At 48.8% G+C, this 53,297-nt stretch overlaps 4 protein-coding genes and 2 pseudogenes across 6 annotated transcripts; 1 reads left to right on the top strand and 5 right to left on the bottom strand.

Moving 5' to 3' along the window:
* Nucleotides 1–1,704: 1,704 nt before the first annotated feature.
* LOC117856173 (LEAF RUST 10 DISEASE-RESISTANCE LOCUS RECEPTOR-LIKE PROTEIN KINASE-like 2.5) lies at nucleotides 1,705–7,009 on the bottom strand (annotated as a pseudogene).
* Nucleotides 7,010–7,834: 825 nt separating this feature from the next.
* Nucleotides 7,835–9,366, bottom strand: LOC117855751 (uncharacterized; annotated as a pseudogene).
* Nucleotides 9,367–17,331: 7,965 nt separating this feature from the next.
* Nucleotides 17,332–28,814, bottom strand: LOC117856114 (LEAF RUST 10 DISEASE-RESISTANCE LOCUS RECEPTOR-LIKE PROTEIN KINASE-like 2.3). 2 transcript variants are annotated; one of them, XM_034738549.2, is made up of 4 exons: nucleotides 27,973–28,814; nucleotides 19,172–19,204; nucleotides 17,751–18,816; nucleotides 17,332–17,657 (listed from the first exon to the last, which is right to left on the bottom strand). In XM_034738549.2, exons 1-4 carry the CDS (start codon nucleotides 28,724–28,726, stop codon nucleotides 17,516–17,518), a joined length of 1,995 nt encoding a protein of 664 aa, XP_034594440.2. In that variant the 5' UTR covers nucleotides 28,727–28,814; the 3' UTR covers nucleotides 17,332–17,515. The 2 variants fall into 2 exon arrangements, with proteins under 2 accessions (XP_034594440.2, XP_072150366.1); XM_072294265.1 differs by lacking the exon at nucleotides 27,973–28,814 and adding an exon at nucleotides 20,820–21,429.
* On the top strand, nucleotides 22,020–23,487 carry LOC140222995 (uncharacterized). The gene has a single exon (XM_072294266.1). It carries the CDS (start codon nucleotides 22,020–22,022, stop codon nucleotides 22,932–22,934), a length of 915 nt encoding a protein of 304 aa, XP_072150367.1. The 3' UTR covers nucleotides 22,935–23,487.
* Nucleotides 23,611–27,977, bottom strand: LOC140220126 (uncharacterized). The gene has a single exon (XM_072294267.1). It carries the CDS (start codon nucleotides 24,973–24,975, stop codon nucleotides 24,286–24,288), a length of 690 nt encoding a protein of 229 aa, XP_072150368.1. The 5' UTR covers nucleotides 24,976–27,977; the 3' UTR covers nucleotides 23,611–24,285.
* Nucleotides 28,815–44,920: 16,106 nt separating the features above from the next.
* On the bottom strand, nucleotides 44,921–51,951 carry LOC117856115 (LEAF RUST 10 DISEASE-RESISTANCE LOCUS RECEPTOR-LIKE PROTEIN KINASE-like 2.1). Of its 2 annotated transcripts, none has more exons than XM_034738552.2 (4): nucleotides 51,092–51,951; nucleotides 46,765–46,803; nucleotides 45,308–46,373; nucleotides 44,921–45,222 (listed from the first exon to the last, which is right to left on the bottom strand). In XM_034738552.2, the coding sequence occupies exons 1-4, from the start codon at nucleotides 51,843–51,845 to the stop codon at nucleotides 45,081–45,083; spliced, it is 2,001 nt and encodes a 666-aa protein (XP_034594443.1). In that variant the 5' UTR covers nucleotides 51,846–51,951; the 3' UTR covers nucleotides 44,921–45,080. The 2 variants fall into 2 exon arrangements, with proteins under 2 accessions (XP_034594443.1, XP_034594442.1); XM_034738551.2 differs by lacking the exon at nucleotides 51,092–51,951 and adding an exon at nucleotides 47,694–48,840.
* Nucleotides 51,952–53,297: the final 1,346 nt, after the last annotated feature.

Here is a 53,297-nt window from a genome sequence, read left to right as displayed (position 1 = left end):
GGCCACGGTCCACGCTGCCACCGCTCGCTACCGCTGTGCCACAGGGGTGCACCGCAGGGCCACGCTACCGGTGCCCTGCTCACGAAGGGGACCCATGGAGTCAGGGCTGCGCCGCAAGGGAGAAGGAGGCATAGGAAAAATAGGAAGTAGAATTTGTTAGCCCAATGACAAGTAGGCCCCTGTATGTTAGGAGAAACAGAAAGGGAGAGGGGGAGGGGGATCTGCTATAGAACCTCTCCCCTTTATATTCAGAATGTGTTTTCTCTTGTGGTAATGGCGGACAGAAAAAATTTAATCCACGGCGGGACGAGGCATGAGGATGCACGAGAAGAGGCCGAAGGTGGAGCTAGGGATGTGGTGGAGTGATGCACAGTGGCGATTTGATTTTGGTGGAGGCTGGCGGTGGGATTTGGCCGGTGAGCTCGGCCACACGCGAGCGGGGAGGGAGCTCCACGGCGGCTAGAGGGTGAGGCAGGGAGCAGAGAGTGGGCGAGGAGAGGGAGCAGAGGGCGGGTGAGCGGCGGTGGGTGGGTGTGGGTGACGGGAGCGCCGGCGCGGGGCGTGGGGAAGAAGAGGCGAGGGGAGAGGATGTGTTGTTTTGCAGATTGACCCTTGAAAAAATGATTCATTTCATAGATTAGTCTTCAAACTTAGGTACGCTGCTGAAGATGAGCTCAAAATTGGATCCGCCCCTGCATGTATGGAAAGTCCAATAGTCCTAGAGTAAGAAAGTTACACAACATGATAAAAATGTCGCGCGCTAAGTAATGTTGTTTCACCGTAGCAACACACGGGCATCTTGCTAGTATCATCATAATGGTGAAAGTGAAACACTGGCTTAGGCCAGTCTCAATGGGAAGTTTCATGAGAGTTTCATGGCATTAAATTCAATGCCACATCAGCAAAATTGCTGACTTGGCAAAGTAATTAATAGAGGGAGTTTCATCAGATGAGAAAGAAGTTTCATCCCCATGACCCTCATGTGACACATTTACCTAGTTCTCAGTCTAGATAACTGTACAATGAAACTGTACACTGAAACTGGCCTTAGTACAGAGGGAGGTTGAACCGCATGGCGAGTTGGCGACACGCAACCGATAACGTGATTGAATCTAAGGTCCAAAGTTGTAATGACTAATGAGTAATGACATTGTCTCAGTTTCTAGAATGCGCAATGCCTTGATGAATACTCGTTAAATTACTTGATTGGAGTGCATATGCATAGCGTTTGGGAGATTCTGGGTGATGGCGCGTGAGTGAATGAACAATGACAAGCTGTAAACCTGTAACTAAACAAAATATAGAAATGTTAGGATTATGTAAAAAAGCATCGTGTGACTTTGAATGGGAAAATATTATAGCAGGCCTGTAGCCTTTTCTTTAGAAACAAGTATCCTAGTAATTTATTAAGATTTGAAATCTCTCTCATATAGATATACAGCTTAATATCTATTTCCAATGCTAGATAACCTTTTCACAGCGTTGGTAACCGCTGTAAGGTTTTTGAATTCACAATGCTTATCTCCTTCATCTTTAGCACTTCGCTTAAAACTCGTGTTTCAGTACCACTGACTGTTCTCGTGATTTCTACATTCAAACTGTAAGCTGATCTTCGCTGCAAAAGAACGAACAAAAGATGTTGCAACGTCAACATTATTATAATAAGTGGTACTGGCAGTTACGGAAATATATATCGCAAATATCTTATAGTATTTGACTGAAGTTTTGCCTCGGTGGCATGTCCAATTCATCTAAACCTCGCTCAAACATTTCCAAAACCTTTGTTATGGTAGGACGATGCATTGGTAGTATTTGGATACATCGCAGGCCAATCACACTCATCTTTTTAGCTATTCCTTCATCTTCACTTGAGACTTCACATGCTTGTAATCCATCACCTCAACCAAAATGATCATAAATCCAATGTGGAAAATACTTTTCACTTGACTTTTGAGCAATTGAATTCACATTTTTTTGCCTCCAACCATCTCCAATAGCATCATTCCATAACTATAAACATCTGATTTTGTTTAAACAACTCCAAAGGTTCGAGAGTGCACTTCAAGAGCAATGAAACCAACTGTTCCTCTAGCACCAGTCATAGAAAGCTTGCTCTCCTTGGTATGACACAATTTGGCCAAACCAAAATTAGCAACCTTTGGGTGAAAATCCTCATCTAGAAGGATATTTTGAGGCTTGATATCAAAATGGATAATGAGTGTATTACAACTGTGATGCAAGTATTCCAAACCTCGAGCAATTCCAATCGCTATTGTGTAGAGCTTATCCCATCCTAAAACTGCTTTAAGATTCTCTGAGTATATGAACTTATCCAAAGAACCATTGGGCATGTACTCATATATTAGGTCCCGCTTTAAGTCGTCCAAACAAAACCCAAATAGGTTAGCAATATTAACATGAGAGGTCCTGCCAATGCTCATAACTCGTTAACAAATTCCTCTCCTTCTCCTTTGGAGTCGTGGAAGAATTTCACAGCCACTAGATGACCATCATCTAGCCTTCCTTTGAAAACCGCACCATAACCACCTTCCCCAAATTTATTATCAAAGGAAGATGTTATCTTTGTTACTTCCATGTAATTGTATCTCCATGTACTTGTATCTTTTCAGAGCTAGAGATCCATGCGATACTAATAGGCCTTAATGTTCCTTTCAGTGCTTCTGCTAGTCTTTTCACATAGAAACACAGTAGCTTTCCTCTCTTTCTATGCCATGCAAGCACATATATACATGGTAGGAGCAACTAACATCAAAACTGAAATTAAAGTAGATGTTATTTTTCTCTTCAAATAGTGGCTTGTTATATTAATATCATTCAGATTTCCAAGACCATTAAAATCCGTTGTTGTCTCTTTTTATAAAAATAAAATAAAAGAAGAAGTGCATAGCTGGAAAATATGAAGAAGCTATATAATTAAGGACAGTGAATCTTGCTCAAAGTTGCCTAATTTATAATAGAAGACACAGATTGTGGATAACTTGTTCTAAAATTTCATTTTAGAATCTATGCACAATCATATATGATAAATGTTATAATAGCTCTTATCTGGTCTTCCGAAGACTAAAAATAAAAAAGTAACTTGTTGCAGTATGTAAGTACTGAAATTTGAATTGCTTGATATGAAATTATGTTAAATGTAGCATACCTATCATTATTATCCTCCAGCTAATCCTTATGCTACCTGAAATAGCATTAGCTTAGAAAAGCATCAAATAGCACTTATTGATTCTTTTGCTTAAAGGAAGGAATGAGTGGCATATTTGACAGTTCCGAATTTGCAAATAGAATTCAAATAATATGCTACACCCCTGAGTTGACATCTGCGATCTGCCATTCTTGTGTGTATAATATTGCCCTTCCTTTTTATTAGAGCTGGAAGCGACAATTGACAAAGGAGATGCATTGATAGTGAATGATACACTTGACGCATGCCGCAGTTTGCCTCATTGTGGTATTTAAGGCTACACCTTGACCATTTAAAACTCTTAGGCCCCGTTTGGTATGAAGGAATTGGAATCTATTTAATGGAGTAGGCTAATTTATGTTGGAATGTGGCATTCCACAACTTTCCAAAGTTTATATATAAGCCTATCTTAAATTCATGGGGCGGGAGATGGAAATTGATTCTATAGATTATGGTTATTAGAATGGAATTCAATTCTTATAGCACGCTCTTAGACTCGCTTCTCTATGGTAGAAGTGCAGCATATAAGTATCTCTCCCATATCACCAACTATAATATACAACTATATTCCACATACAATTATATTAGCTTAATTAATTTGTGTCTAAATTATGATTATTATGATGGAATTCAATTCCAATGATCCAAACGGGACCTTATTCTATTTTGTATTATATTACCTTACATTATTTACGACCATGTAATTGACATCAAGTATATGAAAGTGCTTTTGAATATTTTTTTAAAGGTGCCAAGGCAGGCAAGTAGCCGGCTTGAACCATGTATTAATATGCGAGTTTTTGCGATGTGGGGGTAGAAGAGAGGTGAGAGTACTTAAGTTATGTTACAAAATAAGGTACGCCACATCTGTGTCCGTGTTCCCAAGGGCACGATGAGCCCACAGGTCAAGATCGACTGCGATGGCACGGACGCAGGCGGCCGGTGGAGTTAATTTCGCATTGAACACAAGATCGTTGCGGTCCTTCCAAATGTTCCTGGTAATGGCAGAGTGCTTTTGAATATGAATCCATAGATAATAAATTTATATCATGTAATCTACATGGGCTAATTATTGATGAAAAAGTTGTGTGTTTAAATAGGTAGACATGGAATGCTTGTGTACGAAATTGCAAGAGTTAGGGCCGGCCTATGCATCCTCATATGATTTCTTTTTAAGAATCTCCTCGAGCCCAATCAGGATCCTAAACTCACCGCACTTGACGCCGGAGCAATGCCTTTCCATGCACTTCGGGCAATCCCTGGCACCTCTGTCCACTCCAGGAGTGACGGGCCAGGGTACCCGGGGAAGGAATTTAGGGTAACCGGATGCAAAAAGACTAAAGGTCCAACAGCGAGAGGCGTATTGGAGGCGGCCTATACGACGCTGCGACCCATCACCCGACCTCTCTTGGTCACGAGTTGAGGGTCATAGTTCACCGATTCAGCTAGATTGGGAGCGCGGCCCGTAAGGGGCCCACAGGACCCCACCCACTCCTTGACTAAGGGGAGACCGGTGTCGTACCGGGAGCATTAAATGCAGGGTGTGGCCCCCTTGACCGCCCCACGCCGGGACATGACCTGGCGAAGGGAGCCGACCTTTAGCTAGGGGGTCCGAGGGTGAGGCTACACCCCTCGGACTGCTCAAGACGACCTGCAGGCACGCGCAGTTGTATGAGCCCACACGCCCCAACGTCATTATCACCCTCGCTACCAGGGTGACCCGTCAAGACCATGCCAGGCCTCATATGGGCTCGCAGGCGAGGCGGGATCTAGCGTCAGGCATAACGGCGTGGGGCGGCTGTGAGCACACTAAGGAGGTCTGGGAAAGCTGGGGAAGTAGCATGCCTCTTCCAAGCCGCTAACCAAGGCTCACTCACTCATCTCCGGTACGGACGTCAGAGGCAGCTTCCGTCCGGTTCACTACCACGGGGTTGGCAGACGGGATGGAGCACGCCGTGGAACAGGCTAGGCCATATGTAAGCGGCCCACGCTGCACAGGAGCCACCGTACAGGGCGTGCAAAGCCCACGACCGGCCAAGAAGACAGGACAAGGAAGTTCCTTGACACAAGGCAGCTCGACCACACCACAACCCCCGACCTCAGAGGTCGGAGACCCCCTCCATTTCTCAACATTGTCACCCAGTCCCTATCCTATATAAAGGGAAGATGCCCTTCCTACACTCACACACACCCTCGCATCGCATGCACGCTTGCTTGCAAGCACCCTGTTGTAAGCCCAGTGCACTTGATCCAAGGAACACGACTTCTGCCGAAATCGGACGTAGGGATCTTCCCAAACCAGTATAATTCCTTGTCTCTTGTGCGCTAATCATCGGAAGGGAGGAGAGCGCGGCGTACAATCACTAGTCGGCAAAACAAAACACCGACAAGGAGAAACCCCTTCCTTAAGAGCATCTCCAACATTTCCCCAATAATTTTTTACCAGTAATTAGCTAATATGGATGTCCTAATATTGATATTTATTGACATGTAAGACCAGCAGCAGCGTATGTTCGTTTGAAGAAAAAGCACGAAGGACACGTCACGAAGGTAGAGCTCGGACTATTTTGATCCAGCATGGAGCACCCCCAACCTCGGTACCCAGCTGAATAAAAAAATCAGCAGTGCAATTTTTCTCCTCACTCTCTTCCCTGTCCGACCACTCACGCTGCTCCAAAAAATAAATTGTATGTGTAGCACCTGGTGCAAAATTGGGCATCCGTGCTAAGAAGTTGCTCCCCAGCACCCTCTACTCCACTCCACCATATAGCACCATGAGAATCTTTTTCTCTCTCATCGAAGCACCCTCGAAAACAACAACGCTGGACCTGCTCTAAGGCCTCCTTCAATAAAATCATGTCAACTAATTCTTAGGCAGGTCATGTCATTAATTGTCCACGTGGAGGAGAGATGAAGAAGAGATAAAGAAAAGTTATCTCTTGTTCAAGAGATAATTTCAAGCACGCTTCCCAGTTTTTGGCAGCCAAGTATTTTATCTTTTCCAATCATCTTTCTTTATTTTGTTGGAGAAGTTGACTCTTATACTATCTGTTAGATAAATTTACAATGAAGCAACTGTTGGAGGAGGCCTAAAGATTGATTCTCGGTGAAGATGCTGACCACCGGATACTCCAGGAAGAGATTGATTTGCTTAAGAAGGCCTCGCTGCCAGGGCGGATCCAGCGTGGGGATAAGGGGGCCTACTGACAATGATACAAGGGAGCCTAGGCCCCAAGTAAGCTGGAGACTGGAGTAAGATCTGAAGGTTGAAGTGGGTGGTTTTAGTTGTGGACCGGTAAATGTAACTAGGCCCAATATGAAGTAACCCAAACTTAGTTTAACAATGCATTTGAGCCCAATGCTCAGCCCCCCTATATAACCTTTTTCTAGATCCACCTCTCGCTGCTGTTACACTTGAGCTGGAAAAGATGGCTGTCTGCGTGGCGGCCGTATAGATGGCCAAACGGGCCGGTCCGGCCTGGCCTGACACGAGCACGATTTGACTCGGCACGTTTAGGCCCATATAGTAACCGTGCCGTGCCGTGCTAGCCCACGTGCCGAAGAAGCAGCCCATACATGGCTCGCTACCTTCTTAGGTGGACCGTGCCAGCACGCTGGCTCAGCGGGCTTTAACAGCCTCGCCGTGCTCGTGCCAGCCCGCAGACATGGCATCAAACCAACCCTTATTTAACACAGCAAACTACCCTTTAAACAAGGCACGCATCGAGTCACTGCCTCAGCCTTTTCCTCACCATTCCCACCGTACTCCCAGATCTCCCCCCTCCCCCACGCCTCCCCTCTCATGTCGCCACGATGGCCGACGAGACCCTCGACCCGCCGCTGGACACGGCTCCGTTCCTGTCCCCTACCACAACGACACCGCCGCCTCCCGCCGCCACCCCCGCGGCGCTGCTCTGCCCGTGTCGGGAGGCGTTCGAGCACGGCCTCCTGCCCATCTCCAAGCTCATCTTCCCGGAGGGCACGCTAGTGCAGACCCTCGCCCAGCTCAAGGAGAAGCTCGCCGCCGCGGCCTTGGAGGCGGGCGCGTGGGTGCCGCCGCATTGGCGGAGGCACTGTAGATCCAGCAGGAGCAGGCTACGCTCGCGCTCGGCACGCTCGCGGCCATGCTCCCCGCCAAGGACCCGCCCTTAGGGACGGTGTCAGGGATGCCGACGTCCACGATGTGCTGCTCTTCCTCTTCCTCTGGGCGGCGGATCTGCAGAGGAGCGAGGGAGCGGGGCTGCGGGGAGGCGACGGAATGGAGGTTAGGGTTTGGGGGAGGCCTCTCTCTCAGCCCGCGTGCTGCCTCAGTATATACCAGCCTCTACTACTCCTAGGTACCAGCGTCCACTCAAGCCAACTACTACGCTTGCCGTCGGGGCAGAGGCACACGAGCGCCGCGGCAGGTTGTACCATGTACACCGGGCAGCAAAAAATGGCATGAAGAGGAAACCATCCCTAATTAGACTATTTTGGCCCGGTGGGTCATGCATCGAGCGACAATGCGACACCAGCTACGCCACCTTCAACGTCCAACAATACCTTCCACGAGTTTGATGCATATGCATTGTTCATTGTTGTGAGTTCTCCCTGTAGGATGGTCTTAAATTAATCTTAGGCCCCGTTTGGATCATTGGAATTGAATTCCATCCTAATAATCATAATTTAGACACAAATTAATTAAGCTAATATAATTGTATGTGGAATATAGTTGTATATTATAGTTGGTGATATGGGAGAGATACTTGTATGCTGCACTTCTACTATAGAGAAGCGAGTCTAAGAGCGTGCTATAAGAATTGAATTCCATTCTAATAACCATAATCTATAGAATCAATTTCCATCTCCCACCCCATGAATTTAAGATAGTCTTATATCTAAACTTTGGAAAGTTGTGGAATGCCACATTCCAACATAAATTAGCCTACTCCATTAAATAGATTCCAATTTCTTGGACCCAAACGGGGCCTTAGTGAAATTTACGTGGCGATGACGACCATGTCAAGAGAAAGCCGCCGCTGATGAGCTCCTCGTATCTGCTCGCGTTCGCCTCGCCAGAATTCCCAAGCACCGGCACGACGGTAGTGTTGCAGCCCTCCAGAAAGTAATTGCTGTAGCTGCCCGACCCCTCGTCTCGTCGTAACGACCTCCGGCGCGAACAAACGTGTTGTTGCGGCATGCCGTCCCCACAAGGCCGCGTTTCTGCCTCTCCTCCTCTGCCGCTGGATTGGTGCAGTTGTAAAATATGAGGTTCTGATTGACGGGGCTGATTGAGAATGGGCTGCCGAGCTTTGTGGAGACGTTGACGCCTGGGGCATGGCAGCCGTTGGGCGCGGAGCTATTGAAGTCGTGGAGCTTGTAGACATCGGCAACGAATAAGGAGCCCGTGCCGTAGAAGATGTTAAGAATCTGGAACGATACCTTAAAACCTAACCCGAGGTAAAGGGTGTTGCCTGAGCAAACGACTTGGAATCCGGAGCACTGCGTAGTTACTCCGTTGCTTCCTCCGAGAGTAACACAAACGGGTAGGAGATGCTGAGGTTGCCGCATACCACAGGTGCGCAGTCCTTTCCTCCTTGCACGTATGCTGCTGCTGCCGCAAGCATCACCCGGCACCGACGAGACGAGGAAGAGCAGCAAGGACGACGGAGCCATGGGAGCGTATGGGAAGGTTTCTACGATGGCAGTAGCAGGACGAACAGAGTGGTGAATCAGTTCTGGACGAATATAGATAGGCAGAAGCGCCAGACTAAATGGTGAAGCTGGTGAGTCGCGCGCCCTGTGTAGACTGTAGCGGCAGAAAGCTTTGAGTGGACACATTGGGACCATCGTCATCCGCGCACGGAAACGTCCGATGTGCCCGTATGGGACGGGGCAAAGCGACGACTGTCATGAGACACTGACGTGACTGGATGCGCGCCCTGAGCCTGATCAGCTCCGGGTAATACACGCTCCTGTCGGCCAAGCAAGCTTCACTCATTTATGCCAAACACTAACCCTGAAAGTTGGGCCTGTTCGCGGGTAATACACGCTCCTGTCGGCCAAGCAAGCTTCACTCATTTATGCTAAACACTAACCCTGAAAGTCGCTTCAGCTTATAAGCCGGCTAAAAAACTGAAACGGCTGATTTGTTGTGAGAGGAAAATACTGTTTGGTGGCTGATAAGCCGGCTGAATAAGCTAAAGCGAACAGGCTGGTTAACTACATACAGCTGGCAACAGTTAGATATTGAAAGGACTCCAGGCCGGTACAAACATCGTCGGCCACTTGGCCATTCCAAGAGAGCATCAGAGGAGACGACTAGCACTGTATTCACCACACAACCTAAAACGTCCAGGCTATGCATCCAGCTTCCTGAAAACAAAACCCTGTCACCTTCCCAAGTCAGGATGTGCAGAGAGCACACATCATATGCATTGTGTTCTTTTTTGGAGACGCTGACAAATTGTATTGGGCCATCGGAGGCGACGGCGTGCCTGCGTGGACCTGGCACGGTCCAACTTTTCATGATGGGCCCTCGCCTCAGATGGACTCGGTCCATGGAGATCCGCTCTAGGCCGCAACGACTGACGAACGAGTTGCTGAGCTGTTGCAGTTGCCGTCTCGCCATCGAGATGAGCGGCGGTGAACAACAGTTATAGCACCATCCCCAGCCATCTCCTACGGCGCAATAGCAGCCAGTACCAAAAAAAATTGGTACCATCCTATGAGGGCATGAGGAAATCCCTCAAGAATCTCTCCACTCTGCGCCTTGCCGCATCGCCGGCTCCGTGCTGGTGATTAGGGTGGTAGATGGAGAGGCTGCAGTACTAATCCAATCTCGCATCATCAGTGGCATCACTACGGGAAACCTCAAAGTCGCCGAGTGTAATTTCTTCGCCGAGTGTATTATTGCGGGCACTCGGCGAAGGACCTATTTGCCGAGTGCAATCCTAGAAACACTCGGCAAAAATAATACACTCGGCGAAAACACGATTTGCCGAGTGCCACCAAAAAAACACTCGGCAAACACCCACGGGGCACTCGGCAAAGATGGGGCACTCGGCAAAGTCTGGAGCACGTGACTTCCACGTGCCGCGCTGCACCGTCGCCGTGACGGATGTTAGGATTTGCCGAGTGTCGACGGGGGGCACTCGGCAAACATGCTAGTTTGCCGAGTGTCTCGATGGGGCACTCGGCAAACATGCTAGTTTGCCGAGTGTCTCTTGTGGCACTCGGCAAACCTGGGGTGTTGCCGAGTGTTTTTTTAGCACACTCGGCAAAAAAAAAAGACCTCCTCCGCCCTCCAAACTTTTTATACTCCACATGTATGAGATTTAGCACTGCATGGTACAAGGTGGACTTCTTATTGACCTGTTTGCTATATTTACTCAATTAATTTCATTTAGAGTAATTTGTTGATTTAAGTCAAATTTGAACTGCAGGTGTTTGGAATAATAGAATAATATGAGTGGAAAAATCATATTCATGTTAGTGAGTCCACATTGAGGTCTTACCCAGAAAATGAAAAGAAATTTCGAATATTTTGTTAAGGAAACACGACTACGAACGTGTGGCCAAATGATTGTTTAATTCTCAAAAATACAAACGAAGTTTGAAAATCACGAGATTTTGCAAGATACTATGATTTCATATGCAGAGGCTGTGGTAAAAAATTGACAAGGTTTCGCACAAGTTTTGACATATGATGTTTAGAATTCGAAACATCTCCGGAGAGGATTCATAGAAGTTGGAAGGATCCGGAAAGATTTTGAGACAAATCAATACTTGAATTTGTCATTGAGTCCCAATTTATTTTTATAGGCTATAGAGAACATAGATTGGTTCATGTCAAATTTTGGGGATTTTTTGGATCCGTTTGATAATTTTTATTTATTAATTGCAAGTATATGAATTTAATAGATATAAATTAAATATGAGCTATAAATCCATGAAATAATGGAATAATATTACTTAAAAAATGGAATACACAATGTTTAGTGAATTTGACTAGGTTTACACAAAGTTTACAAACTTTTAATTACTAAAAGTGTTGTTGCACATGCAATATAGGTACCTTTTTGCCGAGTGTCGTGGTACGGCACTCGGCAAATACATTGTTTGCCGAGTGTCATCCCCTGGGCACTCGGCAAAAAGCACCGCGGGTCCACGTGGCAGCGTTAGTACGCAATCCGGGGGAAAAAAATACCCTTTGCCGAGTGCTCGATCAGGGGCACTCGGCAAAGGGTTCGAATTATCCTCCGGCCAGCTAAGTCCCCACGCACACAACCACACACGCACAGGCATCAGCACACGCACCGCACGCGCCGCCCCCGGCCGCCCGCCCCGCTCGCCGCCCGCGTCGCACGCCCCCGGCCGCCCGCCCCGCTCGCCGCCCGCGTCGCACGCCCCCGGCCGCCCGCGCCGCCCCGCCCCGCGCACCGTCCGCGCCGCCCCACCCCGCTCGCCGCCCGCGCCGCCCGCCCCGCGCCGCCGCCCCGCGCCGCCCGACGCCGCCCCGGTCGCCGACGCCGCCCCGGCCCGACGCCGCCCCGGCCCGCACCGCTCGCCAGCCCCCGGTCGCCCGACGCCGTCCCGACCCGCGCCGCTTGCCGGCCCCCGGCCGCCCGACACCGCCCTCGGCCCGCGCCGGCCCCGGCCGCCAACGCCGGCCCCGGGCGTCCCGCCGCCGGCCCGCCCCGCACACGCCCGCGGCCGGCCCCGGCCGCCCCTAGCCGCCCCGCGCCAGCCCGGCCCAGCCGCCCGGCACTGGCCCCGGCCGCCCACGGTCGGCCCCCGACCCCCGACCGGCCCCCGGCTAGCCTCCGGCCGTCCCGGATCGATCCTGACCCCCGACCGGCCCCGACGCACCGCCCCTGGTCCCAGCACTAGGTGAATTGATGCAATATTATCATGCTTGTTGTAGAGTCGGCCATCGTGCCGTTGTGATGTTGTAGATGTGATTGTCGGCCATTGAGCCGTTTTATTTGATGCAGGTGTAGGAAACCTCCCCATGCAGGGGAGGTGCTGTCGAAATTTTAACTTGACAGGAGTATTTTTTTTCAGGAGAGCGTACGTTACCGTCCTCCAGTCGTCACTTTGCAGGATAGCAAGGTGAGGCATCCTACACCTTTCTTTCCGTATAATGTTCGTATATCACGTAACGTAGTTAGGCGTCTCCCGTTCGAAATAGATACGGTTGGAAATATGCAGATTTTTGCATATCTATAACCGTATTTGTTTCGAATTGTCCACATTTTTTTGGACAGCCCGAGGATATGTAGGTGGGTTTAGTATCCATGATCTATTTCGGTCCGAGATAGAGTTTCGGCAGCACCTCCCTGTTGTTCTCCAGATACACAATCTCCTATCAAGGACGTGTATTTGGAGAACAGCGGGGAGGTGCTGCCGAAATTTTATCTCGGGTCGGAGTAGACCATGGATACTAAACCCACCTACACATCCTCGGGTGGGATTAGGACCTATCTTTACCTAGTAGACAATATAGGAACGTGTATATGCAATGTGAATTTAGTATTACTGACTTAAATGGTAGAGGATAGAGGATCGTCAGTGGATGTACACGGGTCGCACTAGTCAGAATACGTTGACCAATGAATGGCTTGACAAGATGGATGCTTTCTTGGAACGGGCGTTTGCAAGTGTCAATGGAGCTCGATCGACTTGGTGTCCGTGTAGCAAATGTGGAAACATGCGTCGGCAAACCAAGCTAGACATGGGCAAACATCTGGTGAAGAACGGATTTACGTCAGACTACACCAGGTGGATCTACCATGGTGAATCTGACCGTGGGAGAGAGGAGGTCTTGAGACAACGCATCGAGGAATTTGATGATGATGCCGGGGTGGGAGACATGTTAAATGACTATCATGAAGCACACTTCGATGAAGCACGTAGGGAGGAGGAGCCAGAGGCTACCGCTAAGGCTTATCACGAAATGTTATCTGCGGCACAGTAACCCCTTCACGGTCATACCAAGGTTTCTCAACTAGATGCCATTGCACGCCTAATGGCTGTGAAGTCTCAGTTTAGTTGGAGTCGAGACGCGTTTGATATTATGTTGACAGTTTTTGGAAGCCTACTCCCGGTTGGTCACATCTTGCCAAAGAGCATGTATGAGGCACAGAAACTCCTTCGTGCACTTAAGATGCCATACGAGCATATACATGCTTGCCCGAAGGGATGCATCTTATTTAGGAAAGAGTATGCGGAAGCAAAATACTGTGTGAAGTGCGAAACGTCTAGGTTTCTGGAGGTAGATTGTGGTGACGGTCAGAAAAAACAGCTCACAATTCCTGTGAAGGTTCTACGGTATCTTCCTTTCATACCGAGGATCCAACGGCTTTTCATGACTGAAGAATCCGCGAAACAGATGACATGGCACAAAAATGGTCGTCGCTATAATCCTGAGAAGCTGGTACACCCATCCGATGCTGAAGCCTGGAAAAGTTTTGATGCGATTTATCCTGCAAAAGCTCACATCGATTTGCGAGAGACTGGCCGCGTTAGGGACTGGTTCAAGGTCAGGGTCACGTTCAGGGAGCGGTCGAGGGAGGCGTCGAGGCAGGCCTCGACGTAGGGTTGAGGAGGAGGAGGTGGTCCAGAGGCCTCGAGGGAAGGGTAAAGCGGCGAGGCCCCCGTCGCCTGAACCTGAGGTAGAGGAGGAGGAGGACGAGGAGGAGGAGGAGGAGGTACCTTCCGCACACGCCTCTGGGGACGAGGAGGAGGACGAGGCGGAGGAGGAGGAGCAACAGGAGTAGGAGGAGGACGGGGAGGCAGGGGATGCCCAGTCCAAGATATGATTGCGAGGTCCCTCATCCCTCCCGAAGCGGCCGATACCTGAGCATTTACGCCCGCTGATTAAACCGGTTGGGACCAAGTAAGTAACTTTAAATATTCTTAATATTGTTCTTATGTTGAAAGTTACAAAAACTAATAATTCATATTAATGACTTGTGCAGGAGTTGGATTAAGCTCAGTGGGGGTGACCAGAACCGTAAGGCCAACGGGATCCTTGGCCTTTTGTGCAGGGTTCACTTCCCTGGCTTGGTGGTGTACGCCGGACAGCAGCAGCCGGCCTACACGTGGGACCACTATGTCGCCGCCCCCGACGTCCCTGATCGTCAACAGAGAAGATTCCCCAACATAGCGGAGCGGGTCAAGGCCGAGCTGTGGGTAAGTACTCCTCGTACTAAATTGCTCAATACATCACCTACTTTCGACATTCTTGAAATAATAATTGTATACGCATGTATATGCAGGACTTCTATAGATGCCAAGAGGGGTTCGAGGCCAAGGCGAAGGCCGTCTGTGATGTAGCCGCTAAGAAGCTCGTGAAGGACATGCATTACGAGGCGCGCATCCAGGCCATCATCGAATTCCACGCTCAATACAGACAGATGAAGGTTAGAAAAGAGGAGGCAAGAACAATGAACATGACTAAGGACCAATTCATGAGGGTAAGTAAAGAACGTTGATGCTTACTATTTAAGATTAATTAGGCTCATTTTCTTTTTCATATGTCACACGTTTGATGATGTAGGTGCGTCCGTGGTGGTGTCGTGCGCATATGCCGTGCTGGGAGAGGATGGTCGACGTGTGGTTGGAGCCCGGGTGGTTGGAGAACCACCTTGCTTGCTGGCAGCGGCGTTTGCAGATGCCGACTGCACCACACCATCAAGGCAGCCTAAGCCTTGATGAATATAGAGAAAAATGGGTACGCAACTTCAATTCTTTATTGTAACGTTCAGTTTTACATAATTTTTAATGATTTTGTATTTTGCCACAGTCGGCGTCACATGATGGCCGACCTTGCTCCCAGCTCAAGGCATGGGTCCTCTCGAAAAAGGGCAAGGCGATGGCCGATATCGATTTCAACCCAGACGACCCGTCCGAGGCGTACAGCCACCCTAGCATACACAGTCGCGTCAGCGAGTATACAAAGATGGCTAGGGAGGTTCACGGGCCAGACTTCGATCCGAGCTCCGAGGACATTGATGGAGAAATCGTGATGAGGGTGGGAGGAGGCAAGAAGCATGGCCGATATTGAATTGGCGATGGCGTCATCGACATGGCCTCTACTCCCACTCTCTCCCAGATCCAAGCTAGGAGCACGGACTCGAGCCCGGCGATACGGCCACGACCCACCGCTGCATAGTTCCAGATGGAGGCTCTACAGGTTCTTTCTCTTCCATTCATCGTTCGTTTGTTGTTATACTTTAGCTTTGCATTATAACGTTGCAATGAAATATTGTAGGCCCAGGTGGAAGAAGCAAGGAAGAAACAAGAGGAGATGGCGGCGCAGATGGAGGAAATGCGGCGGAGGATGGATGAGGAAAACCGGATTAGGATGGAGCAGATGTTCTAGTACATGCAGAACTTTGCTTCGAGCATGGGACAGTCTTTGCCTCCGCCACCGCCGATGATGTTCCCTCCGCCTCAGCCACCCACGACTACTCCTGTGAGTCACTTGACACATTGTGCTTAAGATTTAATACTTTAAATTTGACAACTTTAGATGTTAGCTCAGAATGTCCTATCCTATGTGCAGAATCAATCGGCGGCTTCGAATAATGAAGATCAAGATTTGTCGCAGTGGTCTCCTTGGCCTCCACGGAAGTAGACTTGGTTGTGAAAAATGTGGAAACTAAAATGTGACTTGAACTTGGATTTATGGATTATTTCGTGCTTATGTTGAATTATGCTTGTGGTGTTTATGAATTATGCCTGTGGTTGTGAATTATGCATGTGATTGTTTATTACAAATGCCTGTGATATGTGTATTGTGAATTGAGAGGGGTCCGTTATACGTGGCAAAATGTCGAAAAAGGGGGGGTTCGGCAAAGAGGGTCCTTTGCCGAGTATTTTGGCTTTAACACTCGGCAAAGGGGCACTCCCAGGTCGAGCGGCGGCTTGTTTGCCTAGTGTCATGGACACGGCACTCGGCAAAGGGCCCATGTTTGCCGAGTGTCAGGGACACGGCACTCGGCAAACACCCTGGGTTTGCCGTGCGCTGACACTCGGCAAACATGGGCCCTTTGCCGAGTGCTGACACTCGGCAAACATGGGCCTTTGCCGAGTGCTGGCACTCGGCAAAGCCCTAATGTTTGCCGAGTGCCTCCCGTCTGGCACTTGGCAAACTTGCCGTTAAACCCAACGCCGTCATCGCATATTTCACCGAGTACATCTTTTCGCCGAGTGTTTTTGGCCGTCGGCAAATTGTTTGCCGAGTGCTCGCGTTTTGACACTCGGCAAACTAGGCTTTACCGACAGGAAATTTACCGTGTGCTCTTTGCCGAGTGTTACACTCGGCAAAGCCTTTGCCAAGTGTTTTTGGGCTTTCGCCGAGTGCCTGTGGCACTCGGCAAAGCTTCTGGTTCCCGTAGTGCATAAACCCTTTGGGTACGCCTGCCTAACCTACCCTTGTCGCCTTGGAAGAATAGTAGAAGCAGCGGGCATTCGAAGAACCATGTAAGTATCACACATTTTGATTGGTTCCGTACTTCCACAAGATTTATGATCGATTTACCCACATATGTGATTTTTAGTTATCAGATGCGTAGATCAATCTGATTCGGTCCTTCTATTGTTTGAAAATGTATTCTGATTTTGCATTGAGACCACGAGTATTTGGATTGAGTAGTTTTCTTTTTAGGGTTCAGTTGGACGGCTTGTGGGTGTCAACTATCAACCTTAACTTTTGTTAGGAACCGGAAGGTTAAATTGAGAAACTACATAACTGTCAAGCAAAATTTATGATCCTTTAGGCCTCAGTTATACATGTGTCATGACTCATGGCTACGATCAACTTTATGCCTTCATCCTCATATTTCAACATGGCAATAATTTAGGATCCAACTATATGCTTGATCGACTCTACTAATAAGGCCGTGACTCGAAAACTATAATGCCTTGATTTTTTCTAGTATGTGTAATGCCTTGGATACCTGTTCATTTACCTGATTCTGGTACAGATGTGTCATTAGCGTTTGGTAGATTTTGGGTGATGGATGACTATAAGGGGTGCTAGTGCGTCAGTGAAGAACAATGAGAAGGTCTAACTAACAAAGATATAGAAATGTTAGGATTATGTAGGTCTAACTAACAAAGATATAGAAATGTTAGGATTATGTCAAAATATCGTATGCATAGTTGCAAAACTTTCCTTCTTGGGGCCTTAATGACTTTGAATGCAAAATAGTATAGTGAGCATGTTTCTTTTGAGACAAGTATCAGAGTAACTTAAGATTTCTACCCTAGCTCATATAGATGCATAAGTTCAGTGCATAATTCCAATGCTAGGTAACCTTGTCACAGAGTTGGTAACCGATGTAAACTTTTTGAATTCATAACGCTCATCTCCTTCATTTTTAGCACTTCGCTAAAAACTTGAGTTTTGGTACCACTTCTTGTACTCGTGCTTTCTGCATTCAAATTGCAACATGGATCTTCGCTGCAAAAGAATGAAAAGAATTGTTTCTAAAACATCAACGTTATAGTAAATAGTAGTGAGTAGTTGCAGAAATAAGTATCGTGAACATCTTACAGAATTTGGCTGAAGTTTTGTCTCGGTGGCATGTCCAAATCATCTAAACCTCGCTCAAACATTTCCAAAACCTTTGCTATTGTAGGGCGATGCATTGGTAGTATTTGGATGCACCACAGGCCAATCACACTCATCTTTTTGGCTATTCCTTCATTTTCACTTGAGACCTCACATGCTTGTAATCCATCACCTTGTCTAACACGATCATAAATCCAATGTGGAAAATACTTTTCACTTGATTTCTGAGCAACTGATTTCACATTTTTTCTGCCTCCAACCATCTCTAATAACATCATTCCATAACTATAAACATCTGATTTTGTTGAAACAACTCCAAAGGTTCGAGAGTGAACTTCAGGGGCAATAAAACCAACTGTTCCTCTAGCACCAGTCATAGAAAGCTTGCTCTCCTTGGTATGACACAATTTGGCTAAACCAAAATCAGCAACCTTTGGGTGAAAATCCTCATCTAGAAGGATATTTTGAGGCTTGATATCAAAATGGACAATGCGTGTATTACAACTATGATGCAAGTATTCCAATCCTCGAGCAATTCCAATCGCTATTGTGTAGAGCTTATCCCATCCTAAAACTGCTTTAGGACTCTCTGAGTATATGAACTTATCCAAAGAACCATTGGGCATGTACTCATATATTAGGGCCCGCTTTGAGCCTTCCAAACAAAACCCAAATAAGCTAACAATATTAACATGAGAGGTCCTGCCAATGCTCATAACCTCGTTAACAAAATCCTCGCCTTCTCCTTTGGAGTCGTGTAAGAATTTCACAGCAACTTGACGACCATCATCTAGCCTTCCTTTGAAAACCGAACCATAACCACCTTCCCCAAGCTTATCACTAAAGGAAGACGTTATCTTTGTTACTTGTGAGTACTTGTATCTTTTTGGAGCTAGGGATCCATGCAAAACTATTAGGGCCTCAATGTTCCTTTCAGTGCTTCTGCTAGTCTTTTCACATAGGAAAAAATGTAGCTTTCCTCTCTTTCCATGCCATACAAGCATATATATACATGGTAGGAGCAAGCTTGCAGCTACTGTCATCGAAACTGAAATTAAAGCAGATGTTATTTTTCACTTTTTCTCTTGAAACAGTGAGCTGCTATATTATTATCATTCGGATTTCCAAGACCGTCAACAATTCATATTTTTCTCTTTTTGTATACAAAAAAAACAAAAGAAGAAGTGCAAAGTAAGAAAATATGAAGAAGCCATATAATCAAAGACAACAGATCCTCCTCCAAATTTCCCAATATGCAATAACAGTGTAAAGGTGTTAGCAATATGCAATAACTAATTAATCAAATAGATGCTGAAAACATATGATGCTACAAAGTTTCAGTAGAGCAGGAAAAGAAATCAAGTATAATAGATAAGCCATGAAGGTTGAGAGTTGATACTCACTGATACTGACTATCTTTTTCCTATTGCTTCCTCCTGCATAAGAACAGTCACTGTGAATAGCTTGTCATTTCAGTTGTAAAATTGTGCAGTTTAAGTTAGTCTGACATGAAAACTTTGCCCTCTTTAGTCTATAGCTGAACTACTTTTGTTACTGCAGATAAGACTTGACAGTATATATAGGCAGAAGAAAGCCTAAAAGAAAAGGAAAAAGAAGAATTTATGACTAAACATGAAGATGATTTTCATCATTTGATGCCCAGTGGAGGAGGAGGAAGGAAGCGAGCAGCAGGAGGAGAAGCAGAGGCATATGGGGTGGCAATGGCGGAGGAATGTGAGCACGGAACAGATAGCGGGACGGATACGGATATGAGATGATAGGAGAAACTAGAAAGGACGGTGGCGACCGGTCGTGGTCCACGCCTCCATCTCTCTAAATTTGTTTATTTAAGTTTTAACATCTCATTGACTTACCGGACAACAAGTGGCGGCGGCCGCGGTTGGGGATGACAACCGGCTTACGCCCTTATCAAATCATCAGCGTGGATAGTATGCTGGTTGGTGGTTTGGGTTGCCAGGTCCGTAGTCCATACTACATGGTCTCTAGCTCCCTGCTAGCCTGTTATGGCTAAGGTACTAAATAGCGTTTAGCAGTATGGTAGCAAATTAGTGCTGATGTAGCGGATAGCGGATGCTATAGCGGACGCTAAGTTCAAATAGCGGAATTCACAAAATAGTCACAATTTTAAAGCATATATGAATATTAACATCAAGTTTACATTTCATGGTAAGAATCACAAATAAATAGGTATAATTAAGATGTATGGATATATATTAACATTAACTTCCCATATCAATAAATAAAAATAATTATTTTTCATCAATAACTCTTGGTCATTACCTAAATAACCATTTTAAATATTATTATAACCATTTGATTTGATTCATGGTCATATGTCACTTGAACTGTAAATATAGCGAATAGCGGCCTAACATGAGCAACAGAGGCTGCAATAGCGAGCAATAGTGAATAATAGCGGCCGTTAAGTCTATACATGCTATCTTGGGTCCGCTACTTTGTTGCGGTAGAGTACTGCTACCTCTATAACGATCGTTACGAACGCCTTCGATGTGGCTCTTGTTTGAGAGAACTGAGGAATCCTAGAACTAGAACTAGGCTTAGTTTTTTATAGGTCAAAGCCAAAGCATCATCCTACTAATCGTATTTTATTCGTTTAAAAAAGTGAACTTACCTGCTCCCGGTTGCAACGGTGGCTGTGGCGGTGGCGGCTGCAACGGGTCGTGGTCCCTCCAACCGTCCGATTGGTCCTCTTTTTTTAATCTCTTTCTTTTGTTTTCCTTTCTGTATTTATTTGTTCCGGTGTTAATATCTCATTGACTTGTGTGTTGGCGGACGTACGCCGGACGGCAGAGTGGCGGCGGCAAACACGCCTACCGCCGTTGGGGACGACGACATGCGTTTCGCTACGCCCTTATCAAATCAATGGGTTGGGTCGTCAGGTCCGTACTCTGGAGTCTTTACGCCTTACGCTGATGAGGCTCGTTCTAGGGGAGTGCTAGGAAATGTCTGGCTGTTCCAAGGTTCTTCTATAGGACAAAGTGATCTATTAGTTGAAAGAGTGAAATATACCTGACTTCAGTGGCGCCTCCCATGTCAAGAGGAAGCCATCGCTGATGAGCTCCTCGTAGTTGCTCGCGTTCGCATGGCCATACCTCGCAAGCACCGGCACGACGGTAGAGTTGCAGCCCTCCAAGAAGTAGCTGCCATGACCATCGTAACGCTCGGCAGCGACGCGAACATACGTGTTGTTGCGGCACATCGTCTCTGCAAGCCCCACGGATGGCGGCAGCGGCTTGATGCAATTGTAGAAGATGAGATTCTGATTGAGGGGGCTGATCGAGAACGGACGACCGATCTTGGAGGTGGCGTTGCCTGTCGGGATGTAGCAGCCTAGTTCCAGGTGTCTAGAGTCATTGTGATCCTGGGTCTCAGCGATGAGCAAGGAGGCGTTGTCGTAAAAGATGCTGAGGATCTGCATGAAGAACTCGGTCTGATAGTATCCGAGGTATGGGGTGTTGTTACGGCAACGAACCTTGAACAGTGCATAGCAGTGCGTCACGGCGTCCTCCTCCGGAACGAGCCCAAACGGGAAGGAGATGTTCACGTTGCCGCATAGCTGGGACGGGCAGTGCTTGTTAGAATTAATCATATTGCTTTTATCATTTAGTGTGCGTCAGTGTCGTGTGTGTGATCTGCGTGAGTAAATTGTTTGGTGTTTGTGTCCAGGCCAAGTGTATCGTGTGTGTGGTTAGTGGCCGGGTGATTAGTGGTGGCCGGGTCATTAACTGGTGAAGGTCCATGCTAGGAGATAGTGCTTGCATGGATGTCCGGTTCTTCAGGAGGCGTGGAGCTGCGCATGGAGACTCGGCCGGGTTGTTGACTGCATGCATGAAGAAGTAGTGCCGTGTATGCCGGCGACCGAGTATTTTGGATCGTGAGGAGCTGCGTGCGTGCGTGTGGCTGGCAAAAACTCCGGCGTTGTGGTGTGCATGATACTCAACTGCGTAGGCTATTTAGCCAGGGGGTGAGCGAGCGCCAAGGAGTGTGTGAAGTGCTGTGCGTGTGTGGCTCTTTGTGAATACTAGTGTTTGTGAGTGCTGGTGTGCAGCACCGTGAAAAAAAAGAAAACTTCCAGTGTTCCAGAGAGTCTTGTTGTGTGCCATCCAATTACAAGTGTGAGCTTTTGTTCTTCTGTTCTTGTGTTGCGTTGACAGGGCGTTTGAGGAGGGGAGCTGGGCCAACATTTGGTACCAGAGCCACGTTTGAGAGATGGGGAAGATCGGCGACAATAGCAAGGGTGTTGCCGGCGGCGACGACGACAAGATGGTGGTGCAACAAGTGAAGGAGGCGGGGGTGACACTACGTTACCCCATGCTCACGGAGAACAACTACGGTGTGTGGGCTGTAAAGATGAAGATTTTCATGCGCGCGCAAGGCGTGTGGGCGGCCGTGGTGAGCAAGGGTGACGTCGATGAGAAGATGGACCAAATGGCTCTCGCCGCCATTGTCCAAGCTGTGCCGGAGGCCATGGTGTTGGCCATTTCTGAGGTGGAGACAGCGAAGAAGGTGTGGAAAGCTCTTGAGGAGATGCATGCTGGTGAAGAACGTGTCAAGAAGGCGCGTGTACAGACCCTCAAGAGGAGGCTTGATGGTATGTACATGAATGAGTCTGAAAATATTAGTGATTTTGCTTTGAAGGTTACCACTATGGTGAACGAGATTCGCTCTCTCGGCACCAAAGTGGAAGACATTACAGTTGTGGAGAAGCTCCTACATTCCGTCACCGACAAGTTTGGACCCCTCATCAGCACCATTGAGCAATGGGGGAATGTGGAGGAGATGTCGGTTACAGAAACGATCGGGCGCTTGAGGGCGTTCGAGGAGTCGTCAAAGGGGCGGTCTCGTGAGAAGGAGATGGTGCCGCAGCTGCTCGTTGCAAGCGCGGAGAAGCGGCTCACACGGGCCGAGTGGGAGGCCTTAGTTGCTGAAGAGAAGCGCAGCGGCAATGGCTCCAGCAGCAGCAACGTTGGTGAGAAGAAGTACCGCGGCAAGTTTGACAAGTCCAAGATCGATTGCCGCAAGTGTGGTGAGTTCGGGCACTTCGCCGACGAGTGTGATGCGGTGAAAGCAGCCAAGGCAGTGGCACAACTTGCCATTGCAGATCAAGAACCAACGCTACTGTGAGTGTGTGGGGGTGCTGAATAAAACCAACAAGATTAGGGGGTGATTGTTAGAATTAATCATATTGCTTTTATCATTTAGTGTGCGTCAGTGTCGTGTGTGTGATCTGCGTGAGTAAATTGTTTGGTGTTTGTGTCCAGGCCAAGTGTATCGTGTGTGTGGTTAGTGGCCGGGTGATTAGTGGTGGCCGGGTCATTAACTGGTGAAGGTCCATGCTAGGAGATAGTGCTTGCATGGATGTCCGGTTCTTCAGGAGGCGTGGAGCTGCGCATGGAGACTCGGCCGGGTTGTTGACTGCATGCATGAAGAAGTAGTGCCGTGTATGCCGGCGACCGAGTATTTTGGATCGTGAGGAGCTGCGTGCGTGCGTGTGGCTGGCAAAAACTCCGGCGTTGTGGTGTGCATGATACTCAACTGCGTAGGCTATTTAGCCAGGGGGTGAGCGAGCGCCAAGGAGTGTGTGAAGTGCTGTGCGTGTGTGGCTCTTTGTGAATACTAGTGTTTGTGAGTGCTGGTGTGCAGCACCGTGAAAAAAAAGAAAACTTCCAGTGTTCCAGAGAGTCTTGTTGTGTGCCATCCAATTACAAGTGTGAGCTTTTGTTCTTCTGTTCTTGTGTTGCGTTGACAGGGCGTTTGAGGAGGGGAGCTGGGCCAACAGTGCTCTCTGCCTTGCCTATCTGCTGCTGCAGCAGGCATCAGTGGTGCCAAGAAGGCCACCCACACCGACGAGGCGAGGAAGACCAACAAGGCCGAAGCCATGGGAGCACGTGAAGGTTCGACGATGGCAGTAGCCTTCGGCCAGCAGCCTGACGACTTCTCCACGCTGGCCGCCGCCGCCCGGATGAGGAAGGAAGTGAGCAAGAGCAGGAGTAGCAGGAGCGGATGCGTATCAGATTGTGGATGGGGTGGCAGTGGAATGGTTTGGAGTTCGGTGACGGTGAGGGAGGAGAACAAGGAGTGGAACGGACTGGGGGCGGAGCGGATATGAGGTGAGGGGAGAAAGGACGGTGACGAGCGGTTTGACTGGTCGTGGTCCCTCCAACCGTCTGATTGGTCCTCTTTTTTTGTCTCTTTCTTTTGTTTTCCTTTCTGTATTTATTTGTTCCGGTGTTAATATCTCATTGACTTGTGTGTTGGCGGACGTACGCCGGACGGCAGAGTGGCGGCGGCGAACACGCCTACCGCGGTTGGGGACGACGACATGCGTTTCGCTACGCCCTTATCAAATCAGTGGGTTGGGTCGTCAGGTCCGTACTCTGGAGTCTCTACGCCTTACGCTGATGAGGCTCGTTCTAGGGGAGTGCTAGGAAATGTCTGGCTGTTCCAAGGTTCTTCTATAGGACAAAGTGATGTATTAGTTGGAAGAGTGAAATATACCTGACTTCAGTGGCGCCTCCCATGTCAAGAGGAAGCCATCGCTGATGAGCTCCTTGTAGTTGCTCGCGTTCGCATGGCCATACCTCGCAAGCACCGGCACGACGGTAGAGCTGCAGCCCTCCAAAAAGTAGCTGCCGTAGCTTCCCGAGCCGTCGGAACGCCCGGCGACGCGAACGAACGTCATGTTCCCGCAGGTCGTCTCCACGAGCCCGCGGCTCCACCTCTCCTCCTCCAACAGGGGCTTCGTGCAGTTGTAGAAGATCAGGTTCTGGTTATTAGGGCTGATCGAGAACGGAAGACCGAGATTGTTGGAGCTGTTGTTCGTCGGGGCGTGGCATTTTTCCGAAGCAGAGTTATTGAAGCCTTGGAGCTTGTGGACATCGGCAAGGAGAAAGGAGGCGTTGTTGTAGAAGATGTCGAGGATCTGGAACTGGTGGCCGTAGAGCCGATTATTGTAGCCGAGGTACGGGTTGTTGTTCCGGCAACGAACCTGGAACCCAATCAAACCGCAGCTGGTCTCCGTCATCTCATCAGGGACGATCGCGAACAGGAAGGTGATGTTGACTTTGCCGCATGCCACTGACACGGTCGGGCAGTCCTCTTCTCCGGCCGCAAGCATCGCTGGCACCGACGAGACGAGGAAGAGCAGCAAGGACGACGGAGCCATGGGAGCAGACGGGAAGGTTTCGACGATGGCAGCTCAGTTCTGGGACGAAGACAGGCACGATTGGCTGACTAAATGGTGAAGGTGAGTCCGGGCGTCCTGTGTGTGGACACTAGATGGTAGCGGCCGAAACCTTTGACTGGGCATTCGGGCCGTCATCATCCGCCGAGCCCGGGAATTCCGAGGTGCCCGACGGACGGGGCAAAGCGACGACTGTCGCGAGCCACCGACGTGACCGGATGCGCGGCAGGCCTCCTGATCAGCTCCGGGCAAAGGTCCACTCACTTTTTGTCAAACCGTGGACTGGTGTTAGCGAACGGCAACAACTGTTTGTACACACGGAAGCCGCTAGAGGCTATTCCTACAGGGACCAGCAGCGGACTTTGAAGGGTGGTCGCCGCGGAGCACGACACACGCTAGACCTTGACTTGTAGTTTCAACCTGACTCTGTTGGCAAAAGCTACGAAAGTATGTATACTAACAACACAATCAGAAGTGTTTTTTACGGGACTCAGTTGCCACTGATTTTTGCACGGTTGATTTAGGTGTGTTTGCCACAAAACAAATTTAAATCACATGGTATCTTCTATTTTTAAACGAATGTAATCTTAGATTAGTGAAAATGCCATACAAGGTTGGGGAGTGCAACAATCCTATTATTACTTTTGCTATTTTCAATCAAAGTTTACTACTTGACTCCAAAAAGGCATTTAAGCTTGAATTATTCTAAGAGAAATGCAAGCATTCCTAAATAGAGTGCTAATATGAAGGAAAACAATGCACGTTCCATATCCACTCACCTTGCCCACAACTTTATTCGGTATCCTAAGTTGCATTGGGTCTCTGGGTGTGTGTGTTTTACACATGTTGTTGGCAGCCGTGTCACCACCAGTGACCTCATAGTGGGTCTGTGCCTTTATTACTCCATCCGTTCCAAATTGTAGATCGCTTTGACTTTTCTAAGTTCATAGATTTTGCTATGCATCTAGATATACATTATGTCTAGATACGTAGCAAAATCTATGAATCTCAAAAGCCAAAACGACCTATATTTTGGAACGGAGGAAGCACGTGAAAAGACCAAGCATCTTTTTTCATATCAAGTACAATGTTTTTTCCTTCTTTGAGTTGAATCCCCTTTTCTCTTTTTGATACTATTGTGCTTGGAAATTGTTGAGTCAAACACTTTGATGTTAGAACTTGAAATTTTATTTTAGATGCGGATACTTTAAAACATACTTTTGCTAGTTTCAATTGATGAAATTAAGTGGAAGGGTCAAAATCTGAGTTCTATGATTGAAAGTTCCATTCAAGGCTCCATTGAAAGTTGGATGCTAGTTGAAAGTTGTTTTTGCCTAGTTCGAAGTCATCGATCACCCCAGTTCAAACATTTGAATTCTCTTCCTAAAAGTTGAGGTCAAGGTCGAGGTATACGTAAGTTCATTTTAAGTTTTGGTGAGAGAAGAGAGTATATATAGCTGCACGCATAACAGTAAAGTAGTAGAACTTTTTTGTAAAGGTAACCATAGTGGGGCCCTGCCCTATATGTTAGGTGAAAAGATTATAACATTATTTTGTATCAAAAGCTTTCTCTTTGAGTTGAATTTCCTTTCTCCTTTTTGATAGTAGTATATCCTTCATGGCAATTGTCAAACACTTTAAAGTAAGAATTTGATAGTTTGAAGTGGGTGTCAAGACTCATAGCATATTTTGGCTTGTTTGAATGTATGAATATTGGAAGTCAAAATCTGAATTCTTTGATTGGAATTTCCAATCAAGGTTCCACTGAAAGTTGGTATTTGATAGTTGAAAGCTGTTTTTACTAGTCAGAAGTCAATGTATCTCTACAATTGAAACATACGAATTCTTTCATTCAATTTAAAGTTTTAGGTCAAGATCGAATTGATATATACAAATTCTGTTGACATCATGGTAATATGTGTAACCAAATAACGGGCTCCTATATGTATCCTAGAATTTTCTTATAAATTGTTGTATTCCATTGGAATTTTGAAGGGATTCTACCATGAGGCTCAATGTCACACTAAAATTTTGATTTCTTCTCTCGCCTCAAAGTCGTGTTTTTCTTATGCATTCCATCTAAATGGTTATTCATGCTGCTTTTCTACGGCAAAGCTCCAAGCTCTAAGCTTATGAACAAAGCCTATGACAATTTGGATTTTTTTGTTCATATTTATAAATCAAACACTGCAAGACAATATTTGCCTGTAATTTGGGCTGGGATCCAAAGACTATCATGTAAACCTACTTGAGATACTTGTCCACAAAAAGTGCCCCTTATTATTTTGACTAGAAAATCAGAAGTGCAGATTTGGTGGCCACTTGTAACCCTAGCCTTACGCACTTAGTGCACCCACTTGCCACAAATGGACACTTCAGCAAAGACAGCAAGTCAGCAATGCTAACGGCAACCTACTAATAGCAATAAGATATGGATCAAGCTGAAGCTTGAGGCAAGTGATGATATACCCTACCGTTGATGTGTCAGCGCACCAACGGGAACGATCATGCGCGAAAGAGCACGTGGAGAAGCTAATGGCAGGCGAAAGCGACGCCCGGCAGCGGCAGGCCCCCTCCCCTGTTGCTCCGCGCCGCGGCAAGCACCCGGCAGGGAAGACGACATTGACCGCACACGCGTTTACCAGGGATTGCGGCGTGGCCAGTGCGCGCGCCACACAGTCTTAAGATAGACATCACTCCAGCTGCCGCGGGCCATTCTATACCGGTGGATCGAGGGAAACTAGCCAAGGTTACTGAGGCAAAATCTCCATGGGGCTTACGAGGATCCAACCCATGGGCAGCCCTACCGCGACGCCGATGCGCCAGCGCCGCCACGCCTTCGCCAAGTCGCAATCCGCATGATGCAATGGACCAAGAAAGTCTTGCAGCTAAAAGTGGCATGCGCCGGGTCGCCCGCCGGCGTCCACACACGCTGACTACTGTACGTGTACGGAGGGAAGTGGGAGAGTGACAACTCACCGGAGCATGTCGACCCCGCCGCGCTCCTGCCGTCGGGGCAGAGGCACCGGAACGCCGCGGTGGCTTTGTCGTACCGGCACTTCCCGCCCCTCGCGTTGCAGGCGGCGCAGTCGCCGATCCCTGCCGCCTCCCACTCCAGGACGAATCCGTCCTTCAGGAGCTGGCTGTAGTTGGCCGCCGTCATGGTCTCCGCCTCCCGCCCCAGCACTGGGAAGTACGTGTACGTGCACCCGTCCGTCGCGATCGCCGGCGGCTTGTCCCAGTAGTAGGCCCCGCCGAGGTACGCGTAGATGGGGGCACGGCAGCTGGAGGTGGCGTTCACGTACTCGTCGGGCCCGATCGGGGCCGCGCCGCCGGTGCAGTTGTAGAGGAAGCACAGGGCGCGGTTCCGGGGGCTAATGGTGAACGGGGTGAGCGCGATGCTGACCGACATGTTGAAGTCGGTGCGGCACACGCCGTCGGCGGCGGCGACCCTGGTGTGGGAGGCGACGAAGGAGTAGTTGGCGTAATCGATGGAGAGGACGTGGATGGAGGAGCCCTTCAGTGAGGCTACGCTCCGGCGGCGGTCGTCGCTGCACCAGATCACGAAGGACGGGTGGCCGCAGGGTGATGAGGTCTGGTTGCCGCTGCCCAACCAGAATGGGTATCTGAGAGTGAGGTTCCCGCATGTCGCCGGCTCGCAGTCGGCGCTTGCATGGTCTTGGAGGAGGAGCAAGGAGGCGGCCAGCGGGAAGAGGACCAGGGCCGGATGCATCAAGCTTGTTATTCGATCAGTATAGGAGCTAGGAGGATGCGGAATGGAGGGGATTGGGGAATGGGGATGTGTATGAGGGAGGCAAAGCTTGCACATATACACATGGTAGGACCAAGCCTGTAGCAACTGTCATCAAAACTGAAATTAAAGCGGATGTTATTTTTCTCTTGAAGCAGTGAGTTATATTATTATTGTTCAGATTTTCAAGATCAGAAATAATTCGTTTTTGTCGCTTTTTATGGAAATAAAATAAAAGAAGAAGTGCTTAGTGGGAAAATAGGAAAAAACTATATAATTAAAGACAACAGATCTTGCTCCAAATTTTTTAATTTATAATAGAAGACACTGCTTGAGGATAACTTGTTCTAAAATTTCATTTTAGAGTCTATGCACAAACATATATGAAGACGTTATAATAGTTCTTCTATGGTCTTCCAAAGACTAGAACTAAAAAGTAACTTGTTCAATAAATAAGTACTGAAATTTGCATTACTTGATATGAAATTATGTCGAATTGTAGAATACCTATGAGTATTGTAATCCTGCCATTATGGCCACCTGAAATACCATATAGAATATTAATTTAGAAAATCCATAAATAGCACTAATTGATTCTTTTGCTAAAAGGAATGAATGAGTGAAATATTTGACGGTTCAGTGCTCTTCGAGCTCCTCTATAAATAGAACTAGGTGTTGTAATTATGTAAGGTGCTCGCTCCCCTATAAATAAATACGAGGACACGGTCGCATTGTAATCCAACTTCTCTCATATTTCTACGAGAGTTCGTCGTCATGGAAAGGTTGCCATGCTTGTCGCACGTAACCTGGAAGGCCTTGTATGTAGCCGCACTCCGGCGGATGCGTGCCGGCGAGCCAGAACGGGTAGGCGATGGTGAGGTTCCCGCACAGCGCCGGCGCAAACGGCGTCGACGTGTTCAGGTCGACGGTGTGGTTCCCGCACGAGGCTGTCGCGCACGGCGTCGACGTGTTTACGGCAGCAGTGGCGGTGTGACTGGTTAGCAGAGCGAGCAGTAGCACGGCGGCTGCAGGAGCAAGGGACGGTTGCATCTTTGCAACGCGATAGGAGGGACTGCAAGTGTGCTAACAAGGTGCCGCAGAGGAGAAGCCGGCAATCACCAGACCATGTTGGTGGCTGGTTTTATTTTTCCCTGAGAAAGTTATGAAAGTGGTAAGTCAGCGAATGATGATGGTTCGACGAATGCAACTGTTGTAGGCGAAGTTTGACAGGTTAGTCTTCTGAGCTGAACTGACAGAAACTTAATTCAATTTCCGTGGCCGTGTGGGAGCCGGGAGTAGGTCCAAGTCTAGTCTCCTCCAACACTGCTGGTTGGTCAGTCTAATCTGACTATTCCACGTCAAAGTATCTCTATGACTATTTGTTGCACGAGCAGAACCAGAACTTGTTTTTTTTATACTAATACAATGCAAGAAAACAAATGCAAGGGACCTACGAAGGATCGATAGGGGCAGGACTAAAGCAACGCCAATGTGCTGCCAAGATGCAGTGGATTTATAAGCCATGCAACTAGCAGATGGACATGCCAAATCCTGCTATGAGCATCCACTCATGTTGCTGACTATTGTACTAGGGAAAAAAGATTATATATATGCATCCATCCCTGATCCCTCTTCTAAATGCAAACTTGTGCAGTCCCAGTCCGATGGATGAGTCCCATTTCGCAAATCCATACCACTCCCTTGATTTCTCAGAGGAAGCCTTCAGTTATAAATCAGTGTATAAATAAAGCTGATCGGTGCGGTTTGGTGCAGTTACAAAATCAACATGGTCTGGGAGATCGGCGGCGGCCGGGAGGCCCGTGGAGACGGTCTGGGGCAACAACACCGTCGACGTCGACCACTCCAAGAGCCATCAGAATCGGAGGACGAGCTGAGTGCAGTCACAGGAGAGGACTAGCACCGTATGCACCAGTTTTCTGAAACCAACACCTTACCAACCTTTGGAGCTGCATCCGGTCTTAAAACAAACCTAGGCCATGTTTAGTTACCTCCCAACTCCCAACTTTGACACTATGCAAAAAGAAGATTCTCCATCACATCAAACTTGCGGTACATGCATGGAGTACTAAATGTAGATGAAATTAAAAACTAATTGCACAGTTTTGTTGTACTTTGCGAGACGAATCTTTTGAGCCTAATTAGTCAATATTTGGACAATAATTTACAAATACAAACGAAATGCTACAGTGTGCTACAGTACTGTCACAGTAATTTTGCATCTCCTAATTTGGCCAACTAAACAAGGCCCTAGACAAATGCCTTGTCTCTCCCATACAATGCGACCTGGAACAGACAATCAGGCTGCTCAAATTCTTCCCCGGTCATCTCGAACCCCTACCATGCAAGTACTTGGGAATACCGCTGTCAGTCAAAAAGCTTCGCAGGAATGACCTGATGCAGTTGGTGGATAAGGTTTGTGATGGATTGCCCACATGGAAGGCGAAGCTAATGAGCAGGGCAGGACGGACAGTCTTAGTTAAGGTAAAAATGTCAGCCATTCCAATTCACACGGCTATCGCGGTCGCCATCTCTCCATGGGCAATCAAGCAAATAGACAAGCGCAGGAAGGCCTTTCTATGGAAAGGTACAGAAATGATTTCTGGCGGTCATTGTCTCCTTGCATGGACGAAATGCTGTCGACCTTCTATTTTGGGAGGTCTAGGAATTACGGACCTACGCCTCATGGGATATGCTCTAAGAATGCGGTGGTTCTGGCTTAAGAAAATTGACACTTCACGTTCATAGCATAACTTACCTGATTCAATTGAACAGCAGGTCGCCCAATTGTTCCACTACTCCACCTCAACTCAAGTAGGCGACGGCAAGAACATCCTTTTATGGGAGGATAGATGGATTGACGGTCGCTCGATTGCAGAGATTGCTCCATGTCTCCTTCAGGCGATTGGTCCTAGAGCTCGCAAAAAAAAGGACAGTAAGTGAAGGATTGCAAGATGGAAAATGGGTCAGGGACATTACTGGAGCATTGATTGTTCGAGTTCTTCTTGAATACATAAGCATTTGGACCAAGTTACAACAGATCACATTACAGGAGGATACACTTGACAAGGTATTGTGAAAATGGACTCAAGACAGGAACTTCTCAACGGCATCGGCCTACAATGCATTCTTCATTGGACAGTATGAAATACCTAGGGCAAAGGCTTTGTGTAAGACCCGAGCACCCCCTAAATGCAAATTCTTCATATGGCTTGCTATCAATGGACGCTGCTGGACAGCCTCTAGACGCAAGAAACATAATCTTCAAAATGACGACACTTGCATTCTTTGTACCCAGGAGTCTGAAACCATAAACCATCTGCTAGTTCGGTGTGTCTATGCAAGGGAGTTGTGGCATCTTATTCTATCGGAACTGAATTGGCAACACTTAGCACCCTCTATTTCTGAGTCCTCCTTTCCTGACTGGTGGCTAGTAGTGAGAAAACGTGTGGATAGGTCAGCCAGGAAAACATTAGACTCTCTCATTATCCTGGTGGGTTGGTCCATTTGGTTGGAAAGAAATGAAAGAACTTTCAATCATGCTCAGAGGACGACGGGGATGCTGTCCATTTTGGCAGGATTTCATTGCCTGGCGCCATTTACAGCAGCCGCCCACCCCAACATCATACCTGGTAACCTGTTAGTAGGGTCGTAGCAAGGTGCAAATGTAATTTCTTCTTAATTCTTGTATGCGCTAGCATGTCATCAATCTCAGATGACGCTGCAAGTTCTTGTAACCAAACTTTTCTTCTTCTCTTAATGAAATACGTGCTAAGGTATGATCGCGGAAAAAAACACCTTACCAACCTTCTCAAGTAGTGACGTGACGTCTATCGGAATCTGCAGAGCGCGGATAATTACAATGCAGCACCAAGTTTTACAATAAGAGTGTGGAATTTCTCTGACAAATTGTGTTCTTTTCTTTCTTTTTCTTTTTTTTTGGACTGAATTGTGACAGATTGTATATTGAGCCATCGAAGGCAAAGCAACGGGATGGAAGATGTCTGGCTCAGACCGGCACAAGTTTACGGCACGGCGGGCATATGGATGGACCCAGGACGCATCACGGTCCAACTTTTGATGATGGGCCCTCACCACTGAATGGGCTCGGCTGCGTAGAGCATGGTGGCCTAGTCCATGGAGATCCGCCCTGCGCCGGCGTCGTCTACCCGTCTCGCCGTCGTCCGTCGAGATGCGCGGCGGTGAACAGAACCATCCCCAGCCACTGCATTCTCGGCCATCTCCTACGGCGCACTCGCAGCTGGTACTATCCCATGAGGAAATCTCCCCAGTCTACGCCTTGCCGCATCGCCGACTCGGTGCCGGTGATTGGGGCTGCAGATGGAGAGGACTGCAGGATCCAATCTCGCGCCACTATTGGGTAGTTCCTTGGGTACGCCCGCCTGCTCTAGCCTTGTTGCTTTGGGAGAATCGGAGAAGCATCAGGTATTAAGGAACCATGTAAGTATCATGCACTTCGACTGCTCCGTTCTTCCGTGTATTTACTCACAGATGTGATTTTTAAGTTGAGTCAGATACTCAGATGCGTACATCAATTTGATTTGGTGCTTATACTGTTTGAGAAACGTACTCCGATTTTGCAATGAGATCATGTGCATTTGGATTAAGTAGATTTTTTTTGGTTCAGTTAGATGTGGGTATCAACTGTCAACCTTAAAGGTTAACTTCTGGTAGGAACCTGAATAATTACTCAGAAAAAATTAAAATTGATGCACCGGTATTTGGAACCTAACTCAAATAGTCAAGCAAGCAGCAATGCAAGGCGTTTGACAGGATGTGCGCCCCCGACCGGTATCCTGCAGAGACAAATGTGCGCCCCCAACCCGCTACCCCTCCCGTCGCCGTCCCCTCGCCGCCGGCGGACGGCGGAGCCCAACCCGCCCACCCCACCAAAGATCCTGAGCCGCCAGCCACAACACCAAACTGCACCAAAGCAGATCCACGCGTCCTCCACCCTGGCGCAGCAAAGCCCGTGGGAGAGCTTTTTCCTCGATTCCCCACCTCTGCCGCCACGCCATGGTTGCCCGTTGACCGACGAGGTCGATTGGGTGCCACCCACACCGGATCCGTGCTCCCCCCAACTGGATCCGGTGCTGGCCACGCCAAAACCCCTTTCCACCTACGCGGAAGCCGTCCGCTGCGGCAGGTCAGGCCCCCCGTCAACAGCATTTACTCCACCGCCTGCCCAAGATCCGCTAGCTCGCCGCTCACCTGCGCACCAGGATCTCCCTGCTACAGCCTTTACTCCACCACGCCGTCCCCACATCAAGCCCTTGTTTACTTCCCTTCAAACTCCCAACTTTGACACAAAAAGAAGATTCCCATCACATCAAACTTGCGGTACATGCATGGAGTACTAAATGTAGACGAAATCAAAAACTAATTGCACAGTTTTGTTGTACTTTGCGAGACGAATCTTTTGAGCCTAATTAGTCAATATTTGGATAATAATTCACAAATACAAACGAAACGCTACAGTGTCGCATTTATGGCAAAATGTCAATTTCGCAACTCCCAACTTGGGAAGTAAACAAGGCCCAAATCCACCGGAGCCGAGGAGACTGCTCGAGCAAGAGGCAGTACAAGACATGGCATGGAGTCGGGCTGGATAGTGGCACGAGGCCACAGACGACATTCAATGCGTCGTGAGCGTGCCAGCCCACGCCAGTGCGACGGCCGACAAGACCCCTCTTCAAGGCCATCTTCAAGGTGCCGGCCAACCGCAGCTCTCCAAGCCTTCAATCTGGCCACCGCGGGGAGGTGCTTCAACTGCCTCGCCTGGGACCATCGCGCGTCTGCTTGCAGAGACCCAGTTTGGTGCTTCTACTGTCGCCGATCGGGGTACCGGGAATGCCACTGTCATGCCCGCCGTCAGCAACGCCCAACCTCGACTCCGGACCACTGACACCAGCAAATCAACTCCCCAGTGCGCCGGGCCACAACTCATCCACCGCCACCAACTCCTCTGCCCCCGCTGCCCCAACCGTCATATCCTACGCCTCATCCACCGCCGCCACCATCGCTGCACCCGGGCGTCAAGCCGATGGCGATTGGAGACCCTACACACGTCCTGATGTGGGACGGTCTTCATCCCCAACTCCTTCAACCTCGAACAGGATGCCCGTGGCTTGGAGGGATGCACACTGGTCTCGTGGGCAATCCACCTGCCACGGTGCGCTGGGGCTCAAGACATTGAAACCCTCCTGCTCAACAAGCTGCAGCTGCGTCGTGGCACCATCACCATCACCAGCAACCAACCGGAGCCATTCCTAATCCGGTTCGAGCACAACGACAAGTGCGATGAGGCAAGGCGACAAGGTAGATTCTAGGGCAATGACATCAACATTTGCCTGCGGCGCTGGCGCAGCCTCACGCACGCGCTAGGCATGTGGATCTTCTACTGCGACAGGGTCTACTTTGATGGTATCCCTAGCCATGCTTGGACGCCGTACATCGTCGAACGCGTCATTGGTAGCAAATGCGCCCTACAGTGCATCAACACCGACCTCGTCCAACTGACGGACACGAGGCATATTGACCTGTACGCGTGGATTGCCAATCCGAGCCAGATCCCCAAGCGCTTGTGGCTAGTCTTCACCCACAGGCCATCCGACAAATCCACGGCAACGTTCTTCATCACACAGGAGCTGCGTCACAGGAGCTGCTGGAACGCTAGCAGCAAGGAATTCGCTACGAGGTTTTCCTTCACATTGGCCTCGTTGAGGACTACTTGGCAGCAGCCCATGACCTGCTAGGCGTGGTGGCAAACCCTGCCGCCTTCGCTCCGATCTGACGTCCCTACGTTTGGCGCTACGGCATCATGGATGGAGCTCTAGTGGAGACAAGGTCAAGGTTCTCGGTGCGCCTTTCTCAGCCACCCCGCGAGCACGATGGCCGCGACCAGGAGCACCCGCATGACAAAAGGTGAGCGGCTGGCAAGCAGAGGCGCGACAGAAGGCGCGACTACAAGCGTGGGGACGGCAGGCGCCGCGCTGATGGGCGCACCTGCAAGGAAGGGGGATTCACTTAGCCTCAGCGCAATGACAACGACGACGACGGCAGCGGCGACGACTACACGCACCCCGGCCGGGGGGTTAGTGGCACTCACCGCAACCCCGAACGGCACGATGTCGTGCGCGCGGGAGCAGACATGGTCACCACGCCGCCGGGACGGAGCATTCGATGGTGGACGTCGCAGGAGTGAGGGAGCTGCGCATCTGCAAACTCACCTGCCTTGCCGAATGTGGAGGAGCTCAGAGCCATGGAGCCTACGACAGTGCAAGCTCTATTTTGTGCGCAGGCCTCGGCGCTCAAGAAAGGGATGCAGGCACGTCTCGGTGACATAGCGAAGGTGTGGCTTCATGATGCTGCGGGCTACATCGACAAGGCATGCCGCCTCGCTTACCGGCTTGGCATCAACGACGCCCCTGCCACGGCACGCTGGAACCTCATCACCGGGAATGGAACCTGGTCTGTCCATAGTGAGTCACTAATCTCTACTAACCGAGTTTTTGATAGAATTAATATGGTAATGGCACCAACAACCGCTGATGTCGAACGTGCTCTTCGTTGCCTAGAGATCACAACTTCGGCAGCGGCGACTATGGCCGTGGCCATGACGCCAGGAGCGGAGTGCTCGGCAACCATTGCTGCGATGGCCATGCCTGCGAGGCCGGGAGACGCTGTCGCAGTGGCCGCCGTCACAGTGGCTGCGGCTGCAACACCGAGAGAGGAGGCTCCGGTGGTTGCTTCTGCTATGGCCACGGCGGAAAGGCTGGGGCAGGAGGCCCTGGCGGAAGCGGCTGGCTCAAAGAAGGCAGGGCCTGTTCGCTTCAGCTTATAAGCCGGCTGAAAAGCTGAAACGGCTGATTTGTTGTGAGAGGAAAATACTGTTTGATGGCTGATAAGCCGGCTGAATAAGCTGAAGCGAACAGGCCCATAGATGTTAGGCCAACAGGCCCACACAGCTTCGAACACAGCGGAAAGGCTGGGCTAGGAGGCCCTGACGGAAGCGGCCTACTCGAAGAAGGCCCATATGTTGGGCCAATAGGCCCACAAAGCTTCGGCACAAAAGGTCGCAACAGGCCAAACGCAGGCTGTCATAAACGGGCCTCCCAACCTGCCTACAGTGAACGTGGCAAGTGGGCCTCCCAACAAGCCTGCAAATGCCGCTTGGCCTGTCCCATGTGGGGAAACTGCAAGCGTAGAAGATGACAATCACCTGGTGCCTCCGGCTAGTGAGCCAGCACCGGCCGTCAACGGCTGCTCGCAGACACCGCACGTCCAGAACCTTTTCGCAACCCTGCACCACCGGCGCTACAACAACAGCTAGTGCGACGCACGTGCTAGCACTGCACCTTTGACATGAACGAGGTGCGGCGAAGCGCGCGACTAGCTAGGAAGCCGACGATGCCGACTATGGAGCGAGCATAGTGGAACCTAAGGAGGAAGCTTAGCGTCAGTGATGACGAATTGGCGCCAATTGAGCAGGTTCTCCAAGACTTCATCAGCATGTTCCAGGGGAGCCTTCCAGAGTTCGTCATAGCAGCCATGACCGCTCTCTTCGACCTCGACGATGACGCAGCAGACCAGATGAACGAAGCGCTTCTCCAGATGGTAGGCGACCCGGTACAAGACCTACAGCAGAAGTAGAATGTGGTGCCATGATGATCCATACAAGGCGCACTACCTACGCATGTCAATGGCACGCAATGTATCGTTATTGCATTGTATCATCAGTTCCTCACCCTGCTGGGTGCGACCTTCGGAGAGGACATTTGACTAGCCCTGCTGGCATCAACCTTCAGGCAAAATTCATGACCTACAAACTCCACCCTGCTGGCCATGACCTTCAGGCGATCTCCAAGTTGAACTCACGCTGCACTGTTTTGTTTGCCTATTCGTGACACTTAAGCCAGCGAACAAAGCAACTCTCAGATGATTGGCAACTTTGAGGTAATGTGGTGGAATGTGCGAGGTCTCAATGCTCCGGCTAGATGTCTAATGGTTCGTGAAACAATTGCAATGACAACATGTCACATTGCAAGAAATGAAACTACAAAACATCGACGGGGATCTAGTTGCCTTCTTGGGGGGCATGGCCTGAACAAATTTGCCTACAAACCAGCTCTAGGCACAAAGGGAGGAATCCTCATCCTCTGGGACAACGGGGTGATCAACATAGAGGATGTTCAAATTGGCCAATTCTCCATTTCGGCAACAACAGTAGTAAAGCATAACACATCATCCTTCCAGCTAACGACAGTGTATGGCCCGTCACGACGTGTTGCAAAACCTGCATTCCTACGACATCTACGTGCTATGAGACCGGCCGACGACACGCGATGGCTCATCCTAGGCATTTCAACCTCATTTACAGGGCGAGAGATAAGAATAATAGAAATCTTAATCGGCGATTGAGGAGGCATTTCAGAGCTGCACTAAATTACTGCGATCTAAAAGAAATACATTTGCACAACATCTGGACTAACACTAGGCGTTGACCAACATTAATATGGCTCGACCAAGTTTTCTGCAATGAGAGCTGGGATCTATACTTCAATGACCATGTCCTACATGCACTTTCCTCCTCACACTCTAACACTGCCCGCTACTATTGGCGCAACAATCTGGGCCCAGATGCCCGACACCTTTTAAATTTGAAAATTTCTGGACGTGCCTACCTGGCTTCCATGAAGTAGTCACCCGAGAATGGTCCAAGCTGATGAGTCACACAGAGCCTTTTTACATATTGGGGCACAAGCTGCATGCCACTGCCCGCGCGCTTCAAGCATGGAGTAGGTCATTCATTTCAGATGCCAAACTAAAGCTACACATGGCCCAAGAGGTCATTGTACACCTTGACACGGCTGAAGAGACCAGAGCGCTATCTAACGCAGAATACTCCTTGCGTCATAAGCTAAAAAGGAGGCTTTTGGGAGGGTGGCTATTGAAAAAACAAGAAAAAAACAATGCTCCAGAATCACCTACATATGCGAGGGAGACGCAAATACAAAGTTCTTCCATCTAAAGGCGAACGCTAGAAGAAGGAAAAACTTCATCCAGAGGTTAAAGAAGGAATGTGGCTGGGCAATAACCCACCAAGACAAGCAAAGGGTAATTCAAGACCACTTTAACAACATGATGTGCTCGCCGCAGCATCGCACTAGAGACCTAAACTGGAAGATTATGGACTTTCCAGCGGTGGATCTACGCGCGCTTGATAGCCCCTTTTCAGAGGAAGAAATACTTCATGAAATCATAGAGCTTCCAAAGAACAAGGTGCCAGGACCGGACAGCTTCACCGGCCTTTTCTTCAAATCGTGTTGGCACATAATCAAAGGTGATGTCACAATGGCCGTTAATGCCTTCCACAACATTCGTTGCAAAGACCTCAACCTCCTCAACATAGCTAATGTAGTTGTGGCGGATCCACTTCGAATTTACTTGGTTAAACATGATTAAGCCGCATGATACGCGACGCTCACGCCTAAACCGAGTAAACATGAAGTGCCGTTGGAGTTCATCCGATTTAACCACTTGAACAGGACCGAATAGCAAACCCACACGAAGGTGAGCGGTTCCAGAGAATACAACAAGTCCACCGAGTTATCAAATTAACCATTTAGTTTGGCCATAAAACAACATCAGAGTTTACAAGTTCAGAAGAGAAACAACAGAAGGTAACAACTAGCGGAAGCTAACTCGTCGGGGTCGGACATCCCTGGTGAGGCCCACTGGGACATCAGTGATCCCTCTCCTCGCCGTCCGAGGAGGGATCCCACTCAACCGTCCAACCCGGAGAGAGTTGGGGCGGCCAAGTGCCAGCAGAGGGAGGCTCAGAGGCAGCAACTTCACCTGAAAAGAAGAGCCACAACAAGGCTGGGCTACTAAGCTCAACAAGACTTAACCGACAGGGAGTACGCTACCCCACTTCTTCTAGACATGCAAAGCTTTTTGGCTGAGGGGTTTGCTTTGCCAAAAGCACTAGGTGTATCCCTACTTTCAAAGTTTTAGCTCAGGTTCTAAGTTCATTATCCAGTCTAAGTTAGCAACTTATTCTAAGCAACCATAGAACCAACCAAGGGTATATATACATATCATCACAAACCATGTCATCATCAGATTCCTTTATTACTCAGGATGACATAGCGATCAAGCAATCTCAAACTGTGAGAGGCAGACGAATCGATTCGAGTTTCTTAACCATGCATGGCGAACCTAATCTCACGACATCCGCGCACCACAAGGGTCGCTTCCTGTGTCGGCCGTCCCCATCAATTCCCAGGCGCGTGTTAGGTCCAAACTTCCCTTGGCATGCAATGCTCCACAGTCCCGGCCTCTACCGTACTGTGACCACACTTGCACCCACATGATGCACCATGGGAACCTTGTTCCAGGGACAGCAGGGGTATAAGCCACGCTCTAGTTCAATCAGGTACTAGGCTTCCCCATCCCATACTAGGTATGAGATTAGTACTTTCAAACACTTGATCACGAACACCACCACTGTCGGGCCTTAGCAAGTTTCATAGACAGACGGGGCGATCAACCGACCACCAAAAAGTTACTCAAAACCCTACCCCGTCCATCATCCTTATAGTTGTAACAGAAGGGGAAACAACCAACTCCTACAACTCACGAGTGACAGGAAATCACTCGGCTTTTACCGTTTCCTATTTAAGCAAAGCATCTACCCGGTCCAACAGCTAGTGTTCAGATCAAGGAAGCTAAGTTATGCATCTATGGTTCCAAACAACTCCTATACGTAAATGCACAAGCATGATAAAGAAGGCATGCGCAAGTTTGGTAAAAAACATAGGGAAATTCATGCATCCGGGGCTTGCCTTCGAGCAAGGAGGAGGGAAACTGCTCGTCTGCTTGGGCAGCTTCGGCTTCTGGAGGCAGGAGCTCGGCTACACCTTCTTCTTCTGGCGCCGGGTGCAGCTCGTAGAAGCCGTCGGTGAGACGCAGCTCTACACGAATGCAATGCATTGGTTAGCATTTAGACGGTTATTTCAACAGCAACACTTGCAAGTTTGAGCCCAGAAATTTGCGGCAAGTTACAGGAGGGTGGGGAGGTTCGCTTGAGTTGATGGAGATCAAGATATGAGGATCGGATGGGAAGGAACTTATGATCAGACCCTTAATCTAGAGGAATAGATGTGCTAGGGATCCTCAGACTTAACGCTGAAAAGTCCCCAAGTTTTACACATATACCCTCGGTTCAAGGAAAAAGATACAGCCGAGCCCTCGGGCGAGGTGGAGAAGGGTCGGCGGAACAGACAGGGTCGGGCGAGACGGAACCGGGGTCGGGCAGATAGGGGGGGGGGTCGGGCGAGACGGACAAAAGGGTCGGCAGCTTACCTTCATCTTACAGAGGAGGCTTGGGCGGAAGGACTAAGGGGCTTGGGACAGCGGCGAGGATGTCCGGCGGTATTCCGACGGCGGCGGTGCTTCTTGTGGATCACAAGCAAGCTCTGGGCAGCACTGAAAGCAGTGGCTGGTGGATTCGGGGAAGGTGGTGTTTGCGCGGAGAGGAGAGTTCCTCAGACTTAGGTGGTGGCGCTGTGAGCACGAACAGGGAGTAAGGGAGAGGGCAGCGATGGCAAAGGGGAACTCCGGTGGGGCTCCAGCATTCCATTTTATAGCTGCGCGGAAGAGGGAAGGGGGAAGCGGCGCGAAGGCCGGGGAAAAAGCGATGGAGTGCCCTGCCGGGGCGACGATTGAGCGACGAGGGCGGTGGAGCAGGAATCGGGGATGACACCGGCGGTTATTGGGCACTGACGTCAGGGCGGCGCAGGCGCGGGTTTGCCGGTGGTTGAGATTTGGCAGAGGTGGGCGTCGTCATGCGGTGGATCTGATGGAAGTGACCGGGAAAACGACGCTAGAAACGAGGGCGCACAGGTGAGAAGACAGGCGGCTGCGGTCGCGCGGGCGAGCGCGGAGCAACAGATTGTCGGGGAGGAGCTTCTGACAAGGCGGGAAAAGAAGCTGTCGCTGCCGCGGTCTAGGTTGGCGGAGGAGGAATCGTCGCGTAGCGAGGACCGGGGCGGCGCGACTGTGGAGAGGTGACGGAAAAGACGGGCGGCATCGGGCTCTGCAGCCGGGATCTGGGATCTGGCGATGTGATGATGGGCGCGGGCGGCGAGGTGCTGCAGAAAGGGTAGCAGAGGAGCTTCTGCCGCGATTGGGGAAGGGGGCGTTAGAATCCATCCGGTCGTGGCCGGCGACGAGGCGGAACGGCGGGCGTCGGAGGAGTTGAGCCACGCGGCTGGGGAACTCTGAAGCGGGCATGCAACTCGAGTGCGCCTGTCGCGGGAGATCTGGAAGAAAGATCTCGTGGGTCCACCGGTCAGTCTCGGAGGTCCACGGCTCGAATTGAAGGGCGATGCTGTGGGATGGCTTAGAAAGATCCGACGGTGGGTTGGGGGTCGGCGGGGTCGGAACTGGGGAAACACGGCAAGGGGTCGGATCGAAGGGGTCGGGAGATCTGGAGGTTGAACACTTAGGCTGGGAAAACTGAGACAGGTGATAAGGGACTCGGATTAAGATTGACGCAAAGGATTTTTATCCGAGGCCGTTACAGTAGTACTACTCCCCAAGAAGGAGGGGGCCGAAAGCATCCAAGACTTCAGACCAATCAGCCTAATACACGCCATCGCCAAAATCATCAGTAAAATACTTGCGCTACGTCGAGCGCCATTTATGGAAGCACTAATATCGCCATGTTAGAGTGCCTTTACCAAAGGAAGAAGTGTCCATGACAACTTCTTGTATGTTCGGAATATGAGCCATCGATTCCACAGGAACAAAGCACCTACTTTACTAATGAAGCTGGACATCTCAAAGGCCTTCGACTCGGTGCATTGGGACTACCTACTCTCACTACTCCAGCACAGAGGCTTCCCCCCAAGATGGCGGGACTAGATCGCGACAATGCTCACCACATCCACTTCAAAAATTCTATTGAACGACATCCTGTTAGACTCGATTGTGCACAGACACGGCCTACGACAAGGAGACCCATTGTCCCCTTTCCTCTTCATCCTGGCGATAGACCCACTATACCAGCTAATACACAAAGCAACGGACTTAGGCCTACTGAGCAAGCTGGAGGGGCGAGTAGCACACGCCCGTATCTCAATATATGCTGACAACGCAGTTAGCTTCATAAAGCCAACAGCTGCAGACATTGCGAATGCCACACAACTATTGAGCCTTTTTGGCGAGGCAACCGAACTGAGAACAAACCTTCAAAAAACAAGTGTGGCTCCAATAAGCTGTGAGTGTGTCAACCTGGAGGAAATCCTATCGAGGCTCCCAATAACTACAACAGGACTCCTGATAAGATACCTCAGACTCCCGCTCGCAATAAGGCGACTAAAGAAAATTGACTTCTAACCTTTGATCGACAAAGCAGCAGGCAAGCTCTCGGCCGCAATCTCAACCAAGTAGGGCATACCTGCCTCACCAAAACGGTGCTAACAGCACAACTGCTCTACCTATTGACAGTACTCAAGATGTCAAACAAAGTCTTTGACAAGGAAAAAGTTCTTGAGGGCAGGAGACAAAGCACTGACTGGGGGCAAATGCAAGGTATAAATTGGATTAGAAGCTGTCTACCAAAGGAAAATGGAGGACTGGGGGTTCTTAATCTACGCAAGTTTGCAAGACCACTCAGATTACTATGGCTGTGGCATGAATGGGAGTAGCAAAAAACATGGATCGGAATGGAGACACCATGTGATGACACTGATAGACTTCTATTCACGGCTTGTACGAACATCACAGTAGGGAATGGCCACAAGGCGAGCTTCTGGCAGTCGGGCTAGATGCAAGGCCGTAGGCCAAAGGACTTTGCACCTAACATTTTCGCGATCTCAAAAAGAAAAAAGAAGCGTGGCAGAAGCCTTGTAGGCGAATAACTGGATCAGGGACCTAAACATACACGGTGGCATTACACCATTGCACCTTCAAGAATTTACGATGCTTTGGTGACTCACTACAGAGGTCCAATTACAACCACAACAGGAGGACAGTATTTGCTGGAAGTTTGGCGAATGGCAAGTACTCGACGGCCTCGGCGTACAAAGCACCTTTTTTTGGATCCACCAAAACACCACATAGCAAAACACTCTAGCGCAATTGGGCGCCGCCGAAATGCAAATTATTTGCATGGCTAATACTACAAAACCGAGTGTGGTCAGCTGATCGGCTAGCGCGTAGGGGATGGCCACACTCTCCTTCATGCCCTTTATGCAGATGCGGAATAGAGACAGCCCATCACCTACTGGCCGAATGCAGATTCACCAAAAGGATTTGGAGCCTGGTGGCGGATTGGACGGCACAACCAAGCATACACCCCTCAGCATGGCGACAAAGCAACAACACGCTGGACTGGTGGATAAACATGACTACCAAAACAGAAGCGCCTAGGAAGGAAATGTGCTCCATTACACTGCTCATCATATGGGAAATCTGGAAGGAAGGAAATGTGCTCCATTACACTGCTCATCATATGGGAAATCTGGAAGGAAAGCAAAAGGTGTGAATTCAATCAAAAGGAAATGGCAACCATTGCATTATTCGTGAAAATCAAGGAAGAAGCCGGAGCGTGGATGATAGCGGGGGCAAAGGACTTAGCGGTTTTTTCATCTCGCGAGTAATTGCGTAGTCATGTGTATCCTAACCAGCTAGCCGGGTGTACTATCCTTCTCTATCAATGAAATAGGCATAACCTCGTGCCCATTCGTTCAAAAAAAAAAATAGTCAAGCAACATGCATGCCCTTTTCGACCTCAGTCATGGCTACCATCAGCTCCATCCTCATATTTCAGCATGCCATTAATCCAGGACGATCCAACTATATGCTGCTCGACTCTACTAAGGTCATAGCTTCAAAACTGAATGTCTTGATTTTTCTAGGACGCGTAATGCCTTGATGAATATTTTTCAAATGTTAATTGATTCCAGTACAGATGTGTCATTAACATTTAGGAGATTTTGGGTAAAGTTTGGGTGTTGGATGACTATAAGGGGTGCTGGCGCATCAGTGAAGCACAACGAGAAGCTCTAATTAACAGGATATAAGTATGTTAGGATTATGTCAAAAATATCGTATGAATACTTGCAGATATAACTTTCCCTCTTGGGGCCTTAATGGCTTTGACTGCAAAATAATATAGTAGGCATTTAGCATTTTGTTTTGAGACAAGTATTTGAGTAACTTAAGATTTCTACCCCCTCCAATACACATGCACAAGTTCAATGCTCAATTCCAATGCTAGGTAACCTTGTCACAGAGTTGGTAACCGCTGTAAGAGTTTTGAATTCTCTAAGCTCATCTCCTTCATCTTTAGCACTTCGCTAAAAACTTGTGTTTTGGTACCACTGCTTGTACTCAAGCTTTGTGCATTCAAATTGTAATTTGGATCTTCGCTGCAAAACAATAAAAGAATTGTTGCTACATCAATTGGTAAATGGTGCAGGGTAGCTGCAGCAAAACGTATCATAAATATCTTACAGGATTTGGCTGAAGTTTTGCCTCGGTGGCATGTCCAGTTCATCTAAAGCTCGCTCAAACATTTCCAAAACCTTTGTTATGGTAGGGCGATGCATTGGTAGTATTTGGATACACCACAGGCCAATCACACTCATCTTTTTGGCTATTCCTTCATTTTCACTTGAGACATCACATGCTTGTAATCCATCACCTCGACCAAAATGGTCATAAATCCAATGTGGAAAATACTTTTCACTTGACTTTTGAGCAATTGAATTCACATTTTTTCTGCCTCCAACCATCTCTAATAGCATCATTCCATAACTATAAACATCTGATTTAGTTGAAACAACTCCAAAGGTTCGAGAGTGCACTTCAGGAGCAATGAAACCAACTGTTCCTCTAGCACCAGCCATAGAAAGCTTGCTCTCCTTGGTATGACATAATTTGGCCAAACCAAAATCAGCAACCTTTGGGTGAAAATCCTCATCTAGAAGGATATTTTGAGGCTTGATATCAAAATGGATAATGCGTGTATTACAACTGTGATGCAAGTATTCCAATCCTCGAGCAATTCCAATCGCTATTGTGTAGAGCTTATCCCATCCTAAAACTGCTTTAGGATTCTCTGAGTATATGAACTTATCCAAAGAACCATTGGGCATGTACTCATATATTATGGCCCGCTTTGAGCCTTCCAAACAAAACCCAAATAAGTTAACAATATTAACATGAGAGGTCCTACCAATGCTCATAACCTCGTTAACAAACTCCTCCCCTTCTCCTTTGGAATCATGCAAGAATTTCACAGCAACTTGACGACCATCATCTAGCCTTCCTTTGAAAACTGCACCATAACCACCTTCCCCAAGCTTATTACTAAAGGAAGACGTTATCTTTGTTACTTCTGAATACTTGTATCTTTTTGGAGCTAGGGATCCATTCAAAACTATTAGGGCCTCAATGTTCCTTTGAGTGCTTCTGCTAGTCTTTTCACATAAGAAAAAATGTAGCTTTCCTCTCTTTCTATGCCATACAAGCACATATATACATGGTAGGAGCAAGCTTGCAGCTACTGTCATCCAAACTGAAATTAAAGCAGATGTTATTTTTCTCTTGAAACGGTGAGCTGCTATATTATTATCATTCGGATTTCCAAGATCATTAAAATCCGTTGTTATCTCTTTTTATAGAAATAAAATAAAAGAAGAAGTGCATAGCTGGAAAATATTAAGAAGCTATATAATTAAGGACAGTGAATCTTGCTCAAAGTTGCCTAATTTATAATAGAAGACACAGATTGTGGATAACTTGTTCTAAAATTTCATTTTAGAATCTATGCAGGATCATATATGATAAATGTTATAATAGCTCTTCTCTGGTCTTCCGAAGACTAAAAATAAAAAAGTAACTTGTTGCAGTATATAAGTACTGAAATTTGAATTGCTTGATATGAAATTATGTTAAGTGTAGCATACCTATCATTATTATTATCTTCGTGCCAATCCTTTTGCTACCTGAAATAGCATTAGCTTAGAAAAGCATCAAATAGCACTTATTGATTCTTTTGCTTAAAGGAAGGAATGAGTGACATATTTGACAGTTCCGAATTTGCAAATAAAATTCAAATAATATGCTACACCGCTGAGTTGACATCTGTGATCTGCCATTCTTGTGTGTATAATATTGCCCTTCCTTTTTATTAGAGCTGGAAGCGACAATTGACAAAGGAGATGCATTGATAGTGGATGATACACTTGACGCATGCCGCAGTTTGCCTCATTGTGGTATTTAAGGCTACACCTTGACCATCAGAATCTCTTATTCTATTTTGTATTATGTTACCTTACATTATTTACGACCATGTAATTGACATGTTTGCGATGTGGGGGTAGGAGAGGCGAGAGTACTTAAGTTATGTTACAAAATAAGGTACGCCACATCTGTGTCCGTGTTCCAAGGACACGATGAGCCCAGAGGTCAAGATCGACTGCGATGGCGGCCGGCGGAGTTAATTTACAGCGGATGCACAGCGGATGCATTTGCATAATCGTCGTCTCTCTCTCTCTCAAGATTTCTTTAACATTTTTTAGTGTTAGCACCTTTGCTAGTTTGGATGTTACCAATTCTTCTTTTTTCCGAAACAGCTTGCAGGAGCAGGACTCTGCTTGGTATGTATTAATAGAGAAGAAAGAATGAAAATGGAGTTTACCATGTCGATAGAATGATGGCTACTAGTATGCATCCAATGCATTCCATTGACATTGTATAATGGGCAAGTGACATGTGTTGTGCTAATATACTAGGCTTAAGCACGTTGGTTCGAGTCGAATATGGAGGCAACGTAAGATGAAGGAAACAGTAAGAAGCAGAATGAATTCTAAATCATAAGCATAAACATACTCACCGCAAATAAACCAGCCGTCGTCACCGTCGTTGCAGTAGCACGCGAACGCATCGTCGGATACATTAACCCGGCACCGGCCGCCGGTATCCGTGCAATCCTTGCAGGGCTCATCATCCGTGTACTCGAGCAGAGAACCACCCTTCAGCAGCCGTTGATAGTCTGCCCCCGTCGCTCCCTCGTATCCCAGCACCGGAATCGTCGACACGTTGCAATTCATCGGCGGTGGCATCCCAGTGCCACCTGGCGTGTAATTCTTCCCAAGCAAGGCAAACGCCCACGGTGGGTCATCCGGCGACGAACAGTTCACGAGCGTCCAAGAACGAGGTGCGTGTCTTCCCCGCAGTTCGCAGTCATAGAGGAAGAACAGCTCCTGGTTCTTGGGGCTAATCTTGAACGGCGAGAGGCCGAGGTCGGAGGCGGCGTTGACGAAATTCTTGAAGTCGCAGAGGCCTCCAGACAGGTCGGCTCTGAAGGAGCTGTTTTGGTAGAAGATGTCCAGGAGTTGGTACGTCCAGTAAGAGTTCTTGAGAGTAAGATTGCCTTTGTCGCAGGTGACCTCGTAGGCCTTGTAGCCGCACTCCGGCGGATGCTTGCCGGCGAGCCAGAACGGGAAGGCGATGTTGATGCCGCCGCACAACGCCGGCGCGCAGGGGTTGGACGTGTTCAGGGCGGCAGCGGTGGTGGCGGGACTGGGAAGCAGAGCTAGAAGTAGCACGACTGGGCACAGCAGGGCAGCGGCAGGAACAGGACACGCGTGCATCTTCGCGACACAAGGGAAGACGCTTGGGGTTGCTGGAGGTCGACAAGGAGACGGTTTGGGAAGAACACGGAGAAGAAGAGAAGGTGATTCATGAGGCGAGCCTGACGACCGTTTGGCACGACTTTGACTCGTGAAAAAACAGCTCTGGCTCTAGCTCATCTGGAATGAAACAGATTTTTTTTGCTCTAGCTCAGCTTCTCCTAGCTTTTTAGATTGAAAAGAAGGTGTCAAATGTCCAAAATACTCTTATATTTTTTCTCTTTTCTTTTTTTTCTCCTCATTTTTCTTTTCTTTTTCTTTCTTTTTTATTTCTCTTTCCTTCTCCCTTCTTTTCTTTTCCTCCCTTCTCTCCTTATCCGATCGGCACCTCCCTCCCGACCTTATCCACCCAACCCTCCTCCTCCACCCCTCCAGCGCCACCCCGCTGACCCCAGCTCCCTCCGCCAACACGGCGCTGCACCGGACCTCCTCCTCCGCCCATCCGCCGCGATGGCGCCGCACCGGACCTCCTCCTCCGCCGCCACCTAACCACCCTGGCCCTCCTCCTCCGCCACTCCGCCGCCACCCCGCCAGGCCCTTCTTTTCTTTTTCCCCTCCTCTCTCCTCCTCCGTCCGCCGCTGGACCGGTGCTCCACCCCGCCACCAGGTAAGCACCGAGGTTAGCGATGGAATAGTCTCGTTCCGACGGGGAGAAGCCAAGATAAGCCACTATTTTTGGCTTCTCGCGCGGGGAGGAACGCACTCAGCGCATTTTGCGGGGCTTCCGCCTGGCTTTTGCTTGCGAGCCGTTTTGACGGTACCTGTTTGGCATGGTTTCATCAAAAGCCACTCGAGAAGCCAATGGATGAGCCGTGCTAAAGGAGCCTTAATGGGACCGGAAGGAAGGCGCGAAGGATGGTGCTGAATGTGTGGACCGGTCCTCGTCTCCGAGTTTGACTGCTCTGTTCTGGTGACCGAGATGCTGGAGCATTGGAGGGGCTTTGAGCAGGATACACGTGGGACCCCCTGCAAAGTCATGTGTTTTTCTTGTGCATTCCATCTAAATGGTTATTCATGCTGCTTTTCTACGGCAAAGCTCCAAGCTCTAAGCTTATGAACAAAGCCTATGATAATTTGGATTTTTTTTCATATTTATAAATCAAACACTGCAAGACAATATTTGCCTGTAATTTGGGCTGGGATCCAAAGACTATCCTGTAAACCTACTTGAGGTACTTGTCCATAAAAAGTACCCCTTATTATTTTGACTAGAAAATCAGAAGTGCAGATTTGGTGACCACTTGTGACCCTAGCCTCACGCACTTAGTGCACCTACTTGCCACAAATGGACACTTCAGCAAAGACAGCAAGTCAGCAATGCTAACTGCAACCTACTAAGGCGGTGTTTGGATACCCTGCTAAACTTTAACACCTGTCACATCAGATGTTTGGATACTAACTAGAAGTATTAAATATAGTCTAATTACAAAACTAATTGCACAGGTGGAGTCTAATTCGCGAGACGAATCTATTAAGCCTAATTAGTTCATGATTTGACAATGTGGTGTTGCAGTAACCATTTGCTAATGATGGATTAATTAGCCTTAATAGATTCATCTCGCGAATTAAACTCCATCTGTGCAATTAGTTTAGTAATTAGCTCATGTTTAATCCTGCTAATTAGCATCTGAACATCCAATATGGCCCTTCTAAACTTTAGCACCTTGTATCAAACACCCCCTAATAGCAACAAGATATGGATCAAGCTAAAGCTCGAGGCAAGTGATGATATACCCTACCGTTGATGTGTCAGCGCACTGGTACCACCTCCTAAACTTTAGGACATGTCACATCGGATGTTGGATACTAATTAGAAGTATTAATTATAGTCTAATTACAAATCTAATTGTACATATGGAGTCTAATTCGCGAGATGAATCTATTAAGTCTAATTAGTCCATGATTTGACAATGTGGTGCTACAGTAACCAGTTGCTAATGATGGATTAATTAGGCTTAATAGATTCGTCTCGCGAATTAGTATAGGGGTTCTGCAGTTAGTTTTATAATTAGCTCATGTTTAGTCCTCCTAATTAGCATCCGAACATCCGATGTGACCCTCCTAAAATTTAGTAGCTCGTATCAAACACCCTTAATGGGAACGATCATGCGCGAAAGAGCACGAAGCTAATGGCAGGCGAAAGCGACGCCCGGCAGCGGCAGGCCCCCTCCCCTGTTGCTCCGCGCCGCGGCGAGCGCTCTGCTGCCCCGGCAGGGAAGACGACATTGACCGCACACGCGTTTACCAGGGATTGCGGCGTGGCCAGTGCGCGCGCCACACAGTCTTAAGATAGCCATCACTCCAGCTGCCGCGGGCCATTCTACCGGTGGATCGAGGGAAACTAGCCAAGGTCACTGAGAGCGAGAGCTGCGTGCAAAATCTCCATGGGGCCTACGAGGATCCAACCCCATGGGCAGCACTACCGCGACGCCGATGCATGCGCCAGCGCCGCTGCGCCTTCGCCACGCCGCAATCCGCATGATGCAATGGACCAAGAAAGTCTTGCAGCTGAAAGCGGCATGCGCCGGGTCGCCCGCCGGCGTCCACACACGCTGACTACTGTACGTGTACGGAGGGAAGTGGGAGAGTGACTACTCACCGGAGCATGTCGACCCCGCCGCGCGGCTGCCGTCGGGGCAGAGGCACCGGAACGCCGCGGTGGCTTTGTCGTACCGGCACTTCCCGCCCCTCGCGTTGCAGGCGGCGCAGTCGCCGATCCCTGCCGCTTCCCACTCCAGGGCGAATCCGTCCTTCAGGAGCCGGCTGTAGTTGGCCGCCGTCATGGTCTCCGCCTCCCGCCCCAGCACTGGGATGTACGTGTACGTGCACCCGTCCGACGCGATCGCCGGCGGCTTGTCCCAGTAGTAGGCCCCGCCGAGGTACGCGTAGATGGGGTCACGGCAGCTGATGGAGGTGGCGTTCACGTACTCGTCGGGCCCGATCGGGGCCGCGCCGCCGGTGCAGTTGTAGAGGAAGCACAGGGCGCGGTTCCGGGGGCTAATGGTGAACGGGCTGAGCGCGATGCTGATCGACATGTTGAAGTCGGTGCGGCACACGCCGTCGGCGGCGGCGACCCCGGTGTGGGAGGCGACGAAGTAGTAGTTGGTGTAATCGATGGAGAGGATGTGCATGGAGGAGCCCTTCAGTGAGGCTACGCTCCGGCGGCGGTCGCTGCACCAGACCTCGAAGGACGGGTGGCCGCAGGGTGATGAGGTCTGGTTGCCGCTGCCCAGCCAGAATGGGTATCTGAGAGTGAGGTTCCCGCATGTCGCCGGCTCGCAGTCGGCGCTTGCATGGTCTTGGAGGAGGAGCAAGGAGGCGGCCAGCGGGAAGAGGACCAGGGCCGGATGCATCAAGCTTGTTATTCGATCAGTATAGGAGCTAGGAGGCTGCGAAATGGACGGGATTGAGGAATGGGGATGTGTGCAAGGGAGGCGGAGGTCCAACGGGAAGAAGAAGCAATATTGACATTCAGTGTTGTCCCGTTGTCACTAACCTTTCTCATAATTACGAATCTTTTGATTCCCTTTGCTTATTTTTAACACGTGTCGCATCAAATGTTTAGATACTAATTAGGAGTATTACACGTAGACTATTTACAAAATCCATTACACAGATGGAGGCTAAACGGCGAGACAAATCTATTAAACCTAATTAATTCATCATTAGCAAATGTTTACTGTAGCAACACATTGTCAAATCATGAACTAATTAGACTTAATAGATTCGTCTCACCGTTTAGCCTCCACTTATGTAATGAGTTTTGTAAATAGTCTACGTTTAACACTCCTAATTAGTATCTAAACATTCGATACAACGGTTACTAAAAATAAAAATAAGCAAGAGTAACCAAGGCAGGTCTATAGTTTTCGATTTTGCACGTCCTGCTACCGGCTTGTATCTAATGAAAATCGAATGGCAACCCTCCTCTCACGTTTCAAGGCAGTCCACCACAGTGACGAGAATAATTTTCATATTAATAAATACACAGTCACGTAGACGAATTGTTGATGTGGCTAGCCATTTATTGAAGAGAGAAGGAAACGATTTCCTTCCTGAGAAACGATGTCGGCTCGGTAACACCAAAGATGATGAAACCAGCGATTTTAGCGATGCGGGCATGGCCTCGTTTCCACCCTCGTGACTCGTGAGACCCATCCTGCAGCTCCATCTTGATGGCTGACTTTTTTTTAAACCCTTTTTACGAAAGATTCTCACAAATAGGCTCACGACGAAACCAATTTTAAAAATAGACCGGCGCTAGCCATCTTGGCGTCGAGCTATCTACCCCGTACCTCTTCGCATTTCAAACTAAACAAGTATAATTATTCTGAGGAGTGTGCAACAAACTAAGATGTGGTTCAACTGGTTAGGAGGTGGGCTTGTTATAAAATGTAGAAAAAAAGGTTCAACACAGGGGTTTGAACTTAAGTCTCCAAGATAAGAAGCCCACCTCCTAACCGGTTGAACCACAATTTAGTTTATTGCACACTCCTCGGAATAATTGTACTTGTTTAGTTCGAAACGTGAAGAAGTACGGGGTAGATAGCTCGGCGCCATGATCTACGGCGTCAAGCTTGGCGCCATCGACATCCGCGTCAGCAGCTGCGCATGGACCTTGGCGCTAGGGTGGCTGGCGCCGAGACGTTGTAGCTTGGCGCCAGCGTGGATGGCGCCAAGCTAAGGATCCATTTTTAAAATTGATTCTGTCAGGGACGTATTTGTGAGAATCTTTCAAAAATGTCTAAAAATACAAAAAAGTCGTCTCGATGGCTCCCCACACCATGGAGGTCGCCGTCGCCTAC

This window comes from Setaria viridis, chromosome 5 (genome assembly GCF_005286985.2).
Source record: "Setaria viridis chromosome 5, Setaria_viridis_v4.0, whole genome shotgun sequence".
Taxonomy (NCBI): Eukaryota; Viridiplantae; Streptophyta; class Magnoliopsida; order Poales; family Poaceae; genus Setaria; species Setaria viridis.
The sequence above is the reverse complement of the archived record's forward strand: the minus strand, read 5'-3'. Positions and strand labels throughout refer to the sequence as shown.

Coding starts and splice junctions, on each gene's coding strand:
- LOC117856114 (XM_034738549.2), bottom strand. CDS start 28,726: ATGCATCCGGCCCTGGTCCTCTTCCCGCTGGCCGCCTCCTTGCTCCTC. Junction 19,205..27,972: donor GGCGGGGTCGACATGCTCCG/GTGAGTTGTCAC, acceptor GTTCTTATGCAG/GAGGAAGCAATAGGAAAAAG. Junction 17,658..17,750: donor CAAAACTTCAGCCAAATTCT/GTAAGATGTTCA, acceptor ATTCTTTTGCAG/CGAAGATCCATGTTGCAATT.
- LOC140222995 (XM_072294266.1), top strand. CDS start 22,020: ATGGGGAAGATCGGCGACAATAGCAAGGGTGTTGCCGGCGGCGACGAC.
- LOC117856115 (XM_034738551.2), bottom strand. CDS start 48,453: ATGCACGCGTGTCCTGTTCCTGCCGCTGCCCTGCTGTGCCCAGTCGTG. Junction 46,374..46,764: donor GAAGATAATAATAATGATAG/GTATGCTACACT, acceptor CTTTAATTTCAG/TTTGGATGACAGTAGCTGCA. Junction 45,223..45,307: donor CAAAACTTCAGCCAAATCCT/GTAAGATATTTA, acceptor ATTGTTTTGCAG/CGAAGATCCAAATTACAATT.
- LOC140220126 (XM_072294267.1), bottom strand. CDS start 24,975: ATGGCTCCGTCGTCCTTGCTGCTCTTCCTCGTCTCGTCGGTGCCAGCG.